Source organism: Brassica napus, chromosome C6 (assembly GCF_020379485.1).
Source record: "Brassica napus cultivar Da-Ae chromosome C6, Da-Ae, whole genome shotgun sequence".
Classification (NCBI taxonomy): Eukaryota; Viridiplantae; Streptophyta; class Magnoliopsida; order Brassicales; family Brassicaceae; genus Brassica; species Brassica napus.
In genome coordinates, this window is record NC_063449.1 from 16,073,604 (window position 1) to 16,145,692 (window position 72,089).

General features: G+C 36.6%; 5 protein-coding genes and 1 long non-coding RNA gene across 7 annotated transcripts in view; 4 read left to right on the plus strand and 2 right to left on the minus strand.

The window, feature by feature from the left end:
- Positions 1-1,083, plus strand: part of LOC125588820 — a 1,425-nt gene extending 342 nt beyond the window's left edge. The window contains exons 2-4 of one of the 2 annotated variants that reach the window (XR_007324976.1): positions 1-308; positions 394-594; positions 662-1,083. The exon at positions 1-308 is cut by the window's left edge and continues 19 nt beyond it. This is a non-coding gene — a long non-coding RNA (uncharacterized LOC125588820). The remainder of the gene's footprint in view (positions 309-393; positions 595-661) is intronic. The other variant, XR_007324975.1, reaches the window with a different exon arrangement.
- Positions 1,084-4,783: 3,700 nt separating this feature from the next.
- Positions 4,784-31,938, minus strand: LOC125588365 (probable LRR receptor-like serine/threonine-protein kinase At1g51880). Its single transcript, XM_048759676.1, has 14 exons — positions 31,524-31,938; positions 31,408-31,431; positions 8,671-9,208; positions 7,553-7,992; positions 6,950-7,094; positions 6,790-6,861; positions 6,627-6,698; positions 6,455-6,538; positions 6,204-6,328; positions 5,881-6,110; positions 5,684-5,810; positions 5,544-5,609; positions 5,265-5,454; positions 4,784-5,192 (listed from the first exon to the last, which is right to left on the minus strand). The coding sequence occupies exons 1-14, from the start codon at positions 31,936-31,938 to the stop codon at positions 4,784-4,786; spliced, it is 2,937 nt and encodes a 978-aa protein (XP_048615633.1).
- A 23,535-nt stretch (positions 31,939-55,473) lies between these two features.
- Positions 55,474-56,000, plus strand: LOC125588817. The gene is made up of 2 exons (XM_048760654.1): positions 55,474-55,679; positions 55,762-56,000. The coding sequence occupies exons 1-2, from the start codon at positions 55,529-55,531 to the stop codon at positions 55,890-55,892; spliced, it is 282 nt and encodes a 93-aa protein (XP_048616611.1). The 5' UTR covers positions 55,474-55,528; the 3' UTR covers positions 55,893-56,000.
- An 11,048-nt stretch (positions 56,001-67,048) lies between these two features.
- Positions 67,049-68,470, plus strand: LOC125588818. The gene is made up of 2 exons (XM_048760655.1): positions 67,049-68,112; positions 68,185-68,470. Exons 1-2 carry the CDS (start codon positions 68,007-68,009, stop codon positions 68,322-68,324), a joined length of 246 nt encoding a protein of 81 aa, XP_048616612.1. The 5' UTR covers positions 67,049-68,006; the 3' UTR covers positions 68,325-68,470.
- Positions 68,471-68,697: 227 nt separating this feature from the next.
- Positions 68,698-69,297, minus strand: LOC125588815 (probable E3 ubiquitin-protein ligase RHA4A). Its single transcript, XM_048760652.1, has one exon. It carries the CDS (start codon positions 69,265-69,267, stop codon positions 68,896-68,898), a length of 372 nt encoding a protein of 123 aa, XP_048616609.1. The 5' UTR covers positions 69,268-69,297; the 3' UTR covers positions 68,698-68,895.
- A 2,533-nt stretch (positions 69,298-71,830) lies between these two features.
- LOC106410159 overlaps positions 71,831-72,089 on the plus strand; it is a 6,525-nt gene continuing 6,266 nt past the window's right edge. The window contains exon 1 of the mRNA XM_048760651.1: positions 71,831-72,089. This exon is cut by the window's right edge and continues 6,040 nt beyond it. The gene's annotated coding sequence lies outside the window, so the exon portion shown is untranslated.

The window sequence follows — 72,089 nt, forward strand, 5'->3', positions numbered from 1 at the left end:
ACTTCCTTCTGTAATTATTGAGAGGTATAATACAGCAGGCGATGAAGGCACGACTTTTTGTGCGATTTTTTCCAGAGATTCGGCGGGCTTGGGCATCCGTGGACAATTCTCTGTTTTCTGTGGCGTTTCGACAAAAGGTAAAGTTGGCTTTTTTATTACATTTAGTCACATGGGAAGTTTAGAGCTTAAGATGCCTTTTTCGTAGTTGTTGCTTTGTCAATTAGGGATGGGCAATGTCGTCAGGCTATTTGTGCGTAGTTTAGCCAAATATAGATCTGTTTTTTTTTTTGAAGCTATTCAGGACAGAGGTAGCTTCGACTCCACATTCTTCTTTGTTATCATCATTTTATTCGGTTTCTTTAGTTCTTTCGCTGAGATGTTGTGAAATGGTAGGGTCTTGATCTTCCTGATGTACTCGTGGAAGTCGAAAAGTGAGGATCCTCTTTAGACGAGTTGCTAGCAGTTCCTGAACAAGATGATTGGATATAGAGCGATGGGAAATCAACTTCTTGTATCGCTTTCATCCTCGAAATGTACAGAGAAGGTGGCCTGTTTGATCCAATCTCTAGTTCCATCGAAGTCGCTGAATTCATGGTAAGAGATTCTAGAACTAATCTCTTGTTATAACACACACACTAAAAAAGGGAATCGATTTTTGCAGATCAAGGATGCTTACATGCTCAAGTTTTTCGAGAACAATGCAAGCCGTTTGCCTAAATGGTGTAACGACAACAATGATGTAAAGCTACCGTACTGTCAAATTCATGCGAAATACAGAATGGAGCTTCCCGGTTACAACACTATGGAGCCATACCCACATATGAACGAGCACTGCCCGTCTCTGTGTGACTGCGTCCAAAGTACCATAGACCAAAGAACTGCTAGAACAAATATATTAAGTGTTGTCTGTTTGTTAGGAATGACTTGGTGTAATGATCCACGAATATGTGACAAAGTTCACTTCAAATACATCTGCAAAGAACGAGAGTGCGACTCATCATTGTTGTCTTTGTAATTTGCGTTTAATATTTGGGTTTTAGATTTTACTTTATGGATAAAATGTTAGGCTCAGATTTTGGATTATAGTGTATGAGTTCATCAAGTTAGGTTTAAATCGTATTAGTTCTACTTTTTTATTGATAAATTTTTGTAATATATCGTATGAACATTGACTCACATAGGGTTCAAACTCGACCCCCAAAATAACATAAGGTTCAAACCCAAACCCCTAATAACATAGGTTTCAAACCCGAACCCCTAAATAATATAGGGTTCAGACCCTAAACCCTAAGTTAGATATGGTTCAAATCCTAAACCGTTAACACATAATGTTTAACAAATTTGAGTTTAGTGTTTAACAAGTTATATTTTAATTTTTTCGAAATTAAAGTTTGTGTTTAACAAGTTAGTCTATTAACATGAACAAATGTTTTCGACGAATCTTAGATTTTCGTGTTTTAGAGTTTGATGTTCTTGTACTTATTAGAGTTCAGTGTCTTGCAAATACAATGATGTTTCTTTATCAACAGAAAATCCTCATTCTTTAAGAGGAGCAAATTTCCACAACCCACAAAAAGCATAAATATGCATCTTATCCAACAAGAGAATCAAAAAATTTGGGTGTTTTAAAAAATAATTCCTCAAGAACATTGGATGAACAAGGAATAACACATTTAAAGTAAAAAACTTAGAAAATACGTAAATTTTGGAAAATTATGATTTGGTAAATATTCTCAGATTGTGGAGAGATTTAAGGAATATTTACATTATGAATTTGGCAGAACATACATTCTGACGGGTGTAGACTGCAGATACACTAGTAGACTATGTAATTCTGATGTGCTAGAATACATTATTTTTGTATATAACGCAATCACACCGTCGTAGAATATTTCTATATAGACAGATTTTGTGATTTCGTGTTAGTAGATATAATAGTAAATAATAGTTTTCGAAATCTACTGTAGTTCAGAATAAAGGGAAATTTGCAGCCCGTTTATTCTACGGTGGTAGATATTGACCATTAAGTACATATTGCGGTGTACGTCCTGCAGATATCTATGTAGTTATATGAAACTACAATCTACAAGGTCCTAGGCAATAGATTGTGTTTTCTGCTTTCTGTAGATTGAAAAATGAAATTGTGTTCCACTAATATTTAGTCAACCAAAATATTTTTCATATGATTGTTTTTTGTTTATGTACATTTTGTATTATTTTTCATATTTTTCTGATTTTTAAAATAATTTATATGGATTTTTAAAGTTGGCCAAGGGTACCTGAGTCAAAAACAGACCAAAAATAAATTTATGACAAAGGGACAATGTAGTTGTTTTTCTGTTCCGTTTTGGCAATTTTTTCTTTTTTTATACTTCTATCCATGTTTTCAAACAATTTTCATTTATACTGATATCCATGTTTCTAAACAGTACCAAAAGGTATTTCAATTTTAATAATATAGATATATAGTGTTAATACATCTTAACTTTGGTAACAAATCCCTTTACTATTATTTGAGGAGCATTCTAAATAATAAACCTTTGCCTCATGTGTTATTATCAAGATTGTCATTACTTATGTGTCATCATGAGAGCTCTTCTCATAGCATTTAGTGAATAACCCTTGCTTGCCTAGACTAATTACATATAGTGCCATTGGACATTTAAGTTTCATGTTTATGCATAATATAATTGGTTTTGATGGATTATACATATATCTCTTATTTTCATGCGAGTTTTAAAAATGTATTTATTGCTTTCATGCTTATATCTTCTCGTTCTTTCTTGGCTGTATCTTTTATTGCAACCTAACAATAGTAGTCAACTGTATTGTAATCATTATCGCATTGTAAACAAGTTTTTATTTCATATATTTCTTATTGGATGATTTACATTCTACAAAATATAATATTGGTGTATGAGTTTTATATGGAGTGATAACACATTTCGTAGTTTGAAAAAAATAGGACCATATATTGATCAACGTTGTAGAAAGTTGCTATATTTCTAATAAACTATAGTTTACTACATAAATATAATGCATAATTTAACTTATTTTTTAATGGTATACGTACTATGTAAGCGTATAGTTTAAATATTATATATAATATAATGCATAATCTAATCCTTTTTAATCTTGTATGTACTAGGTGGTGCCCAAACAAATTTAGTTACTATATATATGGCAATTTTTCAATGCAATTTAATAATATTTTCCCAATATTTCAAATCATTGAATGTATAAATTAATTGCAATATATATTGGGCATTCGAAAAATTATTTCTTGATTCACACTAGAACGCGGAAGATCGACATTAAATGCCATATATATTGGGCAAATATTATTAAATTTATTTACTTTCCATTATATATTCACAAATTAGCATTCGAAAAATTATTATAGGAAAGTTTTGACTCAGACCAGTATTCATATGGAAATTAGAACAATTTGTGCTACAATTATTTATTAATTTAAAGTCCCATATAATTTCTATTCAATTCCTTAGATTAAGCACCAAGATTCTGAAATTAAGGACTCAACCCATCACAACACGTCAATCTTGTTATATTCGATCAAGTTAATTTACAAAGTTAATTTTGTTTCCTATATGTTGATTTCTTAATTATATTACTTTCCATAATTTTAAAATTGGCAGCTAAAAGTTAGGGATTAATTCGATTTGATTTAGGCGAGATAATACTCTTTTCTCTCTAATCTTTCATAAGCAAAACCCTATAAGTGATCCCTGTATATAACATTAGACTAAAATTCATCCACATCAAAACCTACTATTTTTCTACATATAAAAAAAATTCATGAATTTCGTCTTTGATTTTGCTTACATTGTTTTTCATCATGATAAGGTCGATTAAAGAATGTGATTAACAATGATGGGTTTCAAAAATTATTTTTGAACCTAACGATGTTCTAGAAATCAATGTTTTCAGAAAGAGGTAACATTTCGTTTACTGAATTTGGTAAATATATGTGTTTAGTTTGGTAAGTTGATACTTTGTTATGGCTTTCTATAGAATTGCAAACCACGAGTTCTGAAGACACTTCTAACAGTAGTTGTGGTTTTATCAATTTTTTATTTGTTTCTTTATAAATTTGTTTTTTTCATATTTTATTATTCTGTTGCATATGTTTCATTTTATTTTATATTCATAATTTATATTATGAAAACAATAATGCTCTTGCTTTTTTTTGTTTCATCTTAAATTCATAATAAATTTATATAAGTCTTTACTTAGATGTATTTCCATAAAATATAATTAAAATACCCCAATAAATTAGTCTATATAGTTTTAAAGTTATAATCTCTTTTAATCCATCACTCCGCGCAAGGCGCGGATTACCACCTAGTTTAAGTTATTATGTACATGTACGTAGCACAGGACGAAACACTAGTACTTGTATAAATTAAAAGCATAAAACCAATCGCATATTGTTATGAGAAATTCATTATATCATATCATAACTAAATGGAAACACACATAAATAAATCATGAATTTTTGTCAAATTCTAACACAGTCGTGATCTATTAGAATATATGAAACATAAACTCTTAATTCATAATAAAGAAAAAAAAACACAATAAACAACACATGCATAGAAAATATGGTTTCTTGTAACCCAAGAAAGTTACACATACAGTACTACTGAAACGAAGTGCTTGCCGAGTGCACAGAAAATAAAAAAGTTCAATTTCAAAGATAACTTAACATTTCAACGTTTATTTCAACTTATCATTGTGTTCAAAAACATTAAACCCTTTCAGTTCACCTGGGTCCAGGAGAGAGTTCGGAACCAGGAGATAAGCTAAAATCAACAGAATCTTTAGAATACATCACTTGACGGCCTTGTTTCCTGGCAATCTCTGACTCCAGACATTCTTTTAGCTCCATCACAACATGTGGCATTGTCGGTCTACGGTTTGAGGTAGGGCTTACACATGCCAGCGCCAACTCCACTGCTTTCCATACACCATTTGTATCAAAATCTCCCATCAGTTTTGGATCGATAATATTCCTAATGTCTCCTTCCAGGAGAACGAAGCCAACCCATTGTGTAATGTGAGATCTCTCGCGGGTTGTATTGATCACTGGCTGGTTTGTGATGATCTCTAATAGCACTACCCCGAAGCTATACACATCGCTCTTCTCGCTTAGCAAGTTTGTTATATAGTACCTGAAAAGAGGAGTATAACATATCATATTTTATACTGAATAAGATAATCAGTTGATTTCTATTGTTACTCACTCAGGGTCTAAGTAACCAGGTGTTCCTGCAACTACTGTTGATACATATGATTCACCATCGACCGGGGAAGATCTAGAGAGCCCAAAATCAGCTAGCTTCGCTTGAAACAGCTCATTTAATAGTATGTTAGTAGTTTTCACGTCTCTATGGACCATGGGAGGAATACTTCCATTGTGCAGATACTCCAATCCTATTACAATTAATGGTTACTTTTTATGTCAATTTTACATTATAGACATCAAAAACATAATATGAGAAAAAACAATGTTGTTTCAGCACCTTGTGCTGCCTCCATAGCTATTAGCATCCTGTTTTCCCAAGTTAACACATGCTCACCGCGTTTTCCTGTACCAAATTTCAGTTGTTTTTACGATGAATTAATTCCACCAAAAATCAGAATCTCTTAGTGAAAGTTTTACCTGACATATTCTCCTTCAAGTCTCCATTTGCCATGTATTCGTAAATTAAAGCTAAGTTGTCACCATCATCACAATAACCCACAAGTCCCACCAAATGTCTATGGTGGACTCTTATAAGAAGTTCAACCTTAGAAGATAAGAATGATTAGAAACTAAATCGCAAGAGAGTGATGGCTCTATTTCTCATTCAAAGTTACCTCTGCTTTGAAATGTTTATAATCTTGAGCAGCTGATGTATGAAAGAGCATTTTTACAGCTACTTGAGTATCATTTAAGTTTCCATAATACACTCTTCCGTAGCCTCCTTTACCAAGAACTCTCTCAAAGTTATTTGTCATCTTTAATATGTCGGAATACGTGAATATCCGTTCCTTTGTTCCTATTGATTGATTGGATGATCTCTTCTCACTACTAACGCCGCTTGAAACTGATACAATGGTAAAAAACATGAAACTAATCAAATATTTGAAAAAGGTTATATTTTTTACATGTGTTTTAAGACCTGATCCGACAATTATACCTTTATCATGTTTTTTCCTTGCAACAATGAAACATATGGTAAGGATACCTAGGGCAGTGATCACGCCAGCCACTGATATCTCAATAGCAACCAAAGTAAACTTTCTACCCGGTTTGTCATCTATTCTACAATCATTAAAATGACAGGAAATGACCAAAAAAGATAAACAAAGCGGAGATTAGTAACACTAAGGAGACAAACTAATGCTTTATCATCAAGAAGAAGAAATAAAAGTAGCGAAAACGTCTTACATTAGTGTTAATGATTTGTTGTTTATCCTTTGTTGAAGAGAAACTGGAATTGTGAGACTGAGCTTCGGGTTTCCGCTTAAGTTTCTGCAAGTGAAAGAAAAACAAAATCGTTCGCACAACATAAGAAAATGAAATTAAAAAGGCAAGCAAGAGTCCAATAGCAGAAACTCACACGAGTGTCAGCATCTTCATATCAGCAAGAAAATGTGGAATGTCTCCTGATAAATCATTCTTTGATAAATCTCTGTCCATTATACGGGAAATAACTTTTTTGAAAAGTTATTATATCATATAATTAAGTTTATTTGTTTGTTTTAAGAGTTTCAGATGCTTACAGTTCTCTCAATTGTATAAGATTAGCTATATCAGGGGCTATGGTACCGTTCAGTCCGCTTGTTGTCATGTTCCTAATGTGTTAAAGAATTAAAATTAGTGCAGACTCCGAAACAAAACAAAACAACCTTTTTTTTTATGAATTGGAAATAAAAGACATACAAGGATATGATGAGAGGTTGATCTGAGTCCACATGAAGGCAAGTCACACCTTCCCATCGATAAATTTGAGGAGAACATGGATCTCCTTGCCAACTTATCTTTTTACTCAATCCATATGTTTTCTTGATGTTCATCATAGCAGAAACTGATACTTAAAAGAACCAAACAAATTAGGAGATGCAAATATTAATATGACGGTTTAAAGAAAAAGGAGGTATATAGTTTACAAATTAGAAGGAGGGTTATAAGATGTAAGTATTTTAATTGAATAAGACATCCAAATTAAACAATTTTTGTGTTAATAGCATACTTTAAATTTCTTGTGAAAATGTGATTCTATTCAATGTATGATTACTAAATCATACCTAAAATATGTTATTATTTGGTTCATGATTTAAAATTCAAGTAATGGATTTTAAAAAAAATACAAAATCTTAGATACATATATGATAGTTATTTAGAAATCTATACGGATTTAAAATTTGATGTAAGACAATTTCATGTGGAATCTGAAAGATTTTGAGAAAATTAGTAACCCTCCTAAACTAAACAAAAGCAAAAAAAAATATTGGTTACAAGAATGGAATTACTAATGAAATTTACCTTCATCTTGGTATGTCGCCAGCAGTAAATTTTCAACAACTGTATATACCTCAAGGGCATTGATAAGTGGAGGAAGAGTAGATTTTTTTGTCCTTGTAAAAGTGAAATTGAATCTCCCATCTGGAGAACTCAGCGCTGTTGGACTAATGATTGTTGTGATGTTGAGTTTGCCAGGTCTAAAGAAAGTTTCCCAAACCTGATCACCGTTGTAAGTAATGTTGTATTCTCTGATCTCATTATATCCAAGATTCTGAATTTCAGCGAAATGCATGTATACATATGATTGTGTTTTGGCATCGCCGAGATCCCACCATATGTTAAGAGGATCAGTAGGCTTTGCAGGAATTATTGCGGAATTCGTCACATTTTGAGGCACATCGTAGGAGTTACTGCTTGTATCAACTCCAAGATTGGTACTTAACGACAGGGTGTCATTCTCGCTATACGGAACCCAAATTCGGTCATGGAAGTCTTCATCATACCTGAGAGAGAGAGATAGAGAGAGAGAGAGAGAGAGATAGAGAGAAACAAAGATGTTACAATTTTAGTTTGTCAAAAACAAAGTTACACGAGTTGATGTTTTCGTCTGTACGATATGTTCGTGTTTTACATTATATCTAATATACGGGTTTGAATGATATGTTAGATCAACACTGGAATAGCGAAATAGCAAAATAATGGAACAGTGATAATATACATTAACAGAATATAATTCTCTTGGGTTGTAACCATGAAACTTTAAAGATGGTTTCGTAGATCAATGATGTTTTATCTATATACCACGTACATATATATAATAATCAATTTTCGAGAAAAGGTGAAATTTTATTGAATGTTGCGAATGGGTTTACAAAAATAGCATAAAATAATTTTAAAATACGTGAAAAATACTATTCATGCCTTTTTTTTCTTTTCTCAAATGAACCCACAATTTGAGCAAACAAAAACTTTTTGTTAGTTGTAAACGCAAACTGTTCTTAACATTTGCACCAAAGAAAAAAACGCAAACTGTAGAAAATGTACATGTAAAATTTTGTATATTTGCATTTTATGAAATTACTTAGTGGAAAATGAAGAATCTTTTTCTTTAAAAAAAAATGAAGAATTTTTTTCTATACCTGAGGTACGATGGAGTCTGCGGAAAGTAAATTCTGGCGAACGACATCAACGATCCACTTTGCGTGACATAAGCTTTATTGTTCAACGGACGAAGTTCCAACGAAGATATAAACGGTGTCGTTTTTCCTGTTTTGACAAGACAAACTTGAAGCCGGTCTTGTGGTAAGACATGGATCATCTCGTAGATGGAAGCATTTGCTACTCCATCCAACATAACAGAAGTCCATTTGTTAGGACCAATGTGAAGATCAAACTCGGGGATCTGGTTTAGACCGTCATAATTCCCATACACAAAGGTACCTCTAATCAAATATTTGCGGTTCGCCGTAAGCTTGAAGTTGTAACAGTTTCTCTGACCTTCAGGGAAGCTTCTTAAGGTCCATGTCTGTTGCTGTAACGGTGTCGTGTATGAATCATTGATCCTCCCAACTAATCCACTGTCGATATAGGCCGTGTCTGATGTGTATGTTATATTTGTTGTCTTCTCCGTATAGGTTGTACTCTTAGGGATTAATCCACAATCCAAGCTGACAAATCCTTCTCATGAAAAATATTATAATCAAAAGAAATAATTTAGAAGAGTATACACTAAAATCTTCAAGTTTTAACGAAAACCGAGTAAGAACCTGATTGATTTTGAGCTTGGGCTGATTGAAGAATGGCAAAAGCTATGACTAAGGGTAGCAAAAAACCATTGAGAGATTTCATTATGTGTTTTACTTTTATTTTTTTGCAAATCTTGACCATTTAGATTAAATAGGTGACTGTAAGAAATATGAGGAAACGTGAAAGAAACAAAGGAAGATAGGTGCACAGAATCTTGCTCTGTCAATATAATCCCAAGATGTCTTTCACAAAGTCAGAAACTATTTAATCGAATATGGAGCAAAATATTAGGGAATCAATCCTCATTTTAACTATTTAGAAACAAATCTATAACTTTGTATATGAAAATATCCTAATTTCCATAATTTTATTTTTATTATACTTTCTTAACTGTTGTCTTAATAACTAAAAGTAATAAATAAATAACATTATAGAGTTCTTGAGTCAATTTTGGTTAACTGAGGGCATATATAGTTATTAATATCTATAAGAAAATATATTTGGTTTCGATTCTTTCTTTTTTTGGCTCAATATAGACATTTTACCGAGTAAATGAAAATGTTATACTTCATAGGATATCGACTCTATTAGAACAGAAGTATCATTTAAAAGTAAAATAAATATTTCATGTGTTATTTTACACAAAATATCATTAAAATTAAATGTTAAATGTCATTAAAGAGATTTCTTTCATATTAAATTTGGTATAACATATATATATATATATATTAAAAATCCTAAGTTATTTAAAATTTTGTAAGATTTTTTTAGAATTAGAAAGAATATTCTTCAAATAACTAAATGTCAATATCTTACAAAATCTTAAATTTTCTAAAGTTAGAAAAACAAATATAATACTAGGTGGATGCTCTGCACATGTGTGGGAATGAATTTGATTAAAAGAAATTATATACATTTATACATTATATAATTTTCAGTTATAAAGTATGCAACATGTAAAAATATGGTAACATAAATCATCTATTATATGTGGATGATGTAAATATACAATGTATGTGCAAACATTAATATAATTCATAGATTTATGAATATCAATTACTATGAATTATAAATAAATCTAAACTCTTTATCAAAAAAAAAAAGGAATTATAAATCAATATACCAGTTATTATACATGTCAAATATAATTCATATACTTTGAATGGAAGATACAAAGTATTAATACAGTAATCTGTATTGTTTTGGCAAGAACCAATAGAATTTTATTCCAACACTAAATTAACAGAAATATGTATAGACATTAAATTGAATGTTTCAAAAATATGTATATTTATATTATATGGTTATAATGCGATAAAATATATAATACTATGGGAGTTTACAACAAAATTATTTTTTGTTAAAATATATTTATATTTTATAAATCATTTCAAAAAATGACTCTAAATTGAATATAATAAATGTTTGTTTTTAAGATCATCTTATAAATTAATTATTTTTTGAAGATTACATTTACTTTGTTAACATTTGATCTTTGTTTATAATTTTTATGTATCTGAATTTTTATTTGTTATCAAATATATTTTTTATCATTGTACTATTTTGTTTTTAGTATTCATTTTCATTTATATTTTTAATGGAAATATGTTTTCTTTTTGCATTTGGATGAGATTATATATATATTTTTTTGGTAATCTGCATGAGATTATATATGCTGTAATTTATTATATTTTCTCAATTTTTGTGTTAAAGTTTTATGTTTGATTGTGGTATATCTGAATGTATTCTATCCGTGATTATGAGTGTGTTTCTAACAAAGTATTATTTGTTTTTATTCAACTTTCCTTATGTTGTGAATGAAGAGGGAACTTGTGTTATTATTACTGTCGACCAGAAGGTCCATATATATACAAGGTATTAGACCGTCATAAGGTCATGTTTATCCTAACAAGATAAGGATAAGGATAAACACTATGTTACAGATATACATGGAATATATACTAGATAAACACATAGTCTCTGGTTGTCTTTATCATGTCCCGGATTGGGCCTGCAGTACGGGCTGGTCCATGGTCGATCATCATTTGGTTTATAACACTCCCCCTTGATCGACACATCCGGTACAGGTTCGTTGCATGCTTAATGTTGCCTCATTAAAACCTCTCCTGAAAAACCCCAAAACCAATGTGGCAAAATGGGAAACCAAGGACAGTAAAAAGAGTACAACACATGAACTCCCCCAGATGAATGCATCACTGTAGTAGACGCATTCCCATCTGGTATCCGAGTCTTCTTGAACGTTGAAGTTGCCTATGACTTGGTGAAGATGATCAGCTGGATTCTCCTTGAATGAACTTGTAAGTCTTGGACGTTGGTATGTCTTTTGGAACTCCATTAAGATGTGGTCAGGATGTACATCTTTGCTGCTGATCACTCCATGTCTTGGTTGAACTGATGGTGCTTCAAACGGTGCTCGGATGGACTTTATAATCTGCAATAAAACTTTACTTGCAGGTCCTTTTTCATGTCCCACGGATTCTCTTTGGTTATATGGCTTTCCCAAAATGTGGACATTCAATATATATTGAGTCATAGACCCAAACACATACGAACAACTTTACTTCATATCTTTCGTTCATTCGGACTTATATCTCTTCGTATGTGCCAATGGCTTTATCCATTGTAACCAATCATTCTTTATTTTCTTTTGTCGATCCATGTTGAGCTATAGACCTTGTCTATATTCGTTCATAATCATGAGTGTCTAAGGTCATACCATCAATAATTATTTGCTGCAATGAAACTCATCACACAATGAATTCGCAGTCATACACTCATGTCCTTTGTACATGGTTATCGATCTTTTCTTGCTTTAGCAATGCTTATAATCATTAAGCCACGACCAGACATCCTTCTGGTCACTATCCTGGTTTATGGTTCTCACTTAGGCGTGCTGACTTAATCATACACACACACACGGCTATGATTTTTCTACAGACTTTCCATATGTAAAACATAGCCTGTTTAATCAATCGATAACTTGTATCATTGAACCTTTGAACCATTAAACCTTTTTCTCTCAGTTGGTCTTTATTATGATCACAAGGAATTATAATATTTTCTGTATGGACTGACTGCACTAAGTAAATACTTAGTCTTTCATATTACTTACAGCTGCTGTATATTACAATCCATAAACAACTTAGGAACAAAGCTTGTTCTATGAGAATTTCTTTCTCATATTTCTATGGTACGTTGATACCTTTATCCAGTGATCCATTTGCTGCTTACTACACCATTATTTCTTTAGTAAATATCCAGACAAAATCAAACTTGATTTTCTGTAGTAGCATCCACCATATAGGAGCATATCTCTTTATAAATTGTTCCTTGGTCCTTGTGAGTATCCTTGTGTAATCAAGCTATACTTGAACGTTATTTAGAAGGAACATGGACACACTATACCATGTGGTCATGTCCTTTAATCTCACGAAATTTCTTATCTCACAAGATCCATTCACTAGTTTCTTTCTTAGATGGCTTTTCTGTATGTACATGGTTACTACGCCCATCTGTCTTATAATTACTTTGAATTCTTTGAACACCCCACGTCCCTATATAGGTTTTATGAGTACTCTACGTGGGTTCATGATCCTCAGGTTATATCCTTCAAATCCCAAGTACTACAATCTTTTATGAGCTCTTATGTATGTAAATACATCTTTGGTGTTAACACTCTTTATCTTCAGTTTCATACTGTTCCAGACATGATCTAATTAGATTTTGAGATCTTATTATCCAAGACCTTTATACCTTGCAGTTTGGCGTCCCAAACTACATGGTCTGGTACCTTAGATGTGTGGTTGCGCAACCTTATTTCTCTGTCTGAACTGGTTTTTCTTATGAACTCGGATTTGTACGATTCTGAGCACCTTTCATTACTTTCCGAGGTTCCTTATTATTTGGAACTTATTTGTCTATCTCTAATAGACATTGTAGCAACTTGATTGTGTCTCTTAGACATCAAATTCGTGGTGGTTAAGCTGGTATGACATAGTCATTTTTTCTTTTCGGGTCAGTGTGTCTGGCATATATTTCTGCTAGCTTTTATATCTTTTGATCATATTCTTTTAGAACGTCTAGATCATAATCTTTGGTCTGAGGATCTTGCCAAGACAACTATGGTTGATACCATTATATTTCTCTTTTACTCTTTACTCTTTATCAGCCTGATAACTTTCTCCTTTCAAAGTTGGATAATCAGATTACTATCTTTTGTAATCTGTGTTCTTGGCCACTTGATTAAATCATCCATGTTTGGCACAAGATACATTATAGTTTCGTGGAGGAAGTCTTATTTATCTAATATATATTCCCAATCCTCATCTGAGGTTCCATCTTAAATGGCACACATATATGTGGTGGAATATTCGTATTTTCTTAAGATGGTTTGTGTATATGTCTGGTTTATGACCCTTAATCATTCAGAGGTGGGAATGTCTATGCTTACATGTATGGCCTGATGTAAATCAATATTTATATACATAATGTCCTTAAGCTTTAGGCTGGACGTGGGTGATGTACCATTAGTGAGAGCTTTAAAGCTTTCCAGCCGTGTATATTATGGTTGTAAACCATGGAATCCGAATTTATGATATGATCATGGACTGTGGGTTTTAGTCCTCTCTCCCCCTCATGAACATACTCATAATTCCGTAGTGCTTAGGACAGTGGAGCCTTAATTATTTTAGTGATTTTTCCTTTTGTGTACTTATAACACATTGTGAGATTTTATGGGATCACTTTTGTGCCTTAATTAATTTTTCATCATGTTTTGGATCAAGATGGCTAATCTGGTCATGCCATAAGTGTTTATTTCGTGTTGAACCATACTGGTTACCATGGCTTTATGCCTCTTTCATACTGATCCTTAGCATAGAATAAATCAGTAGAAAATATGGGTATAGGCATTAATTGATTTCTTTATAACTCAATGGGTCTGAATAATGTCGTGTCTTTTGCCATTGTCAGTACCAATTAATTGATTTCAAGTGATTGTAGGAAGGTAAAGTTGAACCTATACAATCAAGATGAAGTTAAATCTATGCGAGAAATCAATCTATCAGTGAACTGACTCATTAGTCTACACCCAACAATTGATTTTATGTGATTGCAGGAAGGTAAAGTTAAACCTATACAATCAAGGTAAAGTTAAACCATGCATGAAATCAACTATCAGTGGACTGATTATCCTTTTATTAAGGTTTTATTTGTTATTTAATCAAGAATCATCAAGCAAGACCAAGCAAGATAATATATAAAAACAAAATCGTGAATCATCAAGTAGGTCAAAAGCAAATCACAAAATCATAGACTTAAAATAAAATTATCATGTCGAGATCTTTCTTTTAGTCAATGTATAAGCCGGCCTCACAATCTATATTACTCCACACGGCTTTCTTGGATTCATCCTGATCCAATGCCTCAGGATATCTCATCTCACTGTTTTGTTCCTCAATGCATCTTTTCTGAAGTTTCTCAAATCTGTCAATGGTATCTTTAATTTTCTGCTTTCTTTGCTCAGTTGCCAATAGGTATGACAATAGGTCATTATAGGTTGTGAAACCTTTAGCTGTATATGATAGCAACCGATCCTTTGGATTGAATGTGGAATATGTTTTATACAGTAGATCATTATCTGTAACCACTTCATCACATAGTTCAAGACTATGGGCGATTTTCATTAGAGCAGAATCGTATTCTTCCACGGATTTAAAATCCTGGAACCTGAGTATCTTCCAATCATTCATGGCCTTTCGCCATAATTCCATTGAGTATATGGATTTTAGTTTTATCCAAAGATCATAAGGATCCTCAATACTTTCGTACTTATTTCTCAGTTCCTCAGTGAGATGATAGCGCATAATTGTTATGGCTCTATGCTTTTCACTTTCAACTTCATCATTTCTTTCAATGATACATTTCCCGAGTCCTCTAGACTTCAGGGCAATTGAAGTGTTCATTTCCCATTCTGGATAATTATCTCCAGAGATATCTAGGGCAGCATAATCCGAAGGCTCAAATCTCGACATCTGAAATCATTAATAAATTCATGATTTAGAATTCTTGCAACCAATTCAAATAATTAGTGCATATGATTTCATAAGTCTATCTATAATACTTTAGGCTACACGGCTCATGTTTTGTGATGCTTAGGCCTTACGGCTTTAATCTCAATCAAGGGCACAAGGCCGCATGTATGAACCAATGCATTATGCCTCACGGCCATTCAGTATGATTGATAACAAAAACACAATGCCACACGATCCATATCAATCAAATAATCTAGCAACCTAACTCTCATTCAATATGTAAATTCTTTAAATCAATCTTTCAGGTTTTAAGTAATGAGAGATTTAAGGTTTCAAGGCCTTTAGGAATATCAATCAAGATTAAGGGTTTCAAGGCCTTAAGGATTTCGAATCTTGAGATTAGATCTATTAATCAATTTATCAATCCTAACATCTCAGATCATCAATCATCAAACAAAGACATTTTAAAACCGATTTAAACTTTTAGGGTTTCAGTTTGAGTGATTTAGATTCGAATTTAAACAATCTTATCAATAGCTCTAGGTGATCAAACAATCAAAGTTTAAATCAAACAATTTAAAACCGATTTTCCAAAATTAGGGTTTTTAGGAGATTTCGAAAAACTTTGATCTTTGATCAAGGGGATTTGATTTGAGATTCAAAATCATTAAGACTTTGATTTTAATTGATCAATGGATCAATCTCGAATTATGGTTTAGGGGATCGGACTTATTCGAGCTCCGATTTACTCTTTAGGGTTTGATCTATTTTCCCTATGGCTTTCATCTTTAGAGTTCTGATTTTAGGGTTTCAATCTTTACAAAACAACCATGTTCAATTCATGTTCTCAGAATTAGGATTACCTTTGTTTTGCAGATTGTAGAAACCGGACCACCAAGATGAACCTCGAACGGACGCGAGCTGGCTGCTTCGGGATCGCGAGCTGAGAGGATGCGATCGGGTTAGGTTTGTTAGGTCGCGATCGCCTTGGTTGTCTCTCGCGAAAGGGTTGAGGCTGATCGTCGGATCGAGCTGAGGCAGTGACGGGAATGCGAGACGGGATTGAGTTCAAGGGTTCGTCTGAGCTGAGACGGTAATGCTTGCTGGAACGGAATCAAGAACGAATTAGGGTTCTTCGGGATTAGGGTTCCAAAAGACCAAGGCGGCACCGTCTATTGTTTCTGCGAGTGTGGGCGCGTCTGAGATCGGATTGACGAACGGTTTTCGCTGATAGATTCGTCTTGTCCAGAGCTTCAATTTAATATGTGGCTCGTCGTCTGGCTCCTCGGGGTTTGAGAGATAGATTGATTTTAAGTTACGCCTGGATTAGGGTTTATGTGTGACGGATTTTAGGTTAGGTTTTGTCTCAGGGTTTTGGAGTCTATCGTGCTGATAACGTGTTGTGAATGAAGAGGGGAACTTGTGTTATTATTACTGTCGACCAGAAGGTCCATATATATACAAGGTATTAGACCGTCATAAGGTCATGTTTATCCTAACAAGATAAGGATAAGGATAAACACTATGTTACAGATATACATGAAATATATACTAGATAAACACATAGATATAAACACATGAAATATATACTAGATAAACACTAGATATACTAGATAAACACATAGTCTCTGGTTGTCTTTATCATGTCCCGGATTGGGCCTGCAGTACGGGCTGGTCCATGGTCGATCAGGTTTATAACACCTTAACTAAAAAAACATGTTCTTTCATGAGTAAGCCGTGATTAGAGCTAGGTCTTGCCCTCCTTCCCTCCCTCCCTCCCTCTCTCTCTACTCATTTCCTTTTTTCTTCCTCTATAATTTTAGATCTCATAGCCTCACTTTTCTCTTGCCATGGCAGATGAGAAAAGCACCATGAAGAAACTAGACGTTCTCAAGAGAACATAGACATAAGCTCAAGAGACGATGACAAAATCTCAAGAGGCGATGACGGCGGAAGATCAGCTTTATCTAAGAAGATGACGGAATCTCAAGCAACACAGTGAACCCACCGGCGTCACCACACCACCAGGATGAAGTGATTCAAGACCAATAAGCTCCTTGATTCTGATGAAGATGAGTTATAGTGAGGTGAAGAAGTTGAGGTGTGCGGAGGGGAGATCATTTTTATTTTATAAAAAAACATTTTGTACGATAATAAAATTAATTTGGTTAGTCATTTTCTGTATGACAAATAATTTAATAAAATCTTTTTTATTTTTCAGTATTTAATTAATTTACTTTAAAAAAAATTGAATCAATTTTTGATTTTTTATATATTTTTGAAACAGCCACAGTAAAATCGTGAATAAATAGTGGCTATATAACCACTGCAATATCATGGCGAAACCATTGCAAATATACTCCCGAAATATCGTGGTAAAGTTGTGGCTAAATAACACGAATAGCCACATTTTTTCTAGCCACGAAGCTATAGCCACAAATTTCGTTCAACAGAGAATCCTAGCAGGTTTCCACTTAACCACAATTGTTTTGGCTGTATAGCCATGATTTTGTCTTGGCTATGTTATGGCTATACAGAAAATATTTCGAGCAGTGGACACCATAACAGATGGTCGAGGTTACTAGAGACCGAGCCAAACGAGAAAACTCTTGCAATTAAAGGAACGTCAGGGAGAGTATGTGGGAACCGAAATTCACACCGTCGATTTCCGTAATTCGGAGGAAAGTCAGGAAACCCTAACTTTCTCTGAGGTTCTGGATTCTCTGCGAGAGCCAACGACAAGTGACCAAATAAATGCGGAAAATATGAAAAGATAACATAACAAATTTATAAAAAGGCGGATCTTATTTCGAATCCGCGTAAGAGCGTTGCGATCATTACAAGAGATTATAAAAGCTTCGGCCGCAAGAGCTGTCAGCGAATTACCTAGTTCTAGCACCCTAAAACCTTAAACTTAGTTGAGTCGCAGCTCGATAACAGAAGACGAAAAAGATACGAAAAAGGTATTGATTGATTTCGGACTGAACCTTATGAAAGGCTGCCTATGTACCCCTTTTGAGGATCAAGCCGAACGTAGTTCAAGAGTGAACCAAGAGATCGAACTGGTTGTCCGCGTTCGTCTGGTAATCGGGTGCCAGTCATATAAATAGAACATGTCGAGAATAATGCCTAAAGTTTCTAAGTGCAGAGAGTTCTAAGAGTAAAAGAATCGTCCTCTTGCCTCTTCAACCTCGGCGTCCTTATATACTCCTCCTAGAGGCGTTTTGCTCTTTCCCTTTCTGCCCTTGGTCGAGTCTATCGCTTCGCGGAAATATTCCATTTTCCTTCGATCTTCGTGTTTATCTTTGGAAATTTCACATTTATCCTCCGAACTTGACATTTATCTTCTCATGCATAACAAAAGATAAACCATCATAACGATTGGGCTTGATTTGGTATAAAATCGTCAGTGGGTTCTTAGCCGCATTATGGGCCCTTTCGGGCCGTTTTCCGACTTAGGCGTTTTTACGATTTTATAAAAAGAGCGCTTCCAAAACGACGTCGATTCCGAAGAACATTCAAATTCCTCGTATAGCGTAGGCAATTCAAGGTGTTCAGCTAACCGTTGCCATTTTATACGATCAATCCGAATGTTATTCGAGAGAACGAGTTCTTGCGGTTTTAAAATCGTAAAGTTCCAACGGTGACTCCGATCGAGATGAAACAAGAGCAGGTTCGTTCTAATCTCGAAGGGGGGGAGCTGCGAAGGACGGGATGAAGACAGCACGGTCGTTCCAGCTCGGCCATCCGCCGAACTGGTCGCGTGTTCGATCTAGCTCGGCCATCCGCCGAGCTGGACCAGTCCAGTTCGGCGGATGGCCGAGCTGGTCGCGTGTTCGATCCAGCTCGGCCATCCGCCGAACTGAACTGGTCCAGCTCAGCGGATGTCCGAGCTGGTCACGTGTTCGATCCAGCTCGGCCATCCGCCGAACTGGACTGGTCCAGCTCGGCGGATGACCGAACTAGCCGCGTGTTCAATCCAGATCGGCGGATGGCCGAGCTGGTCGGTCGCGTGGTCGATCCAGCTCGGCCATCTGCCGAGCTGGCCGTTTTGGTCGATCCAGCTCGGCCACCCGCCGAGCTGGACGGTGTGCTCTGTCCACCCTTCAATAAAACGGGCATAACGTATGCTACAGGATGCGGATTGACCTCAGACCGGTGGCATTGGAAAGATAACTCAAAGATCTATCTTGTGACAAAATATGGACTCAATCAAACCATGGGGAGATCTTCATCCATAGCTAAATATCTGACGCGTCTGTGCAGTTATGCACCTCAAAAGGTCCGAACGAATGAGTTGGACTGCGTGTTTGGTTCCGTGATCCATTTCTCTCGAGTCTTTTGCTCAGGAGATTTTGTCGAGAGTGTGTTGAGAAATCTTTTGTACAGAAACGCAATTTTTGGACGTTTATTTTGAGATAACCGTTTTTGACCCCAACAATGTTTGCGTCTTGTTGTCGATAAAATATATCAATAACTCGTTGTATAACCTTTTCAATAAAAATTATACGAAATTTATATTGCGAGAAAATTTTGCGGGGACTTTTAGACATTGATTCCGTCGTGACCGATTTTGACCCCAACAGTTAGAAAGGCCGTGGAGGGTAGAAAGGACGTGGCCATGGCCACTATTATACATTTGGCCGTGGGAACCACTATGGCAAAGGCCCTGGGTATCAACCTAATTTGAGACATGGTCGAGGCAGAGACCGTGGTATATCCTTTAAACCACAAAACTCGACCAAATCAGTGTGCCATAGATGTGGAATGGGGAACCATTGGGCTAAGATACGTAGGACTCCCAAACATCTTTGTGACCTATATCAAGAAAGTCTAAAAGGAAAGAATCCTGAAGCCCACTTGGTATATAAAGATGGTAAAGATGATTTTTGATCATCAAAGAGATGATCCTACGGAATATGAAACTTCTGATTGCCTAAAAGAATAATGTTGATTTCGACTTCTGTGTTTGTTTGGCTTTTATACTTGCTTTGTTTTATCACTTTGAATTTATTTTATTGCTTTGTTTGCTCTGAACTTAATAAAAGGAATGAATGATTTTTCAAATATATAAGTTTATAAGAAATATAGTTGCGGGTATAGCCATTCTCATGATAGGCTACGGCCAGACTGAAGAGATCTAATGATTTATATTCACTCATAGAAGCCCATTGAGTTTAAAAGATATAAGAGTGGTTTCTATATTGAAACAATGGGCAAAGGAAATAAAAAGTTCGTTTTAGATATATAAAATTCGCCCAAGACCATAGAAAAATGGTCGAGACTATACCTGCATTTTCTGCTGGTTTTTACTATGTCAAGATCAGGATGATAGAGGCTGAATGCCTGCGAAAAATATTCACTTTATAACATAACCGGATTGGCCATCCTGGTTCAAACATAATGCGAAATTGATATACAAATGGGCACACATTGAAAGGAAGAAAGAGTTATCCCAAAGAATCTCACGTGTGTAGCATGTACACAAGGGAAACTCATTGATAGGCCATCACCAGTCAAAGAGATTAAGTAAATAATAAACTGGTAAATACATGTCTCAAGCATTTAATTATGGTATGTCCATGGGGGTAAGTGTGGACAATTCCGTGATACATGTCCATACCAAGAACGGCTTGGCCAAAATCTTTTATTAAACGCATACAGCAGATTGCTAGACCATTACTTATGAAGTCAAAACTCCCAGTCACAGTTTGGGCCACACGAAATTTACATGCATCTAAGTTAATACACATCAGGCCATTTAGTGAGCATAGATATTCCCCATCAATTAGATAACAGGTCAAGAGCCAGACATATCCCATCGTAAGACATTTGGATGTTCCGTCTATTTACAAATTACTCCACCACAGAGAACTAAGATGGAACCTCAAAGGAGGATGGGGATATATGTTGGATATGATTCTCCCACGATTATTAAGTACTTTGAGCCAAATATGGGTGATCAGTTTGAGGCCAGTTATACGGATTAGGGGGAGAAAGTAATAAGCTGGTAAAAAGTAAAAGAGATTACAAGGAATCAACCATCATTGTCTTGGCAAGATCCTCGGACTAAAGAATGTGAATTAGACGTCCAAAAGATAATACATTTACAAAAGCTAGCTAATCAATTGTCAGACTCATTTGCTGACCCGAAAGAGAGTGACTAAGTCATATATACCAGCTTATAATGCACCAATTCGAAATGAAGTCCAAGAAGGACATAATCAAGTTGCTACAGAGTCTAGACAACGTTTGAAACGTGGTAGACCGATAGGTTCCAAAGATAAGAATCCTCGGAAACAAAAGAAAGGTGCAGAGAATGATAAAAACATCCGAGGTCGAGGAAACCATCCTAGACATGAAAACAAAGCCGGTCGGCTCTAAGGTACCAAACACTGAGGCTTGGGATGCCAAGCTTCAGGGTACTAATGGTCCTGATAATAATGAGTTTGTAATCGATTATATCATGTCTGGAACATAATGGAACACATAAGAATGTCGACACAGAGATGATATATTTATACACAAGGTAGCACTTGAACTAATGGATATAAACGAGGATCACGAACCCACGTCAATATAAGAGTGCGCACTCATAAGATCAGATTGGATTAAATGGAAACGTGGAGTTAGACTATTTAAAGAAGAGAGGCGTATTTGGTCATATAATATAGACGCCATATGATATAAACTAGTGGATATAAATGGGTCTTTGTGAGTAAGAGAAATGAATATGAGAAATCATGAGATATAAAGCACGGCTTATTGCACAAGGATTCTCACAATAGACCAGGAATAGGTTATGAGGAAATATACTCCCCTGTGGTGGATATAGATACTTTTAGATTCCTAATAAGTCTGACTATATATATAAGAAAGGAAATTAGATGGTCCACTGGATAAAAAGATAGAAGTACCAGAGGTTATTAAGCTCAAAGATAAAACAAGTTCTCGAGAACAACATTTCCTAAAGAAATTCGAAAATATCAGTGTATGTTGATAATCTGAACCTCTGGATACATGTCCCAAACAGCTGAATATCTTAAGAAAGATTTGAGATGAAAAACCTAGGCAAAACGAAATTCTGTTTGGGTTTACAATTTGAGTACATTAATAATGAAATCCTTGTGCATCAAATGGCATATACAGAAAAGGTACTCAAGAGATTTGATAAAGAACAAATTCGTGTGCATGGTCCAATGAGAGAGGATGAAGAAGTTCTTGGTCCCGAAATGCCATACCTCAGTGCCATACGAGTTTTGATGTATCTGGCAAGCTACACTAGGCCAGATACATGTTTTGCCATGTATTTACTATCTAAACTTAGCTCATATCTGACCTAAAGGCACTGGGACGGGATTAGACATATATTTTGATTTATTTTATACTAATCAACCCAAAGAAGGGTTAATTGGTTTTGTTGATACAGATTATCTATCAGATCTCAGACAGGTTATGAAACAAACCATCGCATCAACATTAGCCAAGAAATTAGTGAGTATATTTGGCCGCAGGGTTGGAGGTCCATAACTCAATATGTTCGATCAGATTGTGGCCGATGGTAAAGAAGGGCCAATTATCATGGGGAAAGCCGTAGGCCCGTGTAGTCAAGGTCCATTCGATCAGAGTATTGGATGATCGACGGCTAAGTAACATATTCTACCCAAGTTTTCTTCACCAACGAGTTCTAGAAGACGAGAGGGGTCCAAGTACTTCATGTTCATTCAAGTGACAGTTCAGAAGATCTATTCATCAAGTTACTTCCAACATCAACCTTTCAGTGAGGTTCAAATCAGGGGGAGTAATACGTGTTGTACTCTTTTTCCTTATTCATGGTTTTGTCCCACTGGGTTTTCCTGGAAAGGTTTTAATGAGGCAACATCCAAAGCGTATTACGAGCTCTTATGGTTATAACATTCAAGGGGGAGTGTTATGAACCGATTTGTGAATGCCATAACCAAATAAGCATATTTCCTTTCTACTTAGACAGTTTCCTTTTCGTTGTATACTTAGGATTTCCTTTTCCTAATCACTTTAGGATTTGTATACTTTTCATTTATCGATGACGGTCTATTGTAATTCCATATATATATAAAGGGCTCCATAATTATGAGATATAGACAATCTCTTTCTCCCATTAATTTACAACATTTCTACGATTGTTGTTAGATTTTCGAACATTGTCAAATGTTGCCAACTTTAGTTTTATGAAAGTTTTTTCGAAAAACAATATCGAGTTTAATTTTACGAAAGTTATTCCGCAAAATGTTATCGATTTTAATTTTACGAAAGTTGTTTCGTAAAATGTTGTCGAGCTTAATTTTTGCAAAGGTTATTTCGGAAGAACTGTGGCGTTTGTGTAAGCGTTGGCCATAGGCGCAGGGGCGAATGGAGTTGTCTTACCAGCGTTGTTGCGAACTGCGATTTTGTCTTTCGTATTTCCAGACACTGTTTTGATCAAGCGTTTTGCGGCTATGAGTTAGAGTAATCCGTACCCCTCCCCTCTCTTTCTAGTGCCAAACTGTGGAAACCGAAATTCACACCGTCGATTTCCGTAATCGGAGGAAAGTCAGGAAACCCTAACTTTCCCTAAGGACCCGGATTCTCTGCGAGAGCCAACAACAAGGGAGCAAATAAATGCTGAAAATATGAAAAGATAAGAAAACAAATTTATAAAAAAAGGTACATCTTATTTCGAATCCGCGTAAGAGCGTTGCGATCATTACAAGAGATTATAAAAGCTTCGGCCGCAAGAGCTGTCAGCGAATTACCTAGTTCCAGCACCCTAAACCCTTAAACCTAGCAGAGTCACAGCTCGATAACAGAAGACGGAAAAGATACGAAACTTGTTTTGATTGATTTCGGACTGAACCTTATGAAAGGCTGCCTACGTACCCCTTTCGAGGATCAAGCCGAACGTAGTTCAAGAGTGAACCAAGAGATCGAACTGCTTGTGCGTGTTCTTCTGGTAATCGGGTGCCAGTCATAGAAACAGAACATGTCGAGAATAATGACTAAAGTTTCTAAGTGCAAAGAGTTCTAAGAGTAAAAGAATCGTCCTCTTGCCTCTTCAACCTCGACGTCCTTATATACTCCTCCTAGAGGCGGTTTGCTCTTCGCATTTCTGCCCTTGGTCGAGTTTATCGCTTCGCGGAAATATTCCATTTTCCTTCGATCTTCGTGTTTATCTTTGGAAATTTCACATTTATCCTCCGAACTTGACATTTATCTTCTCCTGCATAACAAAAGATAAACCGTCATAACGATTGGGCTTGATTTGGTATAAAATCATAAGTGGGTTCTTAGCCGCATTCTGGGCACTTTCGGGCCGTTTTCCGACTTAGGCATTTTTATTATTTTATAAAAAGAGCGCTTTCGAAACGACGTCGATTCTGAAGAACTTTCAAATTTCTTGTATAGCGTAGGCAATTCAAGGTGTTCAGCTAACCGTTGTCGTTTTATATGATCAATCCGAATGTTATTCGAGAGAACGAGTTCTTGCGGTTTTTAAATCGTAAAGTTCCAACGGTGACTCCGATCGAGATGAAACAAGAGCATGTTCGTTCTAATCTCGAAGGGGGGAGCTGCGAGGACGGGATGAAGACAGCACGATCGTTCAAGCTCTGCCATCCGCCAAACTGGACTGGTCCAGCTCTGCGGATGGCTGAGCTGGTCGCGTGTTCGGTCCAGCTCGGGGGATGGCCGGGCTGGTCGTGTGTTCGATCCAGCTCGGCCTGTCCAGCTCGGCCATCCGTCGAACTGGACTGGTCCAGCTCGGCGGATGGCCGAGCTTGTCGCGTGTTCGATCAAGCTCGCCGAACTGGACTGGTCCAGCTCGGCGGATGGCCGAGCTGGTGGCGTGTTCGATCCAGCTCGGCCAACCGCCGAACTGGATTGATCCAGCTCGGCGGATGGTTGAGCTGGTCCGGTGGTCGATCCAGCTCGGCCATCCAGTTCAGCTCGGCGGATTGCGGAGCTGGTCGTTTTGGTCGTTCCAGCTCGGCCATCTGCCGAGCTGGTCGTTTTGGTCGATCCAGCTCGGCCATCTGCCGAGCTGGACGGTGTGCTCTGTCCACCCTTCAATAAAATTGGCATAACGTACGCTACAGGATGCTGATTGACCTCATACCGGTGGCATTGGAAATCTAACTCAAAGTTCTATCTTGTATCAAGATATGAACTCAATCAAACCATGGTAAGGTCTTCATCCATAGCTAAACATCTGACGCGTTTGTGCAGTTCTGCACCTCAAAAGGTCCGAACGAACGAGTTGGACTGCGTGTTTGGTTCTGTGATCCATTTCTCTCGAGTCTTTTGCTCAGGAGCTTTTTCGAGAGTGTGTTGAGAAAGCTTTCGTACAAAAACGTAATTTTTGGACGTTTATTTCGAGATAACCGTTTTTTGACCCCAACAATGTTTGCATCTTGTTGTTGATAAAATATATCAATAACTCGTCGTATAACCTTTTCAATAAAAATTATACGAAATTTTGACCCCAAGAGAGCCCATGCTCGAAGAGGATGAGGGTATTCCAAAAGGAGGTGATTAACCGTATCTTCCTCAGCTCCACAGTAAGCACATACTCAATTGAGCGGCAGTGCCTGTCCGCTAATCTGCTAGAGACTGGAACACAACTGGAGATCGCATCCCAAAGAAAATGCTTTATTTTCTCAACATTTTAACCCTCTAAACTCAAGATTAAAGTCGTTGTTCTCGGTTATATGATAAGTTTCTGTTCCACTTCAACTTCCATGAAATTTTTCAGTTTGTAACTAGATTTAACCGATTAGATTCCGGACTTGATCAAGTTCCAACCAAAGACGAACTCCATAAGGGAGCAACTAATTCTTAAACTGCGGATGAGTGGAATGTCCTATGAGGCTTTCGAAGAGCTAAGTACATCAGTCTTCCATTCCCCTGTGAGGGTATCGATGATGGCAAGTTGGTAGAGCATGATGGGGGGGGGGGGGGGGGGGGGGGGCTAATAGTGGCCCCAGAGCGCACTGCTTATCAGAATCCAGCCTATAGGAGGAGCTTTTCTAAATTCAAAGTATTCAAGGTAATGATATCACATTTATGAGATTTCTCTTAATGAACTTAAATTTCACATCTGGATTCTAGTCTTTGAAACTATGAATAGTCTTCGAGTTAGGAAGGTGGTCTTTCACGTATCCATGCATGAGTACGGAAAGCTTCTAACTTTCTTTTATTAAGAAAAAAAACCAAAAAAAAATTCCAGAGAAGTCTTCTCAGATAAACAGGTTAATTTTGCAATTGACCAAAGTTTGTCAGAAATTTGACTTTTTATACAAAACTTTTCGGGAAGTCTTCTCGAAGAAAACTTCTATAGGTCTTCTAAAAGTTTTTCCGAAGTCTTCTCATTGTTGCAAGAAGTCTGTGTGGGTTACTTTTGCAGTTGAAAAATAATAGTAAAACATTTAATATTAATGAAAAGACTTCTTTAGAAGTATTCTTAAATTTTATTCCGGGTTTTGGTCAAACATTTGGTTACGAGAGAACACAGAGAATTTTTCTCTAGAAAAGACAAATATAATCAATTGCAAAAGTATCTCAGGTAGACTTCTTGCGACATTGAGAAGACTTTCAGAAGACTTATATAGAAGTCTTCCCCGAGAAGATTTCCCGATAAGTCTTCTATAAAAAGTGAAATTTCTTAAAAACTTCGGTCAATTGCAAAACTAACATGTTTATCTGAAAAGACTTCTCGAGAAGTCTTTTTTGGCATTTTCTTGAATTTTTCAAATTCAAAAGTAAGCCAATATTTACAAAGGAAGACTTCTCAAAATGTCTTCTGTAGAGTAGTCTTCTTAAGAAGTCTTCCTTCATAAATTTGCAATTGCGAAAATGACCTAAATAGAAGATTTTTTAGGAAGTCTTCTACGTTATTGTTTAATAAACTTTCATTTTCTCTGCAATTAAAATATTTTAATATTTTCTTATTAATTCATGTGTATTAGTCAATATTGGGGCTCATGGATAAAATTCATAAATTATTTGGTGATAATTATTAGATTTCAAATATTTATGTTTACTAATTTTTCTAGCTAATCTGAGAAGACTTCTCCAGAAGTCTTAGAAGACTTCTTAAGAAGTCTACTACATTAGATTTTCAAGAGTGTTAAGTAACTTTCAGGTATGTTTTTAACTTTCAAAAGTGTTAAGTAAGTTCAAGAATATCAAGTCATGTGGTTTAATGTGTTTTTAGATAATAAGATATACATAAAATTAAAAAGTTTCAACTTTCACTTAAAATTCAAGTTTGATCTTTTGTGAATTTGAATAAGTTTTCTTGTGAAGTCTTCCCTCTTAGTTTTGGTAAATTTGACTAAGTTTTGTGTTGTTGTGTTTTGTTATGAGTGGGTAGAATGGTTAAAAAAAAAAATTGGTATGTTGTATCAATAACTTCAATAATGTCAAGTACTTTTGGCAAAACATGAACATATTTACCAAATTCTTTTGATTAACATCTCTTCAAGTTTACAAAAGAACTCACAACTAAAATAGTACACATACAAATCATAAAATAGACCATAAATAAAACTATTACACATGGAGGTAGATATTATTCCTCAACATAGATAAACTTGGACTCCACTTGACATTATTCCTTTGTGCCACATTGGGCAGAAGACTTCCTGAAGATTTCGTGGAAGTCTTCTCGCATAAAATACATTAGAAGACAGTCTTCCAAGGGTCTTCCTAGAGCCTTCCGAGAGTCTTTTGAGAATTCTTCCAAAGTCTGACTCAGATCTGAAAAAATCTGCATATTCAAAAGCATTCAAATGGCTTCAAAACAAAGAAATCTTCAAAAATAATTTTTTATGCTTAAATAATAAACAAAACAATCATATTAGGTTGAATCTATAATTTTTAGAATCTAATATATAAATACACAAAAAATACATATCCAAAATTTGTACTACTTTGGGCAGAAAATTTCGGATGACTTCCTGAAGACTTCGTGGGACGTCTTCTAGCATAAAATTCATTAGAAGACTTCCTAAGAAGTCTTCCCAGAGTCTTCTGAAAAGTCATTTGAAAAGTCTTCCAAAGTCTGACTCAGATCTGAAAATTTTGAATATTCAAAAGCACTCAAATGGCTTCAAAACAAAGAAAACTTTAAAATATTTTTTATGCTTAGTAATAAACAAAACAGTCACATTAAATTGAATCTATAACTTTTTAGAATCTAATATGTAAAAGACACAAAATACATATCCAAAATTTATACTACTTTAGGCAGAAGACTTCAGAAGACTTTGTGGGAAGTCTTCAAGCATAAAATGCATTTGAAGAGTTGCCTAGAAGTCTTCCGAGGAGTCTTCCAAGAGTCTTTTGAGAAGTCTTTCAAAGTCTGTTTCAGATCTGAAAAACTTTCAAATTCCAAAACATTCAAATGGCTTCAAAACAGAGAAAAACATCAAAAATATAATTTTATGCTTAAATAATAAACAAAACAGTCACATTAGGTTTAATCTATAGATTTTTAGAATCTAATATATACAACACACAATAATACATATCCAAAATTTATAGATCTACCTTTGAATGAGTGAAATATGAGAACCATCTAATAGACAACCTACAAAAAGAAGATAAATTAGTGAGAATATATAAGAAAAAAAATGAGAAATGGATTAAAAGTTTGGTGTTTTGATGTTCAAAGAGATTAGAGAGAGGTTGGAGAGTTTTAGAGTGAGAAACATTACATTTTTGTTGCAGCCATTTGAGAGGAAGAAAGAAAATAGCCATTTGAGAGGAAGAAAGAAAATGTGTAAATTTCATTTATATATGGAGACAAAATTTCCAATTAAGTTAATATTTTTGATACATAAGACTTTTTGGAAAGTCTTTTAGACCCTAAAATAAAATACATGAGAAGACTTCTCGAAAATTTCGCTTTAGGCGGGAAACCTAAACTCTACTAAAATTTAGACGGGAAACCTAAATTCTATTAAAATTTAGGCGGGAATATGTGAGGAGACTTCTTAGGGAGTCTTCTTGTGAAGTCTTCATGGTAAGTCTTCTAGAAGTCTTCCAAACCATAACCTAATCAAATAACTAACTAAATTGCAAATAACAATTCATTAAACTTAAAATTAATTTATAAAGTGTTTAATATACACAAAACTAAACACATGTAGGTCATTTTTTTAAAAAAGTTAAGATTTCAAAATCAAACCATAAATACAAACAATGCTATAACATATGTTACTAAACCCTAAACCAAAGTGTTCTCGGAGTCTTCTGGACCCTATAATCAAATAACTAAGAAAAAAAAATATTTTATTAAACTTAAAAGAAACTTAGAAAGTGTTTAAATCAAGTTATTAGATAGTCAATAAACACATATAGGTCAAACTAAAAAAAACAAAGATAAGATTTCAAAATCTAACCCTAAAAATGCCAACAATACTATAACAGATGTTACCAAACCCTAAACCAAAGGCTATTATGATATCTACATTCACTCATTTAAGTTAAAAATAATTCAATTTTAGTAAAACTTAATTTCCATCATTTAGAAATGTTTATTAATACATGATTTCAATTTTTTCTCTTTCAAAATATTTTTATAAAATTTATTAATTACTTTTAAGATCTAATACATGAGAAGACTTTCCCTATAAGCCTTCTGGAAGACTTCGATTTAGGCGGAAAACTTAAATTCTTCTAAAATTTTGGCGGGAACCCAAAATTCAGCTAAAATTTAGGTGGGTTATGTCAAAAGACTTCTTGGGAAGTCTTATGCGAGTCTTCCAGACCCTACAATTAAATAACTAAGCAAAAACATTTCCTTAAATTTTTAAAATACTTTGAAAATGGTTAAATCAAGTTAAAAAGAAAAGAAAAGATGTCAAAATCTAACCCTAAAAATACCAACAGTGCAATAAAATTTGTTATCAAACCCTAAAACAGGGACTATCATGAATTAATCGACATTCACTCATCTATGTTGAAGATAATTCAATTTTAGTAAAACTAGATTTACATCATTTAGAAATGTTTATTATTACATGATTAGAAATGTTTATTATTACATGATTTCAATTTTTTGTCCATCAAAAGATTTTTTATAAAAGTTTTAAATTATTTTAAATATCTACTTAACAAGAAGACTTACAAACGGTAAAACTCAGTACGTGCTTTTTGTTTGGTCATAAGGAAGTTGTTGTAATTTCACTAGCTTTTTTGGTTACTTTTACATTTGATTGAATTTGGAGTACACTTTTGAATTAAAAATCAAGTTTTGACTCATTTTTGGAAATTTCTCCTAAAATCTGTATTTTAAAATGTAAATATTTTTGATAAAAATATATATTTCCTTTTTTATTTATGTTGTTTTACAAAATAATATGAAGACAAAGGTAAAATTAGTTATATATTTTTTTACAAAAAAAGTGTATATATATATACATACATATTTCACTTGATTATTAGTTTTGAGGTGTTTGTAATTCACATTCATAAAATAAATAGAAGACTATTCTAAATAATAATATGTCGCTCGCTTAATAAGGCTTCTGATTTGGAGTAAGGAATCATGATTAATTAACTCATTTTTTGAGTATATCGAGTGCAATATATTCGTATGAAATGAGCTACAGTTAGTTTTTTTTAATGGAGTTAAACTAATTGTAATAAAAAGGAAACTTAGACTAAATAACTAATTAAATTTTTACTAAGAAAAGGAGAAATAGAAATATTTTTATTAATAACAATTATGTATAGCTTTTAATTCATTAAAGGTTAACTTTGTAATTAACCATCGTAAAAAAGTAACGCGAAACTGAGAACAATAAGGAGGAAATTGATTGATATGTCAATCTCAATTGCAATTGAACTCGAACAATAGTTCATTCAACAAAATTAATTGAACATTGGAGTTCGATTCTAATTTATATGCCAATTTCAATAGCAACTGAAATCGAATCTAAATGTGTATGTGTAATAACAACTCTCTAATTAAAGGTGTTTTTGTATCGTCTCAGATGATGTGCACTTTCTAATCCTTATCGACATTTCTTTCTCCTTTCTTCTTCCTCCTTCAATCACCTGGCAACATTGTCACTTCGGCGCCTGTCGACCAAAAGAAAAATGTTAAGAAACTCTCAAAATCTAAACTAATTTCAAAATGATTAATTCAATATGAGAGAACAGTAAAAAATTACGAACGTTGTTCCAATAATCAGGATCCATCGTCATCGAAGTCACCAGTATCCTCTTCATTTTAGTTACCTGTGAATGCTCGCTTTTCCCGCAAAACCCATAATTTTTATCCGCTACACTATACCAAGTTTTCGTCCCACTATCCCCAACATCCTCCACACCATCCATAAAATAAGTGACGGGACGCTGACACGCGTCAGGTCCCAATGGCCGGGTTTTGAACATGAAAGGTCCATCACTGGAAGACCGCCAAGTTTTGAAGGTCAGCAAAGGCGTTGCCAACTCTTTGGCAGTCAAGAAGTAAGTGTAAATCTGAATGGAATATCCCCAAGAGATGGATATGAACCATTGACGCTTTCGATCATGGCAGTTAATCTGTTGGAGTATTCGATTTGGGTCTAAAGCATAAGGTTTCATAAGGGTGTGTAAAGACTCGATCGGAGTTTTCTTAGCAAACAATGAATCTAAGTAAACGAGGTGATGTAGTTATACAAGTGGTGCCAACAGATACGTTGCTAGAAGCCCAAATCTTTTATGTCAAAATACGACATACATATTTCAAACATGTTTTAAACGTGAAGAATACACGCACCGAACGTTCTCGTGTGTAAGTATATTACGTGGAGCCCACGTCACTATGTATGCACAGTAAATCTTATTTTTTTAGTTTTATATAAACGAACGTTTTTGTTCAATTGCAACTCGCACTTTAACATCTCTTATCCCCTTTTAAAATAAACTCTTTCTATCGTATATTTATCGTATATCAGTGCTATCTCTTTTCTGCGGGTATAAAATTTCGCTCTTATTTAAATTTCTCGATACTATAAAATTATAAGTTATTTTATAACACGTTATCAGCACGATCACTCTGCAATTTGGTAAAATTTCATATATTTCATATATACCCTGCTATAATGGTCGGTATATCACATATATTACTATTTATTATTTATATTGGTTGTTTTAATTTATTATCATTTACCTAATTAATGCGGACGGTATGCCGCCTCGTTAATAAACCTTGATTGTTAAATACACTATAATTATTGGTTTAGCTGTGCCGCCGCATAATTTATTTAATGTTATAATTTTTCTATTACCATAATACGATTGAGATTTATTTGTTTATTACATTATGGTTACTATATAAATGTTTGGTCACCTATATAAAATATTATGAAATTTACGGAATTTTGTTGTCTGATTATTGCAATATTTTCGTATTAATTTTCCTTCATACGATTTAATCCCAACGGTAACAAAGAAAATTTTCAAAATATTTACCTTTCTCAAACGGCTATGAACAGTGTGTTCATCTATAAATATACTCATTCTTAACTCATTTGCTTCATCCAAAAAAATTTCATCTTCTCTCAAATATTTTCAAACCGCTCCATTCCGGTTTTTCATTGCAAGAAAGATGATTCGCATATTTTTGGTTTTATGTACAATTCCAATTTTTGCCTCTATGTACGGTCTTTTTATTGGAGAATTTACTCCTGAAGAATTTACGCTTAAAGTCGGTTTACTTTTCTATGCGTTGTTTCTCCTTGTAATTGTGTGTACTATTAATATAAATGGTTCATTTTAAAATTACGAAATTCTAATAAAATTAAATAATTTGTGTTTTAGAAATACAAATGGAAAGAATTGAACATCTTCAATTTCCGGCTCTCAAAATAACTGGCGAAAACTACGTCGGATGGATCACAAACGTGAAACCATATCTGGTGATGAGAAAGTTAACCGAAACGATTGTAATCGGTAACAAATCGCCACCTGAGCATAAGGCTGAAACGATAATTTTCCTGAAGAAACACCTCGATGAGAACGTCACTCATGAATATGCGAGCGTAGAAGATCCAGCTGAACTGTGGAAAGCTTTAAAAGAAAGGTTCGATAACCAGAGAGAAGTCAACCTCCCTCGCGCTCTAGAAGAGTGAAAAAACCTGAGGTTCCAAGATTTTCAAAAGGTTGAGGAATACAATTCCGCTGTCCTGAGGATAGTGTCACTCCTGAAATACGTGGTCGCCGTTTCAACAACAAACGTGGGAAAACTTACAATACCCAAATGGAAGGGATCTAACAAGTGGGTTAGATCCGAACAAGTTTCTAAGGGTAAAGAAACTCAAGAGGATACCACCAAGAAGCGTGAACAGTGTGTTACAGATGTGGCTGTAAAGGACATTGGTCCCGTACCTATCGTACTCCTCCACATCTCTGTAAGTTTTATCGAGAGTCCACGAAAGGCAAAGCTAAAGAAGTGAACCTCACTAAAAACTTTGAAGGGACATCGTACCTCGATGCCTCCGACTTCGCAAATGACCTAGACTAGATTACTCCTGAAGAGAACCGAAATGCTTATAATAAGACTATTGAATAGTTTTCAGTATTGTCATATATAATTATTACATTTCTTGTCTTAATTGAATAATTATGTTTTTAACCTCGACTTAATGTATAATTATTGTGTGTTTTTCTATATGATTATTAAATGAATAAATTTCTTGTTTCACTTTTTATTAATGTTTATGACAATTACATAAATGGATCATAATGCTCATGGAACAAAATCCAAGAAACGGATTCGTGAAATATGTATACCAGATATTGGAACAACGCACACTAGTCTGAGACAAAAGAGATATTTCTCTAATATAAAACCGACAAGAATTGTCGTCAATACAATATTAGGTCCTGCAGACGTGATTGAAAGAACTAGTAAAGCAAACTTTATGTTGCCGAATGGAACAAAATTTTCCATAAATAATGTTATATATTCTCCGAGTTCTAAAAGGAATTTGTTGAGTTTTAAATATATATATTCACGGATATGATAATCAGTCTACAACTGAGGATGGAAAGAAATACATGTATGTAACTTCTGAGAAATCTGACAGAAAACACATATTGGAAAAGTTTCCAGAACTTCCTTCGTGACTACATCATACTTATATCGATGAGATCGAATCAAATCTTCTAGTAAAGCGGAACACAGAAGAGTTCACATTATGTCATGATCGCCTCGGCCACCCAGGCACTACAATGATGCGTAAAATCATAGAAAGTTCACATGGTCATTCCCTGAAAATCTAGGAGATTCCTCAAGGGAATAAAATGACATGTGTTGCATGTTCTCTAGGAAAATTGATCGTAAGGCCATCGCCAACCAAAATCGATAAAGAATCACCAAAGTTCATTGAAAGAATTCAAGGCGATATATGTTGACCTATACACCCACCTTTTGGACCATTCCACTATTTTATGGTATTAATTGACGCATCCAGTAGATGGTCACATGTTTTTCTATTATCAAATCGAAATGTGGCATTTCCGAGATTTCTAACTCAGATAATCAAACTGCGAGCACAGTTTCCTGATTATACTATTAAAAGAGTTAGACTAGACAACGCTGGTGAATTCACATCCCAAGCATTCAATGACTATTGTATGGTAACGGGAATTGAAGTTGAACATTATGTTGCTTATGTTCATACGCAAAATGGTTTGGCTGAATCTTTAATTAAGCGTCTACAATTGATTGCAAGACCATTGATCATGAGATCAAAACTTCCAACCTCTGTATGGGGACATGCTATTTTTCATGCAGAAGCACTCATTCGGATCAGACCGAGTGCATACCATAAGTATTCCCCACTACAGTTAGCGTTTGGTTGAGAACCAAACATTTCCCACTTTAGAATCTTTGGTTGTGCGGTATGTGCCTGTAGAACCATCACAACATACAAAGATAGGACCACAAAGAATATTGGAAATATATGCTGGTTGTGATTCTCCATCAATTATACAATATCTGGAACCGCAGACTGGTGACGTCTTTACGGCACGTTTCGCTGATTGTCATTTTGATGAGAAAGTATTCCCAGTTCTGGGGGAGAAAACAAAAATGTAGAAAATGATATCAAATGGAGTGTACCTTCGTTACTATATCTTGATCCTCCTACTAAAGAGTCTGAACTAAAAGTTCGATGAATCATGCATTTAAAGAGTATAGCTAATCAGCTACCTTATGCATTTGCAGATACCATGATGGTAACTAAATCTCATATACTAGTCGTGAATGCTCCTGCTTGTATCAAAATATCAAATGAGCAAGGAAAAGCAGACGATACACGGGAGTCTAAAACACGCTTGAAGCGTGGCAGACCTGCTGGTTCTAAAAATAAAAATCCTAGAAAACAAAAGGATGCCGAGATAAAAGACACACCCAAAATAGCATAAAGTATTTTGGAAGAAACAAATGATGAGAACATTGACAAAGTAGAGCATCATGAGTCAGAAAGGAATCATGAGATTTCTATCAACTACATCCATAATAAGAAGATATGGAATAGAAATGAACATGATGATGTTGATGATGCTTTCTCATATATTGTGTCAAGTCAAATAAATGAAGAAATCAGTGATCCAGAACCAAAATATGTCTATGAATGTCTAAAGAGACATGATTGGAAACAATGGAAAGATGCAATACAAGCCGAACTTGATTCGCTTAATAAACGAGAAGTATTTGGATCTATTGTACTCACACCTGCAGATGTGAGACCAGTTGGGTATAAATGGGTTTTCGTTCGAAAGCGAAATGAGAAAAATGAGGTTACGAGATACAAAGCTCGTCTAGTGGCTCAAGGTGTTTTTCAAAGACCTGGAATCAATTATGAAGAAACGTATTCTCCAGTTATGGATGCAATCACGTTTAGATTCCTGATGAGTCTAACAGCTGATAAAAATCTAGGGATGCGTCTCATGGATGTTGTTACAGCTTATCTATATGGATCATTAGATACTGATATCTACATGAAAGTTCCTGATGGATTTAAAATGCTAGAAGCATTAAGTTCCAATCCTAAAGAGTTATGTGTAATAAAATTGCAAAGATCATTATATGAGTAAAAGCAATCTGGACGTATGTGGTATAATCCTCTCAGTGATCATTTAACAAAAGAAGGATATGTGAATGATCCTATATGCCCATGTGTTATCATCAAGAAAACAATATCTGGATTTGTAATAATCGCGGTATATGTTGATGATCTTAACATTATCGGAACTCAAAATGAAATAAAAAATGCATCAGACTATCTCAAAGGAGAATTTGAAATGAAAGATTTTGGACAAACACAGTATTATCTTGGCCTACAAATAGAGCATTCACAAAATGGTATATTTGTGCATCAATCCACATATACTAAAAGAGTGTTGAAACGATTTAACATGGATAAATCAACTCCTTTTAGCACCCCGATGGTCGTTAGGTCACTTAATATTGAAAGTGATTCATTTCGACCACCTGAGGAGAAAGAAGAGATACTTGGTCCGAAGGTACCATATCTAAGTGCAGTTGGAGCGCTGATGTACCTTGCAAATTGTAAACGGCCTGATATATCATTTGCTGTAAATCTTTTGGCAAGATTCAGCTCATCTCCAACTCGAAGACATTGGAATGGGATTAAAAATGTTTTTCGTTACCTCCAAGGGACCATTGATTTAGGCTTGTTTTATCCTAAAATTTCAAAAGGTCAAATGGTTGGTTTTGGAGATGCAGGATATCTTTCAGATCCACACAAAGCCCGATCGCAAACAGGATACGTTTTCACGATCGGAGGTACTGCTATATCTTGGTGTTCTCATAAACAAACGCTCGTAGCCACCTCTTCAAATCATGCTGAAATCATCGCACTCCATGAAGCAAGTAGAGAATGTGTTTGGCTAAGATCAATAAGCCGACACATCTGTTCAAGCAGTGGGATTGACGGAAATACAGAGCCAACTATTCTATATGAAGATAATGCAGCATGTGTTGCTCAAACGAAGGAAGGATATATGAAAAGTGATAGAACAAAACATATACATCCGAAGTTCTTTTCATACACTCCAGAGCTCCAGAAGAAGAAAGAGATTGAAGTAAGATATGTCCGATCATGCGACAATGCAGCCAACCTCTTCACAAAATCACTTCCTACCTCAGTATTTAGAAAACATGTCCATAACATTGGAATGCGTCATCAAAAGGATTTATGACTGCTAATTCGAGGGGGAGCTTACGTGGTTGTACTTTTTTTACCTAACTACGGTTTTTGCCATTGGATTTTCCTAGAAAGGTTTTTAACGAGGCAACAAAGACGTTAATCAAGAAAGAATAGTGACACTGGTTTCCAAGGGGGAGTGTTATAAACGTGAAGAAAAAAAAAGAACGTCAAGAATACACACACCAAAACTTGACGTTCTCGTGTGTACGTATATTATTTGGAGCCCACGTCACTATGCACGCAAAGTAAATCCTACTTTTTCACTTCTATATAAACAAACGTTTTCGCTCAATTGTAACTCGCACCTTAATATCTCTTCTCCCTCTTTATAATAAACTCTCTCTGTCGTATATTTATCATATATCAGTGTTATCTTTTAGTGTTATCTCTTTTTTATGGGTACAAAATTTCGTCCTTATTTAAATTTTTCGATACTATAAAATTATAAGTTATTTTATAATAAAACACAGACAGACAAAATTGTGAGACAGAACACATTAGCCGACCATAGACATAGATCAGTCAAACATTGGCTTACTAGTAGGTTTCCCGGACCATGCACAATAATAATAATTTTTTTAACTATATTATTTTCTCAAAAAAGCTGTTTTTTTTTTTCAAAATAGCTTTTTCAATACAAATATAAATATTTTTCATAAGTTATATTTCTTTTGGCTTATCAATTTTCCTCTTTTTTTAGTTTTCGTTAAATTTAACTCTAGAAAATAAAATATATTATTTCATGTTGTAATTATGATTGGGTTTATCTTAATATGTATATTTATATATTTATTTAAATGCATATATTTTAGGTTTTCTAATTTTAGTTAAGACATAGTAAAATAATAAAATAATTTATTAATAAAATAATTTATTAATAAGCACAATAAAAATGTATATTATATTTACATTTACGTGATATAGAGTAATTTATTAATTAACTCAATGCATCGACTAAAATTGGTCAAGAAACATAATATATGGTGATCATATATGAATAAATGTACTAATTTGGTAATTTGATTAGTCCATACCAGCTAATGAATCAAATCATAATTAGAAAATTTAATCAAAAATATATAAGAATTAAAATAGGTCATCATTTTCACAAAACCATGTCATCTTTTTATCTTAAGAATGAATGTAGTAATAACACATAAGCATTTTTGAAAAAAAAACTTAATTCACAAATAATGACTAATTGATAGCTCCAAATTTAAAAAATAATAATAATAATTTACATAAATATAATCCCCAAAAATTGTTTAAGAAAATTATTAAAATTGGCTACAACTTTTAAAATCTCATGACCGTCGTGAACACAGATCTGTATTGTGTGACATAAAAACTTTAAATATTATATGGATGTATATTATTATTTTATTTCACATACAAAATATAAATTATCAATGTTCTATAAAAACATATAAAATTATTTTTCAAATTTTGTTAAAATAATTAAATTTTATAAAAACTATTTTCCTCAAAAATAAACATAGAAAAAATGATTTAACTTATAAACAACTTAGATAAAAAATCTATCTATTTTATTAAAACAGAAGTGAATTTTATTTGACATATATTTGTTTTGGAAAGAGATTTATTAAAGATATAAACATATTAATTGGTGCTTTAGTTTACAAGTAAATACATAAAATTGTTAATGTAATTCAAAATTACTTATTGGCGAATATGTTATATAAATTATCATTTTGATTGGTTTAGTATCCAACCAAAATATGAGCAACCTACAAATTATAGACAGTTAGAAATAAACACTTTTATGGATGCATGTCTGTGCAACCATCACATTTTTGCGATGTGAGAAAATTTATATGTTTATTCTATTAAAATAAAGATCTGTGCGGATGCACGGATCAAGCTTTAGTTTTATCTTAAGAATGAATGTAGTAGTAACACAAACAATTTTGAAAAAAAAAATCAATTCACAAATAATGACTAATGTATGACTCCAAATATAAAAAAAATTACATAAATATAATCCCCAAAAAGTGTTTAAGAAAATTATTTAAAAAAAAAACATTTTGAATGAGTATTAAATTTTATTCATAAAAAAAACATTTTTACAACTAGTGAAACCTTTCTAAACACCGAGGGAAAATCTTCTACTCTACTGCTATCCTATAATTGAGCCTGTAAAATATTTACAGTCTTGTACCAAACAAGAATTGCAATATTCCTTCTAGTCTTTTCACTCTTTTCGAGCTCACCAAACTGAGCTTATTTCTGAGTCATTTATCAATAAGCTTCATCAAAACCTGCAAAGGGACTGGCTGTTCCCCATGCCGACGCTGGTTTCGCTCTCTCCACATTGCATATAAGGTTTCTTGGACCGCATATCTGACACACAAAAAAACTTCTTTTTCTCCATTCTCGAGTCCGTGATCATCACTCCTATTTTGGCCCAATCAGTAGTATATGAGCTTTGCAGAATCCCTTTAGTGAGCTGCTCCCATATCTGAGAAGTAAATGTGCACTCAAAAAAGAGGTGGCTCCTTGATTCTGAAGTAGTTTTACACAGAACACATGTAGTGTGTACTCCTTGACTCCATCGAGAGACCCGATCCATTGTAGATATTCTTCCCAACATTGCAGTCCAAACCATAAATGCGAATTTTGGGGTAGCTTGAGAGAATCAAACACCCTTAGCCCAAGCATAATGCGTGTTAGTTTCTCTCAAAATCGACCATGTCTCAGACGTCGAGAAACTGGGTTGACCCTGTTTTTCTTTTCCACATATCAACATCATCTCAAGCATAGCTCTGTTTATTATTAATTGCCTCCAATTCCCTCTCAATACGGTTTAATAACTCTGAACGATGCCTTCTTCTTCTCCGCACGGTGTGAATTACTTCCTCCACCGTAGCACTTCTCCTTATGCCCAAATCAATTATACCTCTCTCTCCCAAACGATCAGACATAACTCCCAACTCAAACCATCTATCATACCAGAAAGAAGTATGTCTTTCATTCCCCACTATCTTCATATGAAAATCTTTAGCAATATCTCTGAGTTTTATAATTTTCCTCCACATCCATGAACCAACTTGTGTTTTCTCACTTACTTCCCAGAAACTCTTCTTCTTAAGTAGATTTGTCTTGATCCAACGATCCCACAAAGACTCTCCTGACAACATCCGCCATATCAATTTCAATCCATACACCAAATTTACCTCCTTCAGTGTTCTAATACCTAACCCTCCTTCACTCTTACACTTGCAAATATCATTCCAGACTACCTTTGCACCGGTGGATTTTAGTTCCAGACCAGTCAGAGGAAAGAAGAGCAGAGTTTATCTATTTCTTTTAAGCATTTACCCGGAAGCCTGAAGACTGCAGTCCAAAAATTGACTATACTCATCAAGACAGATTTGATAAGCTGAAGCCTACCCGCGTAGGAAAAGAATCGGCTTGTCCAAATGTTTATTTTCCCCCGGAGCTTTTCTATGAGCGGCAAATAATCATGCATTCCCATTGCCTGAGTCATCAGAGGGAGCCCCAGATAGCGGACATGTAGTTCACCCACCGCAAAAGGAAAGTTCATCAAGATCCTACTTCTCTCTTCCTCTGATATACCTGCCATATACACAGTGGATTTCTCCAAACTGATGCAGAGGTAGGACCACTGAGCAAACTCATCAAACACAGAAAGGGCACCTTCTATAGACTCCTTTTAACCCTCTACAAATACCATCACGTCGTCAGGAAAGCAGAGGTGAGTTAGCGAAAGCGATTGGCATCTAGGGTGAAACTGAAATTTTGCTTCATGTGCCGCCTTATCAATTTTCCGAGATAATACATTCATGCACAGCACAAATAGGTAGGGAGAGAGAGAGAGAACATCCATGCCTCAACCCTATAGCGCTTTGGAAATAACCCACAAGTTATTCGTTTACTTGCTCTGATAAGGAAGGCGTTGTGATACACAGTCTGATCCAATGTATGAAGTTTGCAGGGAAACCCATCGCCACCAAACTTGATAATAGAAAGGACCATTGAACAGACTCGGACGCTTTTTAAATGTCCATCTTCATTACACATCTTTGTAGAGACCGAGTCCTTATGATAGTCCTTTACAAGCTCAGAGGCCAGAAGCACATTTTCCATCAACAATCTTCCTTGGACAAAAGCGCATTGGTTCTCTAAAATTATCCTTAGTAGTATACTCTTCAGACGGTTCGCAAGTATTTTTGAGACTACTTTGTATTGCACATTGCAGCACGCATTAGGTCTGTAATCATTCATCTCCATAGAGTCAGTTTTCTTCGGGATGAGAGCCAAAATTGTCGAGTTTGCACCTTTCGGAAGAAAACCCATCCTGAAAATAGATTGAACAGCAACAGTGAAGTCATGTTCAATCACGAGCTAGACTGTTTGAAAAATTCACAGGGATATCCATCAGGTCCAGGAGACTTGTTTGATGGCATCGAAAACAACACTTTCATGATCTCCTCTGCTGTGACTTCAGCTTCCAAGGCTCTACAATATTTTGTGGTACATCTGAAATCAAGAAGATCCTACAACTTTTCCTCTGAAGTACCCTTGAAACTAGCTGGCATTCGATTAAGAGACTCTGAGAAAAACCGCTCGGCCCTGTTCTTTATTTTCGAGTGACTCACTGCAACACTCCCATCTGGCCGTCTGATCTCTCTTATGGTTTTCTGAGATTGTCTTGTTCTCACTGAGTTGTGAAATGTTTTGTTGTTTTGGTCTCCCACATCCAGCCAATGAAGCTTTGCCCTCTGCTTAAGAAAATCCTCCTCAAGCTCAGCAACATGTAATCACTTCTCATAAGCTTCAGCTTCCTCCTGGATCCTTTCTGAGCTAGGATTTATTAGGGTCCTTTTCTGCTTATCACAAAGAATGGCGTGTACTTCATTATCTCTTTTGGTAAGGTTTCCCAATTTCTCTCTTCCTAGCTCTCTGATCAGTGGCTTCAGAGAACCGGAACATAGCGGATGTGGAATGGAATAGCTTGTCTGTTGACTCCCAGTACTCTTTCACCATAGGAAGGAAGTTTGGAAGTTTTCCTATAGCGTTGACATATTTAAATGGTCTTCAATTTATTTATTTTTTTGGACTTAAGTCAAAACGCACCGATTTGGACTTAAGGCGATTCTAAAGGCGATTTGGGGGCTAGGGTTTCACGGATGATTGAGGATGCGCCGCCGGATTTTTCGGGCTCTACGGTGAGAGTCATGAGGGAAGAGGAGGTTCCCGATGATGGCTTGACAGTTGGAAAGTCAGATACGGTTGCAGATTTGAAGGGAGTTACTCAGAGCTGGGTTTCAGTTGCTCAAGATAAGAAGTTTCTAAAGAAATACGATGTAGAGATTTCAACAAAGAATGGGAAGCACACGGTAGAGATCCCATACGATGTTCTTACCAATGCGGCTCCATTATGGGAGGCTTTTCTAGTGTGGAAGTTTCTCAATGTGAGCCCTCATGTCGCGAAAGTTCACATGGTTTTGAAGAAGATATAGAAGTACGGAGATACCTCTACGAAAGTGGATGTATATGAAGTTAATGCAACAACAATGAGCTTTCGAGTCTCAAATGTGAAAGCCAGAGAAAAAATTCTCAAAAGGGGAATGTGAAACATAGCTGTGGTGCCAATGGTAGTAACGAAGTGGACGCCGCAGACAGAAGAGGAAGAGGCGATTCCAATGTGGGTTCATGTCAAGGGAGTACCGCTTCACATGTACTCATGAGAAGGACTCAGCTTTGTAATAAGTGTTGTGGGATTTCCTGTGAAACTCCATCCGGAGACTATCGCTTGTACTAACTTTGAGGTAGCCAAAGTTTTTGTCAATGTGGATTTTTCAAAGGTGTTACCTAAGGAGATAAAGTTCTCAAAGAATGGAAAGGAGTTTGTGGCAGATTTCCATTTCCCTTGGTTACCAACGAGATGCAACATTTGCGATAAATGGGGTCATGGAGAAAAAGTCTGTACACAGAAGGTGAAAGATAAAGAGCAAGCTAGTCCATCGAAAGATACAGCAAGGGAGAACAAGGAGAAGTTGGTTACTTCACATATGGAAGTAGTAGTGAATACGGTAGTGGAAGAACAAAGGGAGGAGGTAGAAATTGAGAAAGAAGACAATACAGCCTTCAAAGAAGGAAATGAGACGGTTGATGATGCAAACAACTGGGCTAGGGTCTCACCAGCGAAAGTGGGCAGATCACCAGTGAGACCTGATCAGAGAAAGTACACAGAGGATTTTCAAATATCAGCTTCAAAAGTTTCAGTATTAAGTGTCGAGGATGGGGAAGAAGGAGAGATTATGGAGGAAAGACTACAGGTTTCGGCAGTTGAAATTCCTAAAACCAATTCTGAAAAGTATGAGGATGAAGGGATGAGTTAAGTAGAAGAAAAACCTACTCAGCTCAATGAGGATGAGAAGTCAGAGAATACCAGAGGAACAAAGCGTGTTTTCAAAGAGAAAAAGGCTAAGTCACAGGATATAAATCTGATGGCAATGAGCACAAGATCTTCTCGCCAAAATCTGCAATATGTCGAGTTTCTTTTGGAATGTGCGCGGATTCAACAAGCCTTTGAAACATTTTGTGGTAAAAGAGTAGGTAAATAATCAAGATATGAAGTTTGGGTGCATTTTAGAGACAAGGGTTAAAGAAAAAAGACGGATAGAATTTTAAATTCAGTTTTTAGAAGTTGGTCATCTATGACAAATTCTGAACACAATCATGGAAGTAGGATATGGGTGATTTGGAGAGATTCAGTCTGTATGACTCCGGTATACAAGTCTGATCAATTAATCACGTGTTCAGTTTCGTTGCAAGGGGAAGAGGAGTTCTTTTGCACCTTTATGTACGCGAGTAATCTGGTAGAAGGGAGGAAAGAATTGTGGGAAGATCTTTGTCATCATCACAATTCTCCACTTTTCAAAAAACATGGCTGATTATGGAAGACTTCAACGAGATACTTGAAGGGGATGAGCATTTATGATTCATATATTTGATTCGGGTGCCAAATGGAATGCCAGACTTTCAGAGGATGGTGCTTCACTGTCGACTCACTGACATGGGATATCAAAGACCTATATATACATGGTGCAGTAAAAGAAAGGAAAGTATCATCTGTAAAAAGCTGGATCTGGTGCTGATGAATGATGTGGCTCTGCGTAGGTTCTCAATCGCTTACTCTGTGTTCGAAAAGAAATAAAAAAATAATTAAAATTGGCTACAACCTTTAAAATCTCAAGACCGTTGTGTTATCCGTATTGTTTTGGGTTATGTACGGGACGAAACAAGAAGTTGGAACTTTCGTTGAGCCACTACACGTGATCGTAGTGATAAACACTATAGAGTTAAAATAAATATTCATAAGAACAGAGATATTCTTCTTCCTCTTTTTTCTCATATGATCCAACAATAAGATCTTAGAGAGTTGACCAACGAGCATGACAAAGTCACGTGCGCTGGCAATTAATTCAGCGTCTAAAACGGTAGAGACACGTGCATGTAAATAACACAAATAGAGAATATGGGACACGTGCGTAGCAGAGAACGTTACCTGGTGAAAACCATGTTCGACCGTGAACGGAACACGGATCTCACTAACGTAAGTGGCGATTCTCGGATCCGATCTGTAATAGTAAAAATACCGTTGGAGACAACAGTCTATGGCTGCGGCTAAAGGCGCCGCCAGTGGACGACTAATGGCGAAACCGCCACCGCCAAACGCCATGTCATACCCGTGCATCACGTTCTGCTCGACGCTCTCAGAGCTTCCGCCGATGTACCACATCTGCTCGTGATCGTACTTGGAGAGAACCTTCACGAGATTATCTGTGAAGAAGACGGTGTCGTCATCTCCCATCACAAACCATCGTACATCTGGCAGATTCAGCCGGATCTGAGATTTTGATCGGGATGGAGAAACCGTTAATGTTAAGGACTTTGACTTGTTCATCGAGCCAAACGAAGCCACGAGTGGAGTTCCGCCAGCACAAGGAGGTGTATTGGCTCCTCTCGATCCAGCTCTCAGCTGATCCGGCGATACAGAATAGGATGTGAAAGATATTGATTGGTGGGAGGGCTAAGGCTTTCAGAGGCACGGTGAGAAAAGGGAGATCGCAGAAGGAACTGGATGAAAAAGTGGTGCGGAGAACGAAAGAGACGGAGACGATGACGCACATGAGGACGGAGAAGCCGCGAAAAGTAATAGGTAGTTACGTGGCCGCTCCGGCATGAAGAAGAAACTTGAAAACTTAATCACTGGAGACCGCTTAGTTGATATAAAACAGAGATAAAATAGGAATAAGAAGTAGAAGTAGACAAGTTAACGAAACACAAATGACGGAGATGTTGTCAGTAAACCATGAGTGGAAGAGGAAGAAGAAAAGAGGAGTAGCTACATCGTGCATGATATACAAATCACGGATAAAAATAAATATTTGAATAGTTAGAACATGATTAACCCCAGTCTTTTAATTCGGATTCTTAATTTCAGCTAAGAGACGGTTCTTAACTTTTTTTAGATTTTAACTAAGAAAAACTAAAAGCCGTCTCTTAAATAAGAGATATAAGAGCCGTCTGTTAGCTGAAAAGTGTAAAACAAAAAAAACAAAAAAATGTCAAATCATGAGTTAAGAACTCCGGCTAAGAAACCAGGGTTAATCATGCCCTTATAGTGTTGATTTTCAACATTTTATGTATATAGTGTTGTGATTCTTGGCTTGGCCTCTCTCACTCATGGACAGTTCCCTCACGTTCTCTTGTTCTCACTTATACACTCTGTTTTTGTCCTCTTAACACCCTCTATTTGGCGCGCTCTCTCTTTACTCTCATGTTTCTTCTTGTATCGAGAAGAGAGAACTCTTTTCATGTCTACATTATTAATACTGTTCTCATTGATTTCAAACATATAATTTACACATATTTATAGTAGATTCTCGTAACTACTACACAGTACACACACATATTTAGTCTTTTAGTATAACTATTCCCACTTGTCGATTCATCGACTTCTCTTTTGATTTTGTTGGTTCTTGTTTCTTCAACATTTTTCTTGTTCATCTTTCTTTTTCTTGGTTGATCAAAGGATACAGTTCCAACACTCCCTCTTGGATCCTTTGATTAAACATCTAACTCCATATTAGGACTTGATTCTCATTCTCTTTGTTCTTCCTTTGTGAATTTTCTGTCATCTTTTGACAGATTATCTTCGCCATCATCCTCGGTTTGGTAGTTTTCCTTACTTCTCAACCAGCTATGTGTGCAACCAACTTCTGCTCCCTCTTTACTCTTAGGTAAGCAGCTTGTTCTTTGTTTGGTGTCTTCCACTGATCACCAGCCTCTTGTTCAATTTTGGTTCCTTGAATCACCAACTTAGTTTTCTTCACATTGGTGTCTTGTTCTTGTTTCAAGAACTTAGCTGTAATATCTTGATTTCTGATATATGATAAATCTGGTATATGATGAAAAGTTTAAAAGAACTAATTTGACTACTTATATCATCAAAGTGTGCTTATTTTTTCGGGCGCACATCCGTTTAAAACTCTAGAGTTAAACGTGTTTGAGCTAGAGTAGTGGAAGGATATGTGAGCTATCGAGAAGTGATTCGCAACATCGTGCGAGTGAAGCCAAAGCACGAGAAAAGGTCATGTGGTCAATAAACATGACTGATGAGCCTCCGAAAATTAACATACTGTCCATCGCGCCGAATGTGGCCCAGGGTCCGAGTGAGCGGGCGTGGATAATCCATTATCCGTGGGCGATCGGGGCGTTACAAGTGGTATCAGAGCTAGTTTGCCATCTCGGTTCTGATCCGAGACGTGTCTTGAGACATGTTGTGGTGCGTAACGAGGACGTTGTGCTCTGTGAGTAGAGGTGAACTATAACATTCTAATTTATGGTATATGATGAAAGTCTTAAGAGAATTGATTTTGCTATCTATGTCACCAAAGTGCGGTTACCTTTTCGGGGCATACATCTGTTTAAAATTTTAGAGTTAAACGTGCTTGAGCTGGAGTAGTAGAAGGATGGATGACCTATCGGAAAGTGATTCGCGATATTGTGTGAGTAAGGCCAAAGCATGGGATAATGTCATGTGATTATTGCAAGGTCACTAAAGATGACTAATGAGCCTCCGAAAAAGTAACACACCCCCCCCCCAAGTCACACGGAATGGGCCCCACGGGAGTGAGCAGGCGTGGATGGCCCATTAGTTGTGGGTGGTCGGAGCATTACAGCAGTCTCTTGGATTCTCAACTTCGAATGATGCATTCTCCACTTCCTCATGCTTCTTTTCAGTCACCAAATTTTGCTTTTAGTTCTTAGAACCATAACCACAGCTTTCTTCAGCTAGAATAGAGAAAAACAGAATTTTTTTTACAGAAATACCAAACCAAAGCGCCTAAAACCAGCTGGTGAATGAGTGAAACCCTAACCGACAGCACAAAAGAGAGACAAAAGCAGTGAACCCACTGCCGAATGAAATTCGCCGAAACCATCCTTCACAAAGGCAGCCACGTCAACAACAAATTATCGCCAGAGCAAACACTATTCGGAAAAGAGAAGCTTGGCATGGGTGTTTGGGTGTAAAATCGGGTTCATCTCTGGTTCAACTAGGTTATGTTTTTTCGGGGGCATGAAATTTGAACCCATTCGGATATTCTTAAAGTTATGTTCAGATCCGGTCGGCATAGTAACAACACATCATAAACCCAGTTGAACCCGTTTTAACTTCTGTTCTACATTGGTTTTGGTTACCCAAATACTTATTTGTGATTCAACATTACACACTTTAGTTCACAAACTCAGAAATTTTAAATAATTTTCACTAACATAAACTTCGTGGAATGATTCAGAATTAGTGGTTAAAAGAAGAAAAATATAAAAATTAAAATTAGCAACTAACAACTTTATAAAAGTAGAAAACATTATTTAACTTGAAAAAAAATCAACCTTGTTTAAACTTAAAAGCATACCTATTTACAATTGACCTTCAAATGCAACTGTCAAAACATAAGTACTTTGATTAAACTAAATATTTGAGATAATTATTCATGTAATAAATACTTACTTTGGGTATTCAATAATATTTTAGAGTATTATGGGTAATTCGGGTTTTGATTCTTGCTTCTTTTGGGATTTCAAATTTTTGGGAACTTCTCGAATATCTATTCATGTTAGTTTCTGTAAAACGTATAATCCGAAATACCGTAGAACAAGACTTATTCGGTATTTATGTTGGATTTGGTTCCATTCAAATTCATATTCAGTTTGGGTTTTTGAATTTGGTTTATTTTTCCACCCCTGGGTGAAGCTACTTCTGCTGAGAGGAAACTGTAGAAACACGGTGGAGTAAAGAATTTACCACCTAATGCAAACAGAGAAGCTCACCGGATTGAAGAAACAACGAAAAGAGCATACGATTAAAAAAAAAAAAACATATCTATTGGTTTCACTGGTTTGGAGCCGGTCAATATATACAGAATCTACATCAAATAAACCTAACCACAACATTTTGGACATCTCGCTCCGATCATGGGTAAAACAAGAATATATACAAAAACGATGAAAAACTCAAAAACATGTCCACACTTGTTTGAACGCTTAAATTTTAGTTTCCAGCGACATACTAACGACGTTGTTTACTTTGAAACATAAATAAATATGGGCTATGTTCTTTTTCTGAAAAAGAAAAAGGTAATTATTATTACCTCGTGATGGAGAGAGATATCTGGATAATCTAGAGTTGTACTTAGACTTTTGATAATAAACTTAGATCTTTTACTTATACCTTTTTGATAAGAGTCATGAGATCATGAAGGGTGCGAGGTAACAAAGAGAGAGTGGTGGTACCAAAGCTGTTTCAAACACTGGACCCCATGTGGAAAGGACATAGCCACTGAAAGAAAATGAAGAACAAGAGAGATAATGCTCAAGAACAAGAGAGAGAGAGAGAGAGAGAGAGAGTAAATCAAGAGTAAAAGAGATAGAGTAAAGAAGGATCTATTTCCTTAATCTGAATGTGAAACATATTACAAGTATTTAAAAGCAAGTAGCCTTGTTCCAGAAACTATTAAACTAATCTATTGCCTAAATACAGAAACAATAAGCTAATAGAAATGAATAAAGAATTGTGTTCTGGTCCAGGGAGTGAAAGTGACTTATCTTCAACGGTTGGGAGCATAAAAGGAACATGTGACTTTGCTTATTTTAATCATCCCTCCTGTCCCATAATATCTCCAACGGTCTCCTCCTTCTTTATACTTGTTGACCAAAATTTAGACTTGCCTCCTTGCTATCTATGACATGTGACTTTGTTTCTCAAGTCCAAATCTTTAACCTTGTTTCTCAAGTCTAGCTTTGTTTCTCAAGTCCAGCCTTGTTTCTCAAGTCCAGCCTCTTATTCTTAAGTACAGCCTTTGTCAATACTCCCCCTCAAGCTTAACCATACAGCATGGTTGAGCTTGGAAACCATGAACACATCCCTCATTAAAACGTTTGTGTGAAAAATTCAGTGGGAAAAAAAGCACACAAAGGAAAAAGAGTAGATGTTTCATGGCTAAGGAGATCATGATCTGGACAAGTCTGTGAGTCCCAATCTTGGATAAATGAACTCACAGACTTTGGTGCTTGCTCTTTAGGTAAATATATCAGCTAGCTGGTCTTCACTCCTAGTGTAGCAAGGTAGAATGATCTTTTGCTCCACAACTTGTCTAACCTTGTGACAATCCACTTCAATATGCTTTGTCCTCTCATGAAACACTGAGTTTGAAGCTATATGAATGGCTGCTTGGTTATCAAAGTGCATTGTAACTGGTGTTGTTGTCTCTATGCCCAAGTCCCTTAGCAAGTTTCTGATCCAAATGAGCTCACTGGTCAGCTTCCTCATTGCTCTATATTCTGCCTCAGCACTTGAACATGACACCACCTTCCGTTTCTTGCTCTTCCAAGTAACCAGATTGCCTCCTATGAAGGTGCAATAGCCAGTAGTAGACCTCCTGTCCACTCTATCTCCAGCCCAATCTGCATCACAATATCCCACAATTTCAGTGCTCTTGTTGCACCCCATCCAAACACCTTGACCAGGAGCCTCCCTTAGATATCTCATGATCCTCTCCACCATATTCCAATGGTGAACCTTTGGTGCTTGCATATACTGGCTGACTTGATTCACAGCAAAGCAGATGTCTGGTCTTGTAATGGTGAGATAGATCAGCTTCCCAACGATTCTTCTATAGAGCTTGAAGTCGCCAAAAAGAGAGTCCTCAATCTCTCCCTCACGCAAGACTTTGTAACCCTCTTCAAGTGGTGTCTTAGCTTCTTTTGCTCCAAGCTTTCCTGCTTCATTTAAAAGATCAAGTGTGTACTTTCTTTGAGATAAGAAAAGCTCCTCTTTAGAGCGGCATATTTATATCCCTAGAAAGTACTTTAGCTCACCCAAATCTTTAATATCAAAGCTAGATTTAAGAAAAGCTTTAGTAGAGATGATACATTCCTTGTTGCTTCCTGTGATGATGATATCATCCACATATATCAGAATCACCACAATTCCTTACTTGCTTGTGAGGGTGAAGAGAGTATGATCAGCTTCTGATTTTACAAATCTTCTTCCATTGAGAGTTGTACTGAGCTTGTGATACCATGCTCTTGGTGATTGTTTTAAACCATAGATGGCCTTCTTTATTCTTAGGACATTTCCTGGCTTGACCATGTCTTCCATACCAGGTGGTGGTCTCATGTAAACCTCATCTTCTAACTCTCCTTGTAGAAAAGCATTATTGACATCCATCTGCCATAAATCCCATTCCAAGTTCACAGCCAAGGAGAGAACAATCTTTATGGTGTGGAGCTTAGCTACTGGTGCAAAAGTATCCAGATAGTCTTCTCCATAGACTTGAGTGTATTGATGAGATAGCATGCAGAAACCACAGCATCTCCCCAAAATATTTTTGGAACATTGGTATGAAACATCATGCTTCTTGCAACCTCCATAAGATGGCGATTTTTTCTCTCAGCCACTCCATTTTGTTGTGGTGTGTATGGACAACTTATCTAATGAATAATTCCATGTTTTGCTAAGTGTTGTTTGAAGGCATTGCTAGTATATTCTCCCCCATTATCAGACCTAAAAATTTTGATCTTGGAATTGAAATGGTTAGTTACATAGTTTTGGAAGTTAATAAAAGCTTATAAAACTCTATCTTTACTTTGAATCAATGTGAGCCTAGTATATTTTGATTTCTCATCTATGAATGTCACAAAATATTTATGGTTTTCTCTAGAAACACAAGGTGCAGTCCAAAGATCAGAGTGAACTAGATCAAAACAATTCTCATAAATAGTCATAGACGAAGAAAAAACAGATTTATGATGTTTACCAAGAATACAAGCCTCACAAGTTTCATTTTTAAGAGATAGATTAGGTAACATCAGTTGCAAAGCATGAAAATGAGGGTGGCCTAATCTAGCATGCCATAACACATCATTAGCTAAAACAGAAGCAGAATTAAATGCATAAGTAGAATATGATCTAAGCTTGGTATCTTCAAGGAAATACAGCTCTCCCTTGCTCACACCTTTGCCTAGCATCTTACTTGTTTCAATATTCTGAAAGCACACATCATTAAGACTAAAAATAATATTGCAATTTAAATCATTAGTAGCTCTTTTCACAGATAAAAGGTTAGAGGCAAAGGTAGACATATAAAAAGCTTAAGATTCTTTATCAAACAGATTCAGATTTCCTACTCCTTTAATTGGAATTCTATCACCATTTGCAATCACAACACTTCCTAGAGCTGGTTCAATATCACTAATAAGTCTAGCATCCCTAATCATGTGATGAGAAGCTCCTGAATCAATGATCATTGGCCTAGCAGTGTGTGATTCATTGTGAATAGAATTTAAAGCATTAATACTTTGGTTACCAGAATTTTCATTGAGAGCCTTGATCAAGGCCTCAATGTCTGACTTCCTGATGAATGCATCCTCATGATATGGCTGAGGCATGGCGTGAGAGGTGGAGGCACCAGTGTGGGTTGTAGAGACCAAGGCTCTCCCACCATCTCCCATGTGCATGTAGCTTGGTGCTGGATGCTCCTGAGCTCTTGTTTCATGGGCTCTGGCCTGGCTGTATTTGTTGGCTGAGGCTGGCCTGAGATAAGGATGGAGGATCCAGCAGTTGGTTTTGGAGTGTCCTTGCTTCTTACAATGTTCACAAGTCACTGTTTTGTCTCCTCTTCCCCTTGGCTTGAAGTAAGCTTTGTTAGCTGATGCACTTTCCATCTTCTCAGCCTTGTGTGCCATAGAAAGACCTCTTTTTCCACCTCCGAAAAGACCATCTGAGCCTATCTCCTTTTGAAGTTGAGCACACACTTCATCATAGCATGGAAGCTCCTTGTCTCTCAATATATGTTTCACCACATCATTGAAGTTTGGGCTGAGTGTGAGAAGCAGTCCAAAGGTCTTGTCTTGCTCACGCTTGGCTTCAAGTGTGTCAGGGTCAATGGTGCTTGGCCTTAGCATCTCCAGCTCAGACCACAGCTGACTATACTTCCCAAGGTGCTTGGTGAAGTCTCCTTCTTCTTGCTGCAAGTTGTTGATGGCTTTCTTCACTTCAAAGATTCTGGTGAGATTTGAAGTGTTGCCATACACCTTGTGCAAAGTATCCCACAACTGTTTTGTGGTGGTACAGTGTGAGTAAGAATCCATAAGAGGACCATCAAGAGAGCTTTGCAAGGTAGACAGCACCATGAGATCTTCCTGAACCCATTTTCCTTCATTTACCACTACAAACTCCTTGCCATCTTCTCCTTGGGTGATTTGCTTTGGAGCTGAACCTGAAGTGACATGCTCCCAAAGACCTCTACCTCCAAGGGCTGTTTTGGCCATCCTAGACCAGGTAATGTAGTTTCCTGGTCCCTTGAGTGTACATGGAATGTGAACTGTTCTGTACTGCTCCATCTTCCTCGAGTAGAATTAAGACAGAACAGAGTGAGCACAGCCAAGAATTTTAAAGAAAAACACTCAAGAACACTCAAGAACTCAGATTTATTATTCACTGGATAAAAGAAATCTGTAGAGAAATTTGTGAAATAAAATAGATAATCAAGAGAAAGGAAGTAACAGAGTGAGTTTTGCGGAAGTGTTTGAGGTAATCAGGAGCTTAGAGCTCTGATACCATGAAAGAAAATGAAGAACAAGAGAAATAATGCTCAAGAACAAGAGAGAGAGAGAGAGAGTAAATCAAGAGTAAAGAAGGATCTATTTCCTTAATCTGAATGTGAAACATATTACAAATATTTAAAGACAAGTAGCATTGTTCCAGAAACTATTAAACTAATCAATTGTCTAAATACAGAAACAATAAGCTAATGGAAATGAATAAAGAATTGTGTTCTCATCCAGGTAGTGAAAGTGACTTGTCTTCAACGGTTGGGAGCATAAAAGGAACATGTGACTTTGCTTATTTTAATCATCTCTTTTGTCCAATAATATCTCCAACTGTCTCTTTCTTCTTTATACTTGTTGACTATAATTTAAACTTGCCTCCTCATGTTACTTGTTGACTATAATTTAAACTTGCCTCCTCATGTGACTTTGTTTTCAAGTCCAGCTCTTTAACCTTGTTTTTCAAGTCCAGCCTCTTATTTTCAAGTCCAGCCTTTGTTAATAGCCACAACCAACTGGACCAGGTTTGCTTTGGTAATATGGGCTATGTTCATTCAGTGTCCTTACAAAATGTAGTTTCAACTTTATTGGCGTAAAAATAAACAAAGTCAACCGTTTTATGGAGTTTGATTTTCAACTTTTGACGAAAACTAGTAATCAATATCTTAAATACATTATCAGCTTGCTCGCCTTGACCACCTGATCACTTGGCCAGCCGGTAAACCATTTCTCAAGGTCCTTCCCGGATAATGTGACAGAAATTTCTATGAAAACTTTTTGATTTGCTGTTTTTGTACCGTCTCATTTTTTGTTGTACCTTTTTATGTTTTTTTTTTTCTCACAGGTAGATTTATTAACGGGTCTAATCCCAATAAGAACAAAGCCCAAAACAGTACAACATTAATACAACAAAAGGCCCAAACAGAAAGGGCGAACTTAAACAAACGCTTAGGACCGTCAGCTCAATAAACGCAAACCGTTGGGAAGGAAACAACGAACACGTCACCCACCACGTGCAGGAACGCCCAGCATTCTCAGGACACGCGTCAAGGCGAGCGATCACTTCCTTCGCCGGAATCAGAGAAGATGAGCGTCGGAGCTCCGCCATCAGCGAAGAAACGAACCTGTGGAGAACCAACAGAGTAGTTCTCACAAAAGTTCTAACCGTGATTTCTAGTCTGATGAATCGTCGCATCTAGAAGGATAACCACCGTCTTCAATCGATCCAACAAGCTCCGATCTTCCGAAGGAGAGGAAGAAAAGAGAATCGGATAGAGAGTCAGTGAAGAAGATGAAGCAAGACGCGACGATCGAAACAAAAGCCAGTGAAATCGGTGCTTTATAAGCCACCGTTTCCCGGAATCGAAGCCGGCGAAGCAGTGCTATGAGAGCCACCGCAGCCCAGAGTCAGAAGCCCGAACGTCGGGAAGCAAAGTCGAAGAGAAACCGGCAACAAAAACGGCAAGCTTTCTCTCTTCCCTGTGAAAAATACGAGAGCGTGAACAGAGATGAGAGAGAAAGCTTGTGCCTTTTTATGTTACAACACACGCGAAATTGAACCTTTTGTTTATTATTTATAAAAAATATATATAGTATCCTCTAGTTCAGAAACAGAGTTGCGGTAGAGTTTGGCCTTACCTTACATGTGGGTCAGTCTAGTAATTTAAGGACATTTGACTTCTCATTCAGCACACAAAGAGACTTTGAATCCTAAATTGGACAGTGGAAAAGTCGTCCTCGGAAAACGCATATAAATACTTTTTCTTTATAATGTATATCAATACCATATGTGCTCTGATATCATAATCCATAACAATAGAAGTGCATCAATGGCGTTTCACAGTGAAAAGTCCATCTTAGTGAAGGTGGTCTTCTCTCTGCTACTTCTTCTTCCCCTATCACAAAGCAACGCTGCTCGTGTTCCTTCGACCCCCAGAGGTACTGAACTTGTCAACCTATCTATATAGACAATCATTAATAATTCCAATGTATTAGTTTGATGAAGTATGTGTACTTTCAGTTCCCATTGGCCCCAGGCGACCGATTTGCCCGGCTTGTGTGTGTTGCGAGCCAGCGCCAATAGGAAGGTGCTGCAGATGTTGTGCATCTCCTATCGTCACTCAGACTCATCACCACTCTCAATCTCCATGAAAAACATAAAACAATAAAGCCCGACTAATGATGAATCATAAAGAAAGTCCTTTGTAGTCCATGTTTCTGCTTCCATGTCCTAATAAAATAATAACACTCTAATTTTAATATCAGCTCTTTATTTTGTTGGTTGATAATTGAGTTTCTCTATGTTTACGGCTGTGACTTTAGATAAGTTGGAATAGTTCCTTCAAGATTCACAAGGAATAAGAGACGCAAGTCTTCTTCATTAGTATACTACTAACATAACTCTTACTATTCGTAACACAACTATTTATTTGTAATGACAAAAAGTTTCACTTGTAATGACAAAATATAAGCCCAGCCCAAGTATTCATTTAGTAGATAAACAAAATCTGTCAATTAATTTAAAGATCAAAATCTACATCAAATCAACTGAACCCCAACAATTTGGACATCTCGCTCCGATCATGTGTAAACAAAGAATATATACAGAAACGATGAAAAACATGTCCACACTTATATGAGCGCGTAATCTTAGTTTCCAAAGACATACTAACTTGGAAAGTTTTTTGCAAAATTTACTCAAAACTCAAAGTCAAACATAAAACTGACCTATATTTTTTTTGAAATTTTCTTTTGTCATATTCACCCCACAAGTTCATATTATTGACGAAAATATCTTTAGTTTTTTTTTTTTTTTTCGAAAACGGCATTTTTACTCTTCCAACCTCATCATTTTCAAGTATTTACAAGATTGTCATTACAATCAATACACCAACCACCATAAACAACCAATTTGAAGCTCTTAATGCACCTCAAATTGATTTACATTCTCTCTTTCTCACTTGTTATGAACTAAAAACAACATATTTTTCACTTTGCCTCAATATTCATCCAAAAACTCAAGCTTTTGATTCAATTTTTTTTTATGATTGATAGAGCCATTCAAGCATACTATTCTTGGTGGGTTACTTTCGTTTGAGGTTCTGGGTGGTTGGAAAAGACTCGGTGTGCTAAGGAAGTCATCTCACTAGTTTAAGGTATGAAATTGAAATTTTTTTCAGATCTGTTCGCGTAGAAGACTTACCCGTAAGTAGTCTGGCTGTAGAAGACTTACGGGTAAGTCTTCTGGTCAAACGGATAACTTACTTGTAAGTCGTTATCTTTGTTTGTTCGTCTAGGATAAACGTGTTAGTTTTGCATTTGACCGAATTGTGTCATATATTTGACTTTTCCTAGACGACTTATCAGTAAGTCATCTCCGGTAAAACAAAAATTTCAATATTTTATTAAAGCTAGACTCAGGTTACTTTTGCAATTGGAAAATAAAACTTAAATATTTAACTTTTCCCAGACGACTTACGCGGAAGTCGTCAAGTAAGACGACTTACTTGAAAGTCGTCCAGGATAAGCAAAGTCGTCCAGATTTATTTCCTAGATTTTGGTCAAACCTTGCTTATCTCGGACGACTTTCTCGTAAGTCGTCTACCTGGATGACTTTCAAGTAAGTCGTCTGGGTAAAGTTAAATATTTAAGTTTCTTTTTCGAATTGCAAACTAACCTGAGATGACTTACAAATAAGTCGTCTAGCTTTAATAAAATATTGAAATTTTTGTTTACCCAGAGACGACTTACTGGTAAGTCGTCCAGGAAAAGTCAAATATCTGACACAATTCGGTCAAATGCAAAACTAACCCGTTTTATCCTAGACGACTTACTGGTAAGTCGTCTAAAATTTTTTTTTTAACAAACAAAGCTGGACTACTTACTTGTAAGTCGTCCTATTTAAAATTCAATTGCAAAAATGACATGTTTGGACGACTTACTAGTAAGTCTTCCAGACGACTTACTGGTATGTCGTCGGCGTCAATGTTTAGTAAACTTTCATTTTCTCTATGTTTACTAATGTGTTTTATTTTGAATTTTTGTAGATGATGCGTCAGTTACATGCAGTGTATGAAGAATGGTTGTTGAAAGATTGCCGTTGGGATTTTGTGGTTGATAATGTCAAAGGAGCGAGAATCATTTTTTTTTGGAAGGTTCGACACATGCTGAACTTCTTGCAATGGCTCAAGAAGATTATAACCTGGAAATGAGCACATAATCTGTGGAGATAACCTACTCATTACCAGCAGAAATGATGCTGGCTCCAGACACCCCTCCTATTCATGTTACAAGTGATAGACAAGTTCGAAACTTGCTCGAGATAACCAAAACGCATGGAGTACGGCTTTGTGTATCAAGCCGTAGCAAGGTGGAAACGGTTTCAGAGTTCAGGGAAGAAGATGATGAAGCTAATGAAGCTGATAAATGTTTTGAAGATGATGATGATGATTTGGTTGAAGATGAAAATCATGATGAGGAGGAGGATTATGGGGAGGAGGACGATGGGGAGGAGGATGAAGGGGAGGAGGATGCTGATATCTCTATTGTTGCTGAAGCGGACGAGAATGGTGAGGATTACAGTGTTTATGGAAAGGTTAAAGATGAGGATGAGGAAGATGATGATATGTGTTTTGAAGATTTCCAAAATATTGAAGGAGGAAGATCGAATGGTAACAGTATCTATGTCAACCAGAGTTTTGTTAGCAAGGATGCACTGCTTTTAGAGCTGCGGTTGACAGCAGTGAGGTTTAGGTTCTCCTTCAGAATATACAAGTCAACGAAAACTCTCCTTGTGACAACATGTCCGGTTAGTGGTTGTCAATGGAAGATCAGAGCGAGTGTAAAACATGGGACAAACGCGGTTTTTGTCACAAAGTATGTGGAAAAACATACATGCTCAGTGGGAGACCGACTCGCTCACCGGAAACACTGTACTCTGAAGTATGTTGGTAAGCTTTTCATTGATCGTGTTGGAATCATTGATGGGTTGAATCCGCAGCATATCACTGATGCAATGAAGAACATGTTTGGCATGACGATTGATTACACCACTTCATACAGAGCACTTTTATATGCACAAACATTGGTGAGAGGATCAGCAGAAGATGGGTATTCGCGTCTGCCATCATATCTCGAGTAAATCTCCTTAGCAAATCTCGATTCTATCACGGCTATAGAACTTGATTCTATCAATAGATTTAAGTATATATTTCTCTCTTTTGGAGCTTCTATCAAAGGTTTTAAGTATCAGAGAAGGGTCATTGTGGTGGATGGGACTCACCTAAGTGGGAAGTATGGAGGTGTTATGTTAGTTGCAGCCGCACAAGATGAGAATTTTCAGATATTTCCATTGGATTTTGGGATCGTAGATGCTGAAGATGAACCTTCTTGGGAATGGTTTTTCACAAAATTGGCTAGTTGTGTATCTGATGAGCAGCCTCTGGTGATAGTCTCCGACCGGCACACGGCCATTAAAAGTGCGTGTGATAAGGTGTTTCCTTGGGAAACCCGAGGAATATGTTATTATCACCTTCAAGATAACATTGTCAAAAAGTATAAAGGGAAACATCTCTTGTACTTGGTGAAAGGTGCTGCTTATGCTCATACAGTTTCAGATTTTGACTGGCACATGGCTGAGATATGGAGTCCAAACCCGGACCTTGCAACGTATTTGGAGAATGCCGACGTCAGCCTATGGTCAAGGGTTTATTGTCAGGGGGACATGTACAACATAAAGACAAGCAACATCGTTGAATCTATTAATTCCGCTCTGAAGCGAGCTAGAGGATATCCGGTTCAGTTCCTGTTGGAGTTCATAAGGGAGAAGCTAGGAAAGTGGTTTTGGAAAAGGAGAGAAGATGCTTTGAGTTTCCCAACTCAACAAAGTCGAGGTGTTGAATACTTGCTTGCTGTTCGATCAGAGATAGCGGATACGATGACGGTACAACCAATTGATGGATGGCGATTCCTTGTGAAAGGTGGCAAAATGGACTGTATGGTTGATTTGGAACATGGAAAGTGTGATTGTTGTGTCTATGCAGTGGAGAAAATACATTGCTCTCATGCTATAGCTGCTGGAACATCTGTTGGTTTGCATATCTCCACACTTGTATGTCCAATGTAATCAAAGGATATTCTGTTTGCAGGATACTCAGAGAATATATATCCTTGTGTTGGACAACAAGTTGAGGAACGCACATGCTTTCCTCTGGATGTAAAGCGTGGTCCGGGAAGACTGAAGAAATCAAGATGGCAATCTTGGTTGGAGCTATCCAGGATGAGAGGACGCAAACCCCGGAAGCAACACAGGGTTTATAGATGCTCAAAATGCAAGGAAACTGGCCATACGAAACCACAATGTAAGAAATGACGTGGACGACCTTCAAGTAAGTCGTCCAGAAGGTCGTCCAGTTAGTCGTCCAGTGTTTAGTCTATGTATTAAAAATTTGTGTTATGAACTTATCTGTGTCAACTTCTTTGTCAAATTGCACTACCAAAGAAATTTAAGAAGGTCTTGCCCTTTATATTATCCGAAAGGTTACAAAAGGTCACTGCACAGAAGACTTTCCAGACTACTTATAGTTAAGTCGGCCAACATTCCAAACGACTTAACTGTAAGTCTTCTGCGCCGAAGATAGGTTACAAAATAGGGATCAAGTTCAAATACACACATCAGCCTAATCTATCATACAAAATAATCTAACGTAGCATGTTTATCACCCCTCATACGCACCCAGGTTGGCATCATTGTCCTTGTTTTCGAACTCATGCGCGTCAGGAAGCTCTTGAAATATATCCACCGCCATGTTATCCCTCATAGTCTTCCCGTTGGGCTTAGCAAAGTATTTTTTACTAAACTCTATCCCAAGAGCATGACATTCAATGTACTTTAGAGCGTACACGCCACAATCACCAGCTCGGGCCGGAGGTATATTGGTCGGTCTCTCATATGTGAATGGCTCCAGGCTGTATTGGGAACGTTGTTCGTCTGAGGAAGTGCACTCAACAAGCAGATAAGGGACCATGTAGAGAAAAGGCTCCATTACCACATCGAGTTCTTTTGGGGAGATACTGGAATAAATGCTGTCAAAGACAACTATGTGCCTCTTAGGGATCGATATCCACGTAGCAATCCAATGAGTGTTGGTGTAGTTCACTGGCGCATAGATATCATCAATATCTGTCCCCCAAACCTTGTTCGATTGGCAAAATGATGGTATAGTGCTTGCATAATAATTTCACGACCCACCAGGGAGTTTTCTTCCTAAACCGTTCTGATCGGGCTACGAGTCCTTAAAATCCTTGAAGTTGAATCTCCATTGTTGAGCAAAGAGATGATCAAGGAAGCTCATTCTCTCGCTCCTGAAATGTTGTGGGTTAGCGTCGTACCTCTTCCTCAGCACATTAATCCAAGCATCAATATGCTGCATATAAAATAGGGTACAAGTGAGAAGATATCTTACCAGTAAGTCGTCTACGTAGAAGACTTACTAGACGACTTACTTTTAAGTCGTCTGGTAAGTCGTCTACTTACCAAACGACTTACAAGTAATTCGTAGACGAATTAAGTCGTCTACAAAGAAGACTTATCAGTAAGTCATCTAAGTCATAGCAGAAGACTTACACAGTCCTCCAGCCAAGATAAGGAGGTCCGGAGGGTGTGATAGAACCAAGTTCTACTTGTACGTGGTTTTTTGTCGAGAGGTGTTCTATAATGACTGCAAACATAAAATGTTGAAAAGCAATCAGTTTTTGTAGACTAAAGCAAGCTATTATGGGAAAAGCAAATACTTACGGACAAGTTTGTGGGAACCGAAATTCGCACTGTCGATTTCCGTTTAAATAAGGAAACTAGGAAAACCCTAATTTTTCAGAGGTCCCGGATATCTGCTAATACCACACGCCAAACAATCAGAACACAAGAATAACAACGATAAAGTATAAGAAATCGAAAAGAAAGCAAAGTAGATCTTATTCTGAATTCGCGTTTGAGCGTTACAACAAGGTAAGAGTCTGGGCTACGAGAGCTGTCGGCGAGATTCCTAGTTCTAAAACCCTAAGACGGCAATAACCTAGTTAAGTCGCAGCTCGAATAACAAAAACGGAAATATACCTAATTGCTCTAAGTGCTAAGTTTGCTCTGAGAAAAGTCCTCTCCATGCCTCTCGCCTAGGACTCCTTATATACTCGCTCCTAGGTCGGTTTACGCTTTTCTCCTTCTGCCCTTTAGCCGTCATAGCATAAAAATGGAGATATTCCATTTTTCCCGATCTTCGTAATTATCTTCAAAATTTCGTATTTATCCGCGGAAACTTGACATTTATCTTTCGTTGCGAACCAAGCGTAAACCGTCATGCGTCTTACAGGCTGTTGGTTAAGAGATCGTAAGCTGGGCCTCGAGTAATGTCTTAGGTCCCTTTGGGCCGTCTTTTGACTCAAAGCGTTTATTACGGCTTCTTTCGATAAAAAACAAACTTTCCGCGGGTTTTCCCGCAAAGTTTGATCGATGACTTTGAATGGCGGAAAACATGAAACGGGTTCGCTACGGTCTTCGGGAGATAGCATCGAAGGGTAGACGAGAATGCATGGACTTGCGTCATATCGACGTTTCAGAAGAGCTCGGTTGCTACGTAGCGACCGAGTGGAACGGACGCTCGGTCGCTACGTAGTGACCGAGCTTGACTCGAGCTCAGTTGTTACGTAGCGACCGAGCGGAACGGACGCTCGCCGAGCTTGGTCGCTACGTAGCGACCGAGCGGAACGGACGCTCGGTCGCTGCGTAGCGACTGGGCAGTGTGCGTGAGCGGTAGTTACGTAGTGACTGAGCTTGGTCTATCTGTGTTCCGACCGTCACATTCAAACCTATCCGCGGCTGGCTCAGATACGTTTCTGTTGCCTTGGGACAGCTTGTGTTTGATCCAAACGGGGTTTGAACAAGGTTTTATTTCGAGGACTTATGCCGCGACATTCTTTTGACCAAGTACAATTTGTCGCGGAAAGGCACTCATACTTGTATTTTGCGGAGATTTGGATGTTAACTTCGTCGTAACCGTTTTCGACCCCAACAACGGACTTTCGGACATGGATTCCGTCGTGACCGATTTTTGACCCCAACAAAGTTTTCAACCAATCAGCGAGGTCCTTCAATTTCTTCTTGTCAATTTTAGCAAAAGGATTATAGCCTGGATAAAGCTTTTTGTTTGGAATGATCACTTTGGCCGTGCTGTTTGCCGTATAAGGAGATTGCTGTGAGGCAGCAAGTCTCCTTGTTCGATCACTCTTTACACGGTAAAGTGCCAAAGCAGCATCCCTCTTTTCCTGATATCTAGCATCCTCCTTCTGTAAATCCGAAACAGTGGATTGATTTTTGTCCAATAGAACAAGGCTCGGTTCTGGAGCTTTATCTTTCGAGGAACTAGCATCTGCGGGCACATCTGGACCTTTATCCTCCGACAAGCTCTCCCTTACCGCGTTCGTCCCATTAACAGTTTCACTCTGCAATATACAAGATGTGTTTATACAATAATAACCAAAGATCCATTTCAAATAATAATAACCAATGAGTGTCTTCAAACATGAAACAAAATACATATACAAAATCCATACACTATAAACAAAGCACACATGTTCTGACATACAAGAAACAAAGCAAATGCAACTTTTCAGTTCTTATTCTTAAGACTTTGTCTAGTCAATCTCTTGTTGGGAGATGATTCGTTACTAACCATGGGTTCGAGCGTTTTTAGGTGGAGAGGTAGTGTTTTGAGATGATGTCCATGTCCCTGTGTTTTGAGATGATGTCCCTTTCCGTTTTGTGGTGATACCAACCTTCTTCTCCACAGCTTCCACCCTTTCCGACAGATACTTGATCTCCTTAAGGCACGTCCCAAACCCTTCCCTCATGGCATTAACTATGTCCTTGAACATGGTTTTAATATCCTCTTTGGTCAACCCACCAACAGTCGTAATCACCTCTGAACGAGCCTCTGCAGGTGCCTCTTCACTAGCCTCTACAGTTGCCTCTTCACTAGCCTCTGCAGGTGCCTCTTTACGAGCTTTCTTCTGAGGTCTTGGACTGTCTTCCTTCACTACATTTTTCTTCGCTGGAGTCACAACCGCCGGATTTGTATTGACCCAAATACCGGTGACTTCCCAGCAATCCATTGTCCACTTCCACGGTCTCTTCACAAACATGAGTTTAATTATATTCTCTGCGGGCGTGTTCTCAGCATCAAACTCCCATTTTGGAAACATTTCACCAATGTCCTTCTGAACAAAGTTGATCACCCTAGTCTGCAGTAACTAGAAGATATGAACTTAGATATTTGACGGATTAAGAAAGATGGAAAGAAAAGACTTCACAGACGACTGACTTATAACTAAGTCGTCTGAAAAGTCTTCCAGCTGGACGACTTAGTAGACGACTTATAATTAAGTCGTCTGGAAAGTTTTCCAGCTGGAAGACTGAGTAGAAGACTTATAATTAAGTAGTCTGGATAGTCTTCCCAGACGACTTAATTATAAGTCTTCTACTAAGTCATCCAGCTGGAAGACTTTCTAGACGACTTAATTATAAGTCTTCTACTAAGTCGTCCAGTTGGAAGACTTATCAGACGACTTAATTATAAGTTTTCTGCGAAGTCGTCCAGATTGAAGTAAATACCTGACTGAGGATAGCCTCTTTAAACTGTTTGCATCCTTTGCGACCCTTGTAAGCCAGTATCGGTGGAGACGGATTGTTTGGGAGATGATTACCATAATTAGCACTCAATTCCGGCAGAGCTGTGTACACCCAGACCTGGAGAGCTTGCACAAACCCATTAATAGTGTAACAACCCGAAATATCTTTTTCCTTCACAGAGTCCATCAGTACCTTAAACGCGACTCTCCCCCATAGATAATTCTCAAACCGTTCTAGCTCCATCACTAGCCTTGCCAGACTAACCCGTGTAGGAGTTGAATACTTTCTCCCTTCAATGTATCCAGTGAAGATGGCAAGGTACGCGAGCCGCTTGCGATCATCCCGAGACCACCCTTCGCATCTCTCAAATGTTGTTATTATCTCCTGAGTAGATGGCTCAGCTTCGACATGAACTCCCAACATCTCCCAGAAAGAAGTCAACTCCTTCGTAACATCCCAGTGAGGTCTCTCAAGGTCCTCGATGTACTCGTAGTTTAGACCAATGAGGTTTTCAAACTCTAACAGTGAAAACCTCACAGGTTCTGGACCAACGAGACTCCACAGCTCATACTTCTTCTTTATGTCCAGCTGGAAACCGAGTATGTAGTGAACCAGCCTTGAAGCCCAATCAAATCCCAGCTCTTGGAACTTGATGAAAACTCCCAACTTCGACTCCTTCAGCTCTTCATATTCGTCATCATGAAGAGCTTTCTTTAAAGCAATATGCAACGTCCAACAAGTATGATACGAAATGCTATGCACTGCGGGGGGGCTCTTCCCCTAATGTATGTATCCTACGGGGGAGTTCTGGTATATCCATTTTTTTTTCCTGCAAAACAATCAAAGACAACCATCTCAAAACAATCAAAGACTTATAATTAACTCGTCTGGCAAGTTTAGACTTCCAGTAGAACATTTTAAAGTCGACCTGAAAATTTGGAGAAGACATAGTCGCCTTCGACACATCGGTTATATATCTGAAAAAATAGACGTGAAAAAAGAAGCGCGGTGAGAACGAGTGTATAAATTGATAGAGACAACGTTTTATGTTCATCTTTTCCTCAATCAATCACTTGACAGTAAGAGATATAACTTACCGGCGGCGGAGCTCAACGAGACGCCTCTGAGAGAATGTGCGCTAGGGTTTCCTCTCAGATATTAAATAGAGGAAGCGGCTGTGAGAACGGTGGTGAGAACGACGGTGATAACGGCGGAGAGATAACCGGCGGTGAAAACGATGGATTAGAGAGAATCGACGGAAATCGCCTTCGAAATCGTCTTTGAGAGAAACGGCGTTAGGGTTTTCTGAATTTCGCGAAAAAGTGAATTAGAAAAAAACACATTATATATGTCCGGTAAATAATCCGGTTAGGTTTAAAATTACATTGTAAAATTAAAAGTTCGGTCCGGTTTGGACGACTTACTAGTAAGTCATCTGTTGAATATTGTACATCGGACGATTTACTAGTAAGTCGTCCCAGACCCTAAACTAAATTGATTAAATTAACTAACTAACCACGTTATAAAGTCGTAGTTATACTTAAGTAGTGTTTACTATACACTGAAATAAACACACGTAGCTAAATTTTAAAGTTTTCAAAAAACATTTATGCATTCCAAAATCTAACCCTAAGAACACATACAATACTAAAACATATGTTGGCAAAACCTAAACCAAAGAATATCATGACTCATTACTTTCATTCATCTATGTTGAAAACAATTAACTTTTGTTATATCTTAATTTATATCTCTTAAAACATATGTTAATTACATGATTTCAATTTTTCACTTATCAAAATATTTTTTTACAAAAATTTTAAATTATTTCTAAGTAGAACTAGACTAGACGACTTTCCAGTAAGTCGTCTGGACGACTTACGGGGGTTAGAAACGTAAACAAATTTCGGTTTTTTTGTTTGTTCACAAGGGGCTGGTTGTAATTTCAATAACCTTTTAGGTTATTTTTGCATTTGATTCAAGTTTGGGTTTACTTTTGCATTATAAATCAAGTTGTGAATCATATTTGGCAATTTTCCCAACTTTGAAACATAAATAATATGGGCTATGTTTGTTTTTTGAAAAAGAAAAAGGTAATTATTATTATTACCTCGCTTTTTGATAAGAGTCATGAGATAATAAAGGGTAGGAGGTAACAAAGAGAGAGAGAGGAGGACATAACCACAACCAACTGTAGCATAAAATTTGAACCGAACTCGAACCGAAAAACCCGACCCGTTATCTGACCCGAAATGTAAAAATACCCGAACGGATTTTGTAAGATGGTATAAAAAATATCTGAACCCGAAGTGTTATTAACCGAATCCGAATGGGTAACCCGAAAAATCTGAAATTAATAGTTAATATAAATATTTTGAAATATATATAAGTATTGCAATTATTAAATTAAATATTTGTGGTAATATGATATATAATAATAAATATTAAAATCTTAATAAATGTTTTAAGTACACAATTAGTTATAAATAAATATTTTATAATTTGATCATTGAAATAAAAATGCTACTCTCTATAAGACAATACATATTGTTTACAAATGATGTTTGTTTTCACGTTTGATTTAACATTTTATTGTTATTTTATCAATTTTATGTGCGAAAGATTAATTTTTATTTAATTTAGATGTTTTTCTTTATGTTTTGTTTCAAAAGTTTTGTTTTTTACTTCGGTTATATCCGAACCAAACCGATATAACCTGAATCCGTACGATATATGATTACTTTATAGGTTTTAGGACGCAATACACTTTTGAGCCGAACCCGAAGTGTTATTATCCGAACCCAACCCGTACTAATAAAATTTTAGTATAGGACCTAGGATCGTAAACCCGAAAATCCGAAAACCCGAAAAAACCCGATCCGAACGCCAACGGATACCCGAACGCCCATGCCTAACCAACGGGATCAGATTCGCTTTGGTAATATTGGCCATGTTGATTCAGTATCCTTACAAAATCAAGTTTCAATTTTATCGACGTCAAAAATAAACAAAGTCAGCTGTTTTATGGAGTTTGATTTCAACTTTTGACGAAAACTATTAATCAATATCTTAAATACATTATCTACGAAAAAATAGTAAATAATAATCAAGGAGACATTTGAACATGTAAAAAACTTTGTTAAATTGAAACCACCTAGACTAGCCACTTACAAAATGTTCTGGTAGACTTTAAAGAATCAAATCCTACCAGTACAATTTCATAGTCATAGACAAATTCTGGGAACAAAAGAATGAGCACTACCAGCAGTCTCAAACAGATTGAATGATCAAAAAATTTATAAACTTCTTCAGATTTGCGTATTAACTAGAGATCTAAAGTCTCCTCACACATACATTCAGCCGTCGTTCATTCATTATCGATGGTGTGAATTTTCGGTTGCTTACTTAGTCAATAGTCATATATACTTGTTTACTCTCTATATTATTTTATCGCTAGACTTCTTGACCAACTTTGCTCCAGTTTTTTGTTCTTGGCCTATATAAGCATCACCTACAATGGTTTCAAACTGCAATCAGAAATCATTTTCGTAAGTTTCTAATCATTTTTTAGCAGAACGTTTTCAATGGCAACCGAGCGATCAAGCTCAGTCATCCTCCTCTCTGTTCTTGTACTTGCTTTGGTCCTGTCTCCAATCCTTCCATGTCAGGCAGCTCGAGCGCATCTAGATGGTAAGCATATATTTTTTAAAACTAAAATTCCTTCGTGGTTTTCTGTAAGGTGAATCTTTTGTTTCCTTACAGTTGAAGGGCGTATGCTGCTCCTGCTGAGAGCACAACGAGTACCACCGCCGCCACCAATTCGCTTCTGTCCTGCTTGTGCGTGTTGTGCACCGGCTCCACCAGGTGCTTGCTGCCCATGTCGATGCACTAATGATCCGTAAAAGTTTTTGGTTTCATCTAATAGCTTTCGATGTGTTTGATATCTATATATTTATATTTACATGTGAATAAGCCATCAAAATATTAGGCTGTGTTTGGAATATGTACCTTTTGTTTATCATATGATATATCCTCTGATTGGGAAACAGAACTACGTATATGTTATCCTTCGAGGGGCCTGTGCCTTCTCATTCACCCCACACAGTCTTTAAAAACGCATATAATAAAACAAAGCATCAATGGTGGTGGCATCCCATCAATCTATCTAAGCTTGAAGTTGTTGCGGATGTAAAAGTATTGCATTCGATCACCACTCTCAAGTCTCAATATCCATAAAAGTATTGCACTAGGAAAAAAGCTTGAATTGGTGGAAAGTAGACCAATAATAAAAGAGTATCTATGTTCTAATAAAACAAACATAGCTTCAAAGTCAACTTGAGTTCGATTGTGAAACCTTTGACCAAAACTTTGATTAGTATAAAATATTGACAATCTACCCTTCAATGATTAACAGAACTTATAATATTACCTAGTAAATTACTGAAACGATTATAATGTGAAGACCAAAAAAACTCAAGAATTCAGATCAACAGAACGACGACAATTTGGACAGCTCCAGTGACGTGCAAGCCAAGAGTCAATGCAAAAACGATGAAAAATATGTTCACACTTGTTTAAACGCATAATCTCATGATCATCCTCGTACTCTTCCAAACAAATTGAACAAATCTGTTTACCGCCTCCTTCTTCTTCTTGTTCGATATCTTTGAACATTAGGACTTTCCTTTGTCCAGTTTCAATGTCTGGTTGAGGCTGCGGAGTTTGGTCGATTGTCTCGGCAGGTAATCCTGTGGGACTAGTACTATCGCCGCCACATGAAAAAACGAGTATAATTATGATCATGCCGATGCTGAACAGTAAGAAAATTTGATCAACAGTTTCCATTTTTCACGCTATGTTTTCGTTTGTTTCTATCAGAAGAAATATCACAATGGTTTTGTTTTTAGATGTAAAAGTGTTTAGAATTTAATATAAAACTTCCTGTTAGGATAAAGATTATATTTTCATATTCCTTGTGTATTTTGGACTTATCATAAAATTAAATAAAACTTCTTCAAATATGTAATCCCGATTTAAGGATCCGATCAGAAGTTATCGTGCCTAATATTGTGGCAAGATTGAAAACTATGTGGAGCTGAACATTAAAAGATAAAATTCATACGTACACTTCCTTGCAAGAGCAAGGACATCTTCAATGAACATGTAATCAATTTATACTATTATTTGAGAAGTGAATTTGCCTAACCATGTGATGTCGGTTTATCGGTTACCAAAAGCAACGGTGAAGAAATTGACAAGTGCGGTATCAAAATTTTGGTGGAGCCCAGTGAGAAATACAAGGGGTATGCACTGGAAGTCATGGGACAAAGTATGTACAAATAAAGACGAAGGAGGTCTGGGTTTTAAGGACATAACGGATTTCAATACGGCTATGCTTGGAAAGCAATTGTGGAGGCTGATAGAGAAGCCTTCAACTCTTTTTGCTAGAGTTTTTAAAGGACGGTACTATAGGAATGCCTCACCGCTAGAACCGATCCGTTCATACTTCCCGTCGTATGGTTGGAGGAGTATTGTATCTGCTAGATCTCTGGTTAGCAAATGACTAATCAAAAGGGTGGGAATGGGGTCCTCTATCTCTGTATGGAGTGATCCATGGCCCCCAACCACTCGCCCGAGACCAGCAAAAAAAAATCAACATGACACTTATCAGGACCTCACAGTGGACTCTTTGATAGATCCAATTTCACGAACTTGGAAGTCGCAAGTAATTCGGGATTTGGTGGATCCCTAGGATGCTCAAATTATTGAAAGTATTCCTTTGAGTAAGACTCATATGGTGGATAGGAATGGATGGCACTTCACATATAATGGGAAATATTCAGTTAAATCAGGATATCAGTTAGAACGGGTCTATCCGGACAAGGCAAAACCACCAGTGTTTTATGGTCCCACAGTGGATATTCTGAAAGCGTTCTGCTGGGAGGTGAGATGCCCTCCGAAGATTAAGCACTTTTTATGGCAAATGGTATCCGGATGTATAGCTGTTAAGAAGAATTTGCAAGCAAGAGGAATGAAGGGAGATATTTGTTGTGTTAGATGTGGAGCTGAGGAGGAATCAATAAACCATGTGTTTTTTGAGTGCCCTCCTGCGCGTCAAGTTTGGGCTTTGTCAAAGATACCGTCTAACCCAGCCTACTTCCCCACTAGTTCTCTATTTACGAATATGGATCATCTTTTCTGGAGGGTACTCCCGAAGATGGAAGATCATCAGTTTGCGTGGATATTATGGTATATTTGGAAAGGAAGGAATATTAAGGTTTTTAGTAATTTGGATATTGACCCAAGAGATATACTTACGCTTACAGAAACTGAATCAACACTTTGGGCTGAGGCTCAGGTGATGAAGACTAAGCAGGTACCACAACAGACTGAGGTTTTGAATCGTCAGTCGCGGGTTGGTCGTTGGTGCTTTATAGATGGTTCCTGGAAAGATAAAGAACCTTATTCAGGTCAAGGATGGTATAGCATACTCGAGGGCTTTCAGGGATTGATGAGTGCAAGGAATTCTAGGGCATGTATTTCACCTCTTCATGCAGAGATGGAAGCACTGATACGGGCTATGGAATGTATGAGGAATTTACATCAGTTTCAGGTTACTTTTGCTACAGATTGTTCTCAATTGGTGAAGATGGTTTCAGAACCAGAGGAATGACCGGCGTTTGAGAGTTATCTGCACGACATAAAGCTACTGAAGACACGTTTTACTAGCTCAGAGATTATTCATGTACCCCGGACGGAAAATCAAAAGGCGGATAGTCTACAACGATGTGCCAGAAAACAATCGTCTTTCGTCGTTCATATGGATGCGGAGTTACCAGATTGGTTCGCAGAGTCTATATGAGTCTGTTTGTTGATGACAAAAAAAAAGTGAATTTGCTTACTTGTCATATTCTCTATAATTTTATTCAATTTGATTACTTATCATCTTTTTTTTAGGATTTTAGGATAATTCATTAGTTTAATTAATATTATTATTTATTTTTATTTGATATATATATATATATATATATATATAGTTTTTTTTTATTCGATTTGATCGCTTAATATACAAAACCATATCCATATACTGTGGGCTTTTTAAAATAACAATCATTTGGTTTATTCGGTACTATCAAATCCAGATTATTTTCTTTATTTTGGTTTGGTTCGGTTTTACTGGATTGAACATCCTAGACTATCGTTATTTTGTTAATGTTTTATATTTGTGATTTTTATAATCATTTCACTACCACATGATTTCTTTTCAGTCCAAATACAATATGTGTTTAATTTCAAATAAAAATTTCCTAATTTAATTATTACTATTAGAAAAGATTTTGATTCAAAATCTGCATCACATAAATAAAAATAAAACTATGAAACAAAAGAACATAATTTAATACATTGATTACTAATATGAATATTAAAGACTTATAATTTATAATAATTTGAAATTTGTATCTAATTTAATTATTATATTTTGTTAAAAAGAAACATTAGAATTAAAAAAATGTTAGGTATATAGATATATTAATCGCACAGGGTGCGGGACATCAACTAGTATTTAAATGAAAAAAAAATGAAATAAAGAGAGGGATGACCCGGATCATCGGTTTTACCTGTTTTTTCTCGAATCCGGGTTTTAAACCAAACTGGACTCGGTTTCT

Coding starts and splice junctions, on each gene's coding strand:
- LOC125588365 (XM_048759676.1), bottom strand. CDS start 31,938: ATGAAACCTTATGCTTTAGACCCAAATCGAATACTCCAACAGATTAAC. Junction 7,993..8,670: donor CAGACTCCATCGTACCTCAG/GTATAGAAAAAA, acceptor GGTTCCGTATAG/CGAGAATGACACCCTGTCGT. Junction 5,811..5,880: donor ATAAACATTTCAAAGCAGAG/GTAACTTTGAAT, acceptor TTATCTTCTAAG/GTTGAACTTCTTATAAGAGT.
- LOC125588817 (XM_048760654.1), top strand. CDS start 55,529: ATGTGCTCTGATATCATAATCCATAACAATAGAAGTGCATCAATGGCG. Junction 55,680..55,761: donor TGTTCCTTCGACCCCCAGAG/GTACTGAACTTG, acceptor GTGTACTTTCAG/TTCCCATTGGCCCCAGGCGA.
- LOC125588818 (XM_048760655.1), top strand. CDS start 68,007: ATGGCAACCGAGCGATCAAGCTCAGTCATCCTCCTCTCTGTTCTTGTA. Junction 68,113..68,184: donor AGCTCGAGCGCATCTAGATG/GTAAGCATATAT, acceptor GTTTCCTTACAG/TTGAAGGGCGTATGCTGCTC.
- LOC125588815 (XM_048760652.1), bottom strand. CDS start 69,267: ATGGAAACTGTTGATCAAATTTTCTTACTGTTCAGCATCGGCATGATC.